This window comes from Hippocampus zosterae, chromosome 1, assembly GCF_025434085.1.
Source record: "Hippocampus zosterae strain Florida chromosome 1, ASM2543408v3, whole genome shotgun sequence".
NCBI classification, from domain to species: Eukaryota; Metazoa; Chordata; class Actinopteri; order Syngnathiformes; family Syngnathidae; genus Hippocampus; species Hippocampus zosterae.
Window position 1 is genome coordinate 25569411 of NC_067451.1, and position 72089 is coordinate 25641499.

The 72089-nt window shown below is 43.1% G+C and overlaps 1 protein-coding gene and 1 long non-coding RNA gene across 3 annotated transcripts in view; both read right to left on the minus strand.

Annotated features, from left to right (window-relative positions):
* Window positions 1–18466: 18466 nt before the first annotated feature.
* On the minus strand, window positions 18467–43896 carry LOC127608382 (uncharacterized). The gene is made up of 2 exons (XR_007964257.1): window positions 43828–43896; window positions 18467–18552 (listed from the first exon to the last, which is right to left on the minus strand). It is a non-coding gene; the product is annotated as an uncharacterized LOC127608382 (long non-coding RNA).
* Window positions 43897–71067: 27171 nt separating this feature from the next.
* The window catches only part of LOC127607389 (DNA dC->dU-editing enzyme APOBEC-3G-like), a 3589-nt gene continuing 2567 nt past the window's right edge, over window positions 71068–72089 (minus strand). For both annotated transcript variants that reach the window (XM_052075641.1, XM_052075651.1), the window contains one exon: window positions 71068–72089. This exon is cut by the window's right edge and continues 1407 nt beyond it. The gene's annotated coding sequence lies outside the window, so the exon portion shown is untranslated.

Sequence of the window (72089 nt, forward strand, 5' to 3'; positions counted from 1 at the left end):
ATACACGCTCATACCGTATTAGATTTTGGTCTGAGTTACAATGTCAAAGCTCTATTCGTGATCAAAAGATAAGGAAACACGGCAGGGGTCTTTCGGAACACGATGTAAAAAGTCAAGATGAAAATCACCAATTCGAGGGCACTGACTTGAATAACGTTTCTGAATGTCAGATCTGCTGTTTGTCATCCACTGAGAAATCCCTTTCCCCTACTGTGTACGCCTGTGTAAGTGTTTAATTGGCGGCTTGGACAAAGGCATGTTGGAGCCAGCCAGGAGTTGGACCTCATTCCAACATTCCTGTCCTTATGTCCCATTGACTCCACCAAATCACCAAAAACCAGCTGGTCGACATTCATTGAGTTTGTTGCAGCCAACCACTTAGAAGATTTGTAAATTTGAAGTCTTGACTACTAATTCTGCCCTGCCTGTGTTCAATATGTACCTATAGTTTATGCTTTGTTGCTGCTTTTCGGTAAAAACTTTCTTGAAAAATACATTTTTAATCTCAATGGTATATTTCCTGGTAAAATAAATGTTTCATTTACAGTCCACCACCAAACCTGCCAGTGTCCTTTCTCCTTCCACACCTGCTTGAGATCTCCTTTCCAGTCTTCCTGGAACCTGCATCTGGATCTCTTTGACCGTCCCCAAACGGGAGTCTCTCTCGCCAGCTACAGCCTTCCCCACCACAAAACAATAAATATTTATGTATTATGACATGTGGTTATCTGCACCAAGGTCTTCCTCATAATTGGAGTTGTAACAATGAAAAACTCAATTCAACTTTCACATGACCTGATGAGTCTTGTGTAATCTGCCCTTTCAAGATAGTGTCCCATTTTTACAATTTCTTTGAGGAGAATTTTTATTTATTTTTTTGTGTCTTGTGCGCTCACAAGGATGCTATGTTGCAGAGGGCACCCCATGAAACAGGAACACTACCAAATTGAATAATTGCAGATTTCAGGGTTGTGTTTTATTAATTTTTATTTTATTTTTTTATGAGAAGGGAATCATACAAGTGTTTGCAACTGCATGTAGACAAAGACTACATCTGACTTTATCTGTCATTGTAAAACCAAAACTGCCATTGGCTGGCAACCAGTTCACGGTGTCCCCCACTTTTTGCCCGGAGACAGCTGGGACAGGATCCAGCACACCCGCGACCCTTGTGAGGATAAGCGGGTTGGAAAATGGATGGGTGGATGGATGGATATAAAACCTAGAAAAATTTGTCAGCTATGTTGACATCACAGATTAGCAAACCAGGAGCTGGGCAAGTGTTCACAAAACTAGATGACAGTTATGCGTTCAATTGAGAAGCTAGTAAACTAATAAGTAATACCAAAACTGTCTTGAGACTAACGCATATTCAAATTGCATGTGGATTTCTATGTTGTGATTGAGCAAGACTGTATGATTTCAATCATGACTTGCAAAATTCAGTAATGACTTCATTTGTCCAAATGTAACGGGGCCTTGAGTTGCTTGATTTTTCTCCACAGTCCCTTGAGAATTGTTTGGAAGTTCAAGGTTACGCCTTACTTATGACTCGTACATATTTGATTTAGCCCCCTCCCTGGGTAGGGCTGACAGAAAATCACTAAATTGCATCCAGTCCCGCTCTGTGATGTTCCACTTACGAACGCTAATTGTCAAGTATAATTTGGCGGCTTGGTGATGAAGTGCTGCCCCCTAGGGTGAAAATACAATCCGTGCTTCCATGTTGTCAGTGCTCCAACAAATTGGAAGAAAACATTCCAGTGGGGATACTCATGCTAAATAAACAAGCTTAACAACAAAGAAGCGACATTCTTCTCCACTGCTCTTTCCCCCTCATCTTTGTGAACTTTTCCAATGTGCTGATGTGGAGAATAATTTGTTTTCTCCATTTCATCAAGTTCAAAGATTCCTCATGCCCTACATCCACTTCTTCACGTCATAATGATATAGATGTTGTTGAAGTATGCAACACTTCTTTCACAGCCAAACTAACCCCGACCTACATTACGTTGTCAAAAGTTGAGCAGACAAAGCGGAGAAACTTGCATAAATTACATCAGACACATGCAGTAAAGCTGAGAATAAAATGCACAACCAGTTGGGCATCCGGGATTGAACGCTCTTCAAAAATATGCAGGTAGACTGGCCTCACAAAGTCATTTATCAGAATCTATGTGATCCTGTTTGATGTGTCAGATTTTTGCTTTACATTTCATCATGCCCGTTTCCACCTATGTATTCACTTTTAAAGCCATGTTGGCTTCGTTAACTTAAAGGGAGTTACCTGATGTCATTACTGCTGATTGAAGGGCATGTTGTAAGCAGCAGGTCAAAGTCCTCACAGCCACTATGTCTTACTTGAATGTGTTTGGACTTTCCAAAAGGTCCATCATTTCACATGTGGCACAATGTTTTTCTGGGAAGTAATAGCAATTGGCTCTGTCATTCAGAAAGTGAGAAAGTCAAACGTCATTAAGACAATTAGAATCACGACAATTGTTTTTAGCAGTGGCGTCTGGAACTTTAAAGCCTTCTCTGCAGACCCAAATACCATCGGAGACACAGACCTCCAGTTACAACTTAAATTAAGTGGAAATAAATAGTCCCTGATGACAGCTCCAGCACGCCCGTGAGCCTCGAGGGGATAAGTGGTTCTGATAATGGATGGATGGATGAATGGTTAAAGTGGAAATCGTCTTTTGTCTTAATTCCATCGCATGTCTTGGCAGCTCGGCTTGTAGTTGTTTGTGTGTGTGTGTGTGTGTGTGTTTAAAAATATATATATTCATTAGATAGATTTTTTTTCATTCAATGGACAAATAATTGCTTATCTGAATTTTATTCAGGTTTATTTTCCCCAGGGAGGATCGTTTGGGCCTGAATGTACAGATAAACGTGAATGTGTGTGTGTGTTTGTGTGTGTGTGTGTGTGCGCGTGTGTGTGTGTGTGTGTGTGTGCGTTTGTATTCATGACATCTCAGGACAATTTTATGATAACACACCTTCACAATGAGGACCTGTGGAAAAATGAGGACATTTTTCGCGTCCTCATATTTCCACGCAGTCTACACTACTCTAGAGCTCACGAGGATACTCCCACACCAAAAATAAGTGATGTCCTGAAAGAGCACAATTTTCAGAAATTGTGTGTTTAAGTGTGTTTAACTTTCGACTCACTTTTCATTTGGAAAACTAGTGGCCAACTTCGGTACTTAACACACTTTTAACACACTTTCAGTGACGTCATTGTGCAGGACCTCAAATGTCATCTTTTTCGGACTGACTCACACATTTTCCCCGCCCTCGTCCTGATAAGTCACATCAATTAGCAGTCACACAAAATCCAACATGTGAAGCAGCCAGACAATCCTACTCTCAAACACGACCACGCGTGGATGACCATCGGGTAAGCAATTCCTTTTCATTTATCTTACCGTAACATAGAAGTTGTTCGATATAAACGTGTTTAACAGTGCCCACCAAAGGTAATATCATTCAATAAGACAGCTAGCTAGCTAGCTAGCTCGATCGTTAGCATGCTAATAAGCTTCCAGTAAAAGTAATGTGGACATGTCCTGCAGGCAAGGTTCTGGAAAACTTTTCTAAATCTTTAACAACACAGTCTGTGGAACTTGGTTTTGGTACCATATGTTTATTTCAGTGCAGTATTTGTTTTATTCGATTGCAGTTAATTTAAATTAGTTAGTACAGGTAGCCTAATGAAAGTGGGCCAGGCACTTCTAGCATTTACGCTAAGCCCGGTGTATTTACACTGTTTATTCTTGTGCTGATTCAATTGTACACCGTTTCAATGAAAAAAACAAACAAACGTTTGCAATGAAATTATAGCAGAATTCAGCTTTGTTGGTACATTTGGTCAAGACAATATTGTGTTACTCTATTTTAATTTTACATTGTTATCTGCCTGACAAATGGTTTGCCCGAATCTATTAGTCTGACCAGCAAATGTTTGATGAAATGAATTTTTGTATTTTTGAGGAAGAAAATAATATTCCTTTGGCTCAGTACTTTTTGAGCCAAAATAAGTGCTGCCATAATATTGTGCTTGCTTGTCTGGCTGACTTCTTCTCACTTTCCATTGTAGATGTTTACTGGTGGTGATAATGTCACAAAGAAGAACCAGACTGAGCCCTGAATCTGAGGCTGCTCCTTTTATCTGGATTCAACAAGCCTTGTTTGAAAGCCCAGTGGATCAATGATTATAAAGGTATGCTATCAATCTACCTGCTATCTAATTCTTATGGATACCGCAAGCATATGACAAGAGCTGCAACCAAAGCCTGTCACAGTGACAGATTTTATTCGTACATTGTATTTACCCCAAAACTGTCACAATAAACAGCATATTTTTTATGCCATTGATCATATTGGAGCAAAAATAATTGAAGTACTTTTGAAGAAAATGTTTAGCAGCCATTATCATTCAATTATTGAGAATATTGTATTGCCATGTAGAACTAGGAATATCTTGGAATGAAAAAATAGAAATAGAAATTATTCGGCTTCTGTTAAAATATTGTGCTTCACCAAATATCACAATTCATAAAAACGCATACATCCGTAATAGTCGAGGAAAATTAGATGCCTTTAAACTTCCTTCATAATGCTTATTTCACCTGATTGAAGAAGGCTGTGGTAGCTGTTTGACAAATCCACATTTTTATCAGCAATTTGTACTGCCCATCAAAAGTCTCTACTTAGTTGAAAACAACGAATGGTCACCGGAATTATTTTTCAGTCATTACATTGTTTTAGTCTGAAAGAGTATGTTTCGGGTGTTGTCTTTATTATTTGAACTCAGTCATGTCTGTTGTCCTGAAATTGTTAGCTATAAGAGCTGTACAGTGGTAACTACCATAAAGAGCCGGCTTGTGCTGTGTATGAAGTTTAATTTATTCAAAAGTCATGTAACTACGACATATTTCTGACACTCTATGGTTGCTATAATGTTGATTTTCATGATTTCAGTCATGCCCTCATACTTCCCAGTTACTGTAGAATACTTTTTAGAATATTTCTGATACTGTAATGTTGCTGAAAAACCTGAGTGTGATCAGGTGAAATGACTTTTGTCTGGACCTAACACTGGAGAGCCTGTGTTCGAATGTCCCGTAATGGCACCGTAATGGTGTTATGTTGCAGACACCAAGTGACGGGATCTTGACTGAACCTTCTGGAGACCAAGAAGGGAGTGAGAGATCCACTTCATCCTTACAACAGGTTACCACTTCTTATCATGATATACTAGGTTTGAGTTTTCAGCTTTCTTTGACAAACACAGGAGAAGTTATAAATCAGAAACATGGACTCTCCATGATTTCAGTCGTCATTTCCTCATATTTCTTTAGACCTGAAAAACCCGAGTGTGTTTCAGGTGACATGACTTTTGCCTTAACCTAACATCTGGTGAGCCTGCGTTCAAATGTCCCCATATTGCTGTACCACAGAACTGAACAGTGTTAACTTTCTATAGTGTGGTATATTCATCCCAAACTCTCCCGTGAGCAATGTTCAATGATAATTAATGTTTATTCATTTCTTAAATGGTCAGAATGAAGAATGCTGAATATTTTGACACCGTAATGTTATGTTGCAGACACCAAGTGACCTGACTGAACCCTCTGGAGACCATGAATGGAGTGAGATATCCACTTCATTCTTACAACAGGTTACTACTTCTTATCATGATATACTAGGTTTGAGTTTTCAGCTTTCTTTGACAAACACAGGAGAAGTTACAAGTCAGAAACAAAGACTCTCCATGATTTCAGTCGTCATGTCCTCATATTTCTTGAGACCTGAAAAACCTGAGTGTGTTTCAGGTGACATGACTTTTGTCTTAACCTAACTCTGGAGAGCCTGTGTTCGAATGTCCCCATATTGCTGTTCCACAGAACTGAACAGTGTTAACTTTCTATAGTGTGGTATATTCATCCCAAACTCTCCCGTGAGCAATGTTCAATGATAATTAATGTTTATTCATTTCTTAACTGGTCAGAATGAAGAATGCTGAATATTTTGACACCGTAATGTTATGTTGCAGACACCAAGTGACCTGACTGAACCCTCTGGAGACCATGAATGGAATGAGAGATCCACTTCATTCTTACAACAGGTTACTACTTCTTATCATGATATACTAGGTTTGAGTTTTCAGCTTTCTTTGACAAACACAGGAGAAGTTATAAGTCAGAAACATAGACTCTCCATAATTTCAGTCGTCATGTCCTCATATTTCTTCAGACCTGAAAAACCTGAGTGTGTTTCAGGTGACATGACTTTTGTCTTAACCTAACTCTGGAGAGCCTGTGTTCGAATGTCCCCATATTGCTGTTCCACAGAACTGAACAGTGTTAACTTTCTATAGTGTGGTATATTCATCCCGAACTCTCCCGTGAGCAATGTTCAATGATAATTAATATTTATTCATTTCTTAACTAGTCAAAATGAAGAATGCTGAATATTTTGACACCGTAATGTTATGTTGCAGACACCGAGTGACCTGACTGAACCCTCTGGAGACCATGAATGGAATGATAGATACACTTCATCCTTACAACAGGTTACTACTTCTTGTCATGATATACTAGGTTTGAGTTTTCAGCTTTCTTTGACAAACACAGGAGAAGTTCTAAATCAGAAACATGGACTCTCCATGATTTCAGTCGTCATGTCCTCATATTTCTTTAGACCTGAAAAACCTGAGTGTGTTTCAGGTGTCATGACTTTTGTCTTAACCTAACTCTGGAGAGGCTGTGTCTAAATGTCCCCATATTGCTGTTCCACAGAGAAGAACAGTGTTAACTTTCTATAGTGTGGTATATTCATCCCGAACTCTCCCGTGAGCAATGTTCAATGATAATTAATATTTATTCATTTCTTAACTGGTCAAAATGAAGAATGCTGAATATTTTGACACCGTAATGTTATGTTGCAGACACCGAGTGACCTGACTGAACCCTCTGGAGACCATGAATGGAGTGAGAGATCCACTTCATCCTTTCAACAGGTTACTACTTCTTATCATGATATACTAGGTTTGAGTTTTCAGCTTTCTTTGACAAACACAGGAGAAGTTCTAAATCAGAAACATAGACTCTCCATGATTTCAGTCGTCATGTCCTCATATTTCTTCAGACCTGAAAAACCTGAGTGTGTTTCAGGTGACATGACTTTTGTCTTAACCTAACTCTGGAGAGCCTGTGTTCGAATGTCCCCATATTGCTGTTACACAGAGCTGAACAGTGTTAACTTTCTATAGTGTCTTATATTAATCCCAAACCCTCCTGTGAGCGATGTTCAATGAATAACAATGTTTATTCATTTATTAACTAATCAGGATGAATAAATTTGAATATTTCTGACACTGCACTGTTGCTATGTTGCAGACACCAAGTGTTCCGATCCTGATGAAACCTTTTGAAGATCAAGAAAGGAGTGGAAGATCCACTTCTTCCTTACAACAGGTTACTACGTCTTATCATTATATACTAGGTTTGAGTTTTCAGCTTTCTTTGACAAACACAGGAGAAGTTATAAATCAGAAACATGGACTCTCCATGATTTCAGTCGTCATGTCCTCATATTTCTTCAGACCTGAAAAACCTGAGTGTGTTTCAGGTGACATGACTTTTGTCTTAACCTAACTCTGGAGAGCCTGTGTTCGAATGTCCCCATATTGCTGTTCCACAGAACTGAACAGTGTTAACTTTCTATAGTGTGGTATATTCATCCCAAACTCTCCCGTGAGCAATGTTCAATGATAATTAATGTTTATTCATTTCTTAACTGGTCAGAATGAAGAATGCTGAATATTTTGACACCGTAATGTTATGTTCCAGACACCAAGTGACCTGACTGAACCCTCTGGAGACCATGAATGGAATGAGAGATAAATTCTCAAAATTCTCAAATTTTCAAAATTCTCATTATTTCCTGGAATCTCTTATTTTGATTATTTTATTTTTCCATTTTTAATAAATAATGCCTTCTTTTACAGGTGGGAATAAGAGACGCACGTGGACAGATTATGAAGTGAAGGCTGTTGAGCGACATATGTTTGATTTCATAACAAGCCATAAAGTTTCAGGTAAAACGAGCTGTGAGTCCTGTCTCCACGCAGAGCCAGCAGCTCTGAACGACAGAGGCTGGGTGTCCATCAAAAACTACATCCACAACAGGATATAACTGCATTAAAAAGGGAAATGAATGGCTAGTCCATTGAAATCCGAGCACGTCTGGGTACATTTCAGTTCAAGTTAACTAAAGCAATAGCAATGGTGCATTTAGGGTGGGATGGTCAATTATGGATTTCATATTTGTTGTTGGATACTGTGTTTCACGTTTGTTGTTTCATGATCTTCAAGAGCAATTTGGAAAATCCTTGAAGATGTATGAACATGTAAATTATACTGTATATCAGGCATGTTCCGATCTGGGCCTGGAGAGCCACTGTCGTGCCTGTTTTCCAGCTCTCCCGGCTGCATCACACCTGTTTCAGATGATCAGTTCATCAGTCAGCTCTGATGCAGCATTAGAACATCCTGGGAGAGCTGGAAAACAAAAAGACAGCGGCCCTTGAGGACCGACCTTGGACACTCCTGCTGTATATAAACGTACGTACGATATACAAACTTCTCACAAAAGATAGGCTTATTAGGTTTGAGGTGATATTTTGGAAAAACCCTAAAACATTTGAATTCATCCCATTTCAAGAATTTCAATACTTTTTGAAAAGTTGCTTTTGTCTAACGGTAGCTAAAGAAGTTGCTACACACATGGCACAATATATGGCCAGATTCATTAAAAATTCTTCATCGCAGTATTCACATTTTGACATAATCTTCTTCAGTTCAAACAACCCTCATCTATTGCAGTGCTTTGTGTCATGGAGAGGAGGTGGCATGTTTTCTGTGTTCGTAATTTCATATTGTCAGCAATTAAAAAATAAGAAAGTGGACTGACCACATATTTAACCGTCTCTTCTTCTTCACAGCTTATTTTACTATCTTGTATTATTAATGTGAATATTTGAGGGATGACGGGTATAACGACTGTTTGGCACATTCGCCTCACAGTTCAGCAATTGATATTTGAATGTTTGAATCTGGGCATCCTACCTTTGTAGAGTTCTCCCCATGCCTGAGCATGACAATTGGACACATGTGCCTAACATATACTGTTGGTATGTAACATGAGTCAATTTAAAAATACACACTTTACTCTTAGCTGGTCTTCATAAGTCATATATACTTGAAAATGATGTGTATCCAGGGGGCTCAAAATTCACAAAAACATGAAATGGTAGTGTGTTTGAGGTGACTGTCTCCATAATACACAAAAACCTGTCAATGTCCTCATATGTAGTAGTTTTGTCATAAATCAAAAAAAAATTACGTCCTAGCCAAAATCTGAGTAGATGGCTGTCTTCCTGATTTTTTTTCATGGTTACCATATTTTTTTGGAGCCTGTAGGACCACGGGAAAGGCATGTACCCATATGTCGGGTGAACAAACGGACGTCCTGAAAATGCACCAAAACACGTATGTGTGTGTGTGTGTGTGTGTATATATATATTTTTTCATTCATTCATTTCATCTTCCGAACCACTTGATCCTCACTAGGGTCGCGGAGGGTGCTGGAGCCTATCCCAGCTGTCTCCGGGCAGTAGGTGGGGGACACCCTGCCAGCCAATCACAGGGCACACTGAGACGAACAACCATCCACGCTCACGCTCACACCTAGGGACAATTTAGAGTGTTCAATCAGCCTGCCACGCATGTTTTTGGAATGTGGGAGGAAACCGGAGCACCCGGGGTAAACCCACGTAGGCCCGGGGCCGGAGCTGGAATCGAACCCGGTACCTCTGCATAGTCAAGCCGACGTGCTGACCACTGGACTACCGGGCCGCCTATATATATATATATATATATATATATATATATATATATATATATATACACACACACACACACACACACACACACACACACACACACACACACACACACACACAGAGAGAGCGAGAGAGAGAGAGAGAGAGAGAGAGAGAGAGAGAGATCTGATGCGCTTGTCCTCACAAGGGTCACGGGCATGCTGGAGATTATCTCAGCTGTCGACGGGCAGGTGGCGGAGGACACCCTGAACTCGTTGCCAGGCAATTGCAGAAGTTTCATCTATAAAATGAAAATGATAAGCTCTCTAAGTTCCACTATCATGACCAACTTTACACTATGAAACTAAATATCAATGTATTGAACATAAAAGTGAAATACAACCTAACTGTACCTGGGCAGTGATTGTTTTGCATACCACTTGAGGTAGGACATGTGCCATACTTTGAGAATCACCAACTTAGGAATGGGAAAAGCTGTGTTCCAAGGGTCAACAGTAGTCAGATCCAGCTTTCGAACAAACCTGCAGAAATATTTGCGACTCTGAGCGCACACCAACTGACTGAGATTGTATTGTATTTACATAATTTTAGGCAGTGCACTAGCCCTGTGGCACTTACAAAATGCTTGCATTTTGTTGTGGAAGTTACCGGCCATTGATCGGAGTCTGATTCCCTCTCTTTTGGACGTTTGTGCTCCCTTCGCTTCACAGTACTGCGGGCAATTGCTCTGCATCCACTAGCATTCTCTTTGTTTCATTGTAGCCAGCAGCCACCGAGGTTGAATGAATTGCTATCCCAAAAATAAATAAATAAAGATGCAACTTGGCCTCAAATAAGCCTTCATTGTTTCTCAGAATAAGTGTTTTATTGGTCTTCTTCTTCAATTATGGGTCTATTAATCAGGTGTTGTTCTTTTTTTTTTCCAGTGGATGCCTTTGACTGTGTGTCGAAGCGAATTTGCTAGTGGGAAGTTGATTCCGTGAGCTCGAAAAATTGATTTTGGATCTGTGCCATTACGGTTCTCCTGGACTTGCCTGATTGGCCTTTGGCTCGGCTAAACGCTTCCTCGGGTGGTGGGGGGAGGAGGCCATGCTTGGTGCTGAGGGGAAATTGAGCCATTTTAAACCCCGGTCACTCTCAGCTGAGGGGGAGAGAGAGCAGAGCCATCGACTCTTTGATTCACAATGACTAAACATTTAATGGCAAAGCATGTTCTAAAAGCACAGATAGAGGGGTGAACGTCTGGGTATGATTAAGCCCGGACATTTGTAGTATGCTGCCTAAAAGGTTTTATAAAGTTGCCGCAAAGTAAAAAAAAGTACAGTCAAACCTTGGTTTTCGAACGTCTCTGTTCTTGACCAGATCGGTTTTAGACCAAAAATTTAGAGTTTTTTATGCCTCGGGTGATGACCGAAATTTGGTTCTTGAACAAACTGAGCGCACTTGAATGTGTCACTCCGCTCCCCTCTTTACACAAGGAAGTGACACTTCCTCGGGTAAACGAGTAAGTGACGCTTGCTTGTGGAGCGTTCCATTGTGAACAGATGTGTTCAAAAAAGATTTTTTTTTTTAAAAGGAGCGTGGTTTTGGTTTTCAAACAGCCTTCTGGAACGTATTATGGTCAAAAACCAAGTTATGACTGTACCATATTTCACCTCTGTTGGAAGTAATCTATTGTAAAGCATGCAATACGGGAATGTCGACCTCATTGGGTTCCCCAAGAAGGCAGTTAATGACAATGATACCCTCAAAATGCATGGTGGTGCATTGAGATACAAATTTATTTAATTTTGTGACCATACTTCTGTGACAATACTTGTAACTCACAACACCTGCATCTCAAAGCATCACACACATACAAACACACACACATAATACGGTGCACCTAATGGTTCGTAAAATACGGTCATCTGTATTAAGATTGGTTTAACAACAATAAATCATGTTAAATTGTAGTTAAAATTAAACATGAAATATGATTATTTAAAGACAAATAATCACGCACAAAACCTGTGACGCCTCATAAGGTGATGAAGAAGTGAAAAAGAAGACATTTTTATTACGTAAGAACAAAGCATCTTCTCTTTGCATGGAAGTGAAGCTTAACATTTGTCAAAAAAAAAAGTGTGCCCTTCATTATGAAGGCACATGGCTGGCTACACAATGAAATGCAACGATTGCAAAAGATGTCTGGTAGTGACGCCACTGCTTTTTTACCTTTACGGGCAAAGTGTGTGAATGTGTTCATGTGTTTGTGTGTCTGCACATGTGTCAGCGAAATGAGGCAAGTGAACCACTACATCAGCACCACGCAGTCAAACGTTGATGATGGCGTCACAGCACAATCAATCACAGCTGCTGACTTTGTCGACTGCTTGCGCTCCCGCCAGTCAAGAGCCCACTTTTCAAAATCCTCTAATGAGTGCGCAAAGTGCAAAAGCGGGTCACTGACTGTTGGGGGCGGCCTGTCCATTAAGTGTGTATCCCTGTAGCACACATTTGTTAATATTTCATATCACAATTCATTTGATGGCTGTTGTTGACAGTGAAGCCACAGGGGATGAAATAATTAGATCTGTATATTTTATCTTCTTGTACAGTATATCACATGTACGCAGCCCCGAAAGTAATACGGAAGAAAAAAGACAGCATATATGCTTCATATCACAAAGAGAGAGCACACCGTGTTTGCTTGTGTGACAATCGCTGATAGGTGTGATGGTACATTCAACAGCCTTGAGGTATGATTCCAAAATTGAGTAGATTTTTTTTCTACAACCATTTATTTCCTATTTTGCTTGTGCTCATTCACGTGGCTGGAGTTGACTTTGGGGAAAAGTTTGCTGGTTTCCAGCCAATCACAGGGTCACACATACACATTCAATCATTCACACTTATATTGACAACTATAAACACTTTATGGTCTTCAATGAACCTAAAATGAAAGTTTTGTGGAGACAAGGACAATCGTTATCGGAAATTGATGGATGTGGATCAGAATATCCCACTAACTCATAACCAATAAGATGAGGGATTAGTGCTAGGGTTGAAACAGTTTGTCGACTCTGATTGGATGGCGACTAGTTGAAAGTGTACCCCGCCTCTCGTTCAGAGTCAGCTAGAGATAGCATTCGTACGTTGACATCGCTGGTGTTGGATAAAATAAATAAATAAATAAATAAATAAAACAGCCTTAATTGCTGAGATGGTGATTGAGCTGAAATCTGAAAATTGTATATCTGGTTGACTCGAAATGGGCAAATTATGACCTAGGGGTAACATCTGGAATGCTTTGCACTTTGAATAAGCCCACCTCGCATTTATACTCATCAACAGCACTGTAATAGATTTGCATTAATTCATGTATTTGTTTCCATGAAACTTGAAGAAAATTGACCTACTTTTCAGAAGAAAAAAAAAATTACATTGTATAAAATAGTCCTCCGTTTATTTCATTTTAAAAAATTCCGTATTGATATATCCAATTTTTTATTTGTCAGAATCAGAATCAGAATCAGAATCATCTTTATTGGCCAAGTATGTAGAACACACAAGGAATTTGTCTCCGGTATAACACGCTGCACAAGTATCATCGTAAACAACAAAATCATTGAACCATTTTAGAGTATACCAGTAGTTTTGTAATACCATTTTGTGGTGCAAGAAGAGTGACTATGTCAGTGACTGTTTAAGGAGTTAATGGCTAGAGGGAAGAAGCTGTTTAAGTGTCTACTGGATTTGGTGCGCATGGATCTGTAGCGTCTGCCTGAGGGGAGTGGCTGAAAAAGGTGGTGGGCAGGGTGCGGGGGATCCAGGAGGATTTTCCGTGCCCTTGTCTTGATTCTTGCAGTGTGCAAGTCCTCAAGAGTGGGTAGGGCGGCGCCAACGATTTTTTCTGCCGTCCTAACTGTCCGTTGAAGTCGGATTTTGTCCTTTTTTGTGGCGGCCCCAATCCAAACCGTGATGGAAGAACACAGGATTGATTCGATGACTGCCGTGTAGAACTGTCGTAGCACCTCCTGTGGCAGGCCATGCTTCCTCATCAGCCTCAGGAAGTACATCCGCTGCCGGGCCCTTTTCAGGATGGAGATGGTGTTGACTTCCCACTTCATGTCCTGGGAGACTGTGATTCCCAGGAACTTGAAGGTCTCGACGGTTGACACAGGGCAGTTGGATAGTGTGAGGGGCAACTGAGGAGAAGAATGTTTCCTGAAGTCCACGATCATCTCTACAGTCTTGAGCGTGTTCAGCCTGAGGTTGTGTCGGCCGCACCAGAGCTCCAGCTGCTCCACTTGTTGCCGGTACGCAGACTCGTCGCCGTCTTTGATGAGACCGATGACCGTAGTGTCGTCTGCGAACTTTATGAGTTTGACAGCTGGATCTGTTGAGGTGCAATCGTTTGTGTAAAGAGAGAAGAGCAGTGGCGAGAGGACACATCCCTGTGGGGCTCCTGTGCTGGTGGTGCGTATTGATGATGTTGTTGCTTCCAGCCTCACCTGTTGTGTCCGTCCCGTCAGGAAGCTGAGGATCCACTGGCAGATCGCAGGGGACACACCGAGGTGGAGTAGTTTGGGGGTGAGGAGTTCCGGGATGATGGTGTTGAACGCAGAGCTGAAATCCACAAACAGAATCCTTGCGTAGGTCCCTGTGCTGTCGAGGTGCTTGAGGATGTAGTGCAGACCTATGTTGACTGCGTCTTCCACAGACCTGTTTGCCCTGTAGGCAAACTGGAGAGGGTCCAGCAGGGGTCCAGTGACGTTCTTTAGGTTGTTCAGCACAAGGCGTTCAAAGGACTTCATGACCACAGACGTCAGGGCGACAGGCCTATAGTCGTTCAGTTCCGATGTTGCCGATTTCTTGGGAACTGGGATGATGGTAGACTGTTTGAAGCAGGATGGGACCTCACACAGCTCCAGGGATCTGTTGAAGATTTGTGTGAAGACCGGAGCCAGCTGGTCAGCGCAGACTTTCAGGCAGGAGGGGGACACTTTGTCGGGCCCCGGAGCTTTCTTGATCTTTTGCTGCTTGAAGAGCCGTCTCACGTCCTGTTCGTGGATCTGTTGTGGAGAAAAAGAGGGTGGGGGGTAGGTAGAGTGGTTTCTGGCAGAGGTGGGTGTGAGTGGGAAATGGGGGTGTCCTTTTCAAATCGGCAGAAAAACATGTTTAGTTCATTAGCAAGACCCTTATTGTTCACTGTTTGGGGGGATGGCATTCTATAGTTAGTGATTGCTTTCAGGCCATTCCATAGGGATGCAGAGTCGTTAGCAGAGAACTGGTTTTTCAGCCTCTCTGCATAGCTTCTCTTTGCGATGTTAATTTCCTTTGTCAATTAGTTTCGGGCATGTTTGTACAGTGCCCGATCTCCACTTTTAAATGCGGCCTCTTTCTCTTTCACGAGTTGCCTGAGTTTGGGAGTAAACCATGGCTTGTTATTGTTGAAGGAACGGAAGGACTTCGTTGGTACACACATGTCCTCACAGAAACTGATGTATGATGTTACAGTGTCTGTGTATTCATCCAGTGTGCCCGTTGAAGTTTCAAAGACGCCCCAATCAGTGCAGTCTAAGCATTCTTGTAGAGCTAGCTTTGCTTCATCTGTCCATTTTTTCACAGTCTTAACAACCGGTTTAACACATTTGAGTTTCTGTCTGTATGTAGGTATTAAGTGGATTAAATTGTGGTCAGAAAGACCCAATGCTGCACAGGCGACCGATCGGTATGCATTTTTGATTGTTGTATAGCAGTGATCTAGAATGTTGCCTTCTCTGGTGAAACAGTCGATGTGCTGCTTATATCTGGGAAGTTCACGGTTAAGATGTGCTATATTAAAATCGCCCAAAATGATCAGGGGTGACTCTGGGTATTTTAGTTCGAGTTTGTTTACTTGTTCGGCTAGCGTTTGTATCGCCGTGTTAGCGTTAGCTTGTGGCGCAATGTGAACACCGACTAGTAAAAAGGAGGTGAACTCACGTGGCGAGTAGAATGGCTTGCAGTTTAGTTCTTAATAATTGAATCATACACATTTTTATTGTATGTGCAAGTATAATTTTTTGATTAATTCTTCCGTTGGTTCTGAATCTGCTCTCATTTTATCTCAAACATATCACATTTTCATAATATAAATCTTAAAATAATCATAATAACAATAATAATGTAGCATGTAATGTTGTGCTATAATTAGTAATATGTAGGAATTAAGTGCTGGGTTCAGCAAGAGGTGGTATTTTTGTTTTCCTGAAACGTGATAGCTATAAAAATGCAACACATGATAAAATCCGTTCTGTACTGTGCAAGCTTTTATAGGTCACACTTCACTATTTTTCCTGTATTGCTGTCGACTGAAAACAACGTAGGCGGCCCGGTAGTCCAGTGGTTAGCACATCGGCTTCACAGTGCTGAGGTACCGGGTTCGATTCCAGCTCTGGCCTCCCTGTGTGGAGTTTGCATGTTCTCCCCGGGCCTGCGTGAGTTTTCTCCGGGTGCTCCGGTTTCCTCCCACATTCCAAAAACATGCATGGCAGGCTGATTGAACACTCTTAATATTGTCCCTAGGTGTGAGTGTGAGCGTGGATGGTTGTTCGTCTCTGTGTGCCCTGTGATTGGCTGGCAACCAATTCAGGTTGTCCCGCGCCTACTGCCCGATGACAGCTGGGATAGCCTCCAGCACCCCCCGCGACCCTAGTGAGGATCAAGCGGCTCAGAAGATGAATGAATGAATGAAAACAACATCACATGTACTCAGAGCTCAGGTAACGAGCAATCATGGCTCACATGGCATGATTTGTGAGACTGGAGCAGGGTCAAGGGGAGAAGAAAAGAGGGGAAGGCGGCAGTAAAGCAAACAGTTTTTCGACGTTTTTCACAGTTAAGAATGTGGCTAACCAACTGCAACTGCCAGACACACATAAAAAGCACTGCTGTCTGCTGGTGTCATCCAAAGAGGATGCAGAAGAGATGAAGTGGACAGTGACACGGCTGACACGTATCATCATGAAGATGTTAGTCATCAAGTGGTGGAAAAGGCAAATATATTGAATGTTTTTTTATCAAATACAGGGAAAGTGTATTTAAGGTGATTCATAAGTTTCATCATTCTCCAAAAGGCTTTCAAGGACTTCATCTACCTCAGGAAATGTTCTCAAAATCCTCCTTTTTAGTTGATGATAGGCATTCATATATCAATTTTTTATTCTCTGGACAGTGGGTAGAGGAACATAAAAAATGGTTCTGCGACTAGACACTTCAGATGCCAGATAATTGTACCGAGATTTAAAAGACCTTGGGCTCTACTTTCATGACCGGGCCACATTTTTTTCCCTCAAGCACATCTGGTGTTCATAATAACAATAATAATAATAGGTACAGAATTAGATCTTTCAAATGCAGACAAGGATAAGATCGTTAACACAAATGTTAAATAAAGACCAAAAAAAAAAAAAACAAGACTAACAAAGTACAACGTAAAACGCTGGTAACAAAGAACTAGTTTAGAACAAGACAAACAAAAGCAATACACAACACAAAATCACTAGTCACGAAAGAACGAGGAAAAGCTAACGAAAAAAAACACAGAGAATAACGCGACGAACAAAAAATGGCACTAACAAGAGCAAATTGCAAAAATATAATACGGACCAATGAACGATTAAGGAAGAACATGGTCATCTAGAAAAAAAACAAGCATTTGGTATGAGTCGTGAGCAAGGCTGAATTATCTGACAACTCGCTGTGGGGTTGGTAGTCGTTTTGATGATGATGAACAGGTTCGGCCCTGGAGGAGATGCCCTCCGAACCCTTCTACTCAGACAAAGCAAACAGAACCATGACAATGTGTAATATACTGTATATTTAGTCATCTTTGTGAATTAAGGGTTAGGTTCAGCAACAGATAGCATCTGTTTCTGAAACGTCATAGCTATAAATTACAGTGAAACTCCTCTACAACGAAACCTATATATATGGGCGAAAATACCCCCTAGTGTGAAAAAGTCTTCATACATTAACACCATTCCCACTTTCCTGCCCCCCATACAATGAATAAACCCTCTGTTGTGTTATACAAAATCTTTTTCTCTGCTCTTGCCTCGCGACGAGATTCACTACAACGAAGTCTAATCCAACAGCGACCTCTACCTCTACTGCTTCGTTCAGAAATGGCAACAGCAACCACCACACTGGAGTACCCATGCACAGTAGTCCAGGAAGTATTTGTTATTCTTAGTTTCAGACGCAGCAAGAACGTTGTATTGCTAATATTGCTACAAAACGGACCTTTGGATGTCAAGTAGCTAAGACAAGAAAAGCTCTGATGCTGGTAGAGAGGGTAAAAGTGATCAAAATGAAAGACAGAGGAAACAACATAAAAGACATTATCCAAGAAATTGATGTCAGTGAAAGTGAATGCTGGTCGTAAATTTTCAATTTCTTTCCCTTTTTTGCTTTCTACACTGACTATTTGAAGTGTCAAATAAGTTTATGCTCATACTTATGCACTATCAGTATAAAAATAAAGAGTACACATATGTTTGTGTGTGTGTGTACACATACGTTTGTGTGTGTGTGTGTGTGTGTGTGTTTACATCTGAGATCAAATTTGTTACAGTGAAAAACCCCCTGTTGTGAAAAATGTCTTGCTGCAAACATGATTTTGTTGTAGAGGAGCTTCACTGTACAACACATGGTAAAATCTGTATTGTGGAATCTCTTTCAGGTCAAATTTAAAACAACAAGGGAATCAACTCCAAATCCTAATGTGCTAGAAAAAGTCAAGACATTTTTAACATCAGAGTCAAAAATACACAAAAGGCCATCTCTGATTGAATTGTTGATTGAAAAAAACAGGTGTCAAGCTCAAGGCCTGGGGCCCACATTATTTTAGGTGGCCCAAAACTCCTAAATACTAAAATTGTAAATTGCCTTCACTTTTAAAAAACGTTTAAATATTGCAGGTATTTTTTGTGACCAAGTCTCCTTTTAAAATAAAAGTAATTATATTTGAACAAATAGTTTTCATTCACCTATGATTTCAAAAATAGTTGGTCAATTTGCAGAACAGGGTAAGCGATGTTGGATATATATTAAGAGGTAATCACAGCCTTCTGAAGGAAACCCTATCTACAATGTGACATGACCGAAAAGAGTTTGACACCCCTAACTACTGCATTTTAATAATCTGTCGCTCTCTTATTGCCTCATCAAGCCAGGTAGTAGCTGAAGAGGGAGAGTGCATATCAACAAACAACTCTCTACAAGAAATACAGTTGGGTTTGTGCTTATATATCTTCCGGGAACACATACACAAACTACTCATCTGTTATACTTTGCTAATTTGAAGGGCTGATGTATTTTTTTTTGTCCAAGTCCGATCTTGAACATGACTTACCTTGGAGGAGTCACGAGTTATCTGTCTGTGAAATACTTAGTGTGGAATGGCAGAGATGACTAAGTTGTTGCAGGGCTCTTTCCGCCTAAATCCAAACAAATACGTATAGACTGCAGCGGTTTTATTTGCAAAAAATGGATGTGACTTGTTTATCTTCACCCAATAGCGCGCGCTCGCACACACACACACACACACACACACACACACACACACACACACACACACACACACACACACACACACACACACACACACACACACACACAAACACACACACACATCCACATGCACATACACGTTACACACGCGCCAGAAGCAGCGCCAGAAGCAATATGTTCACCGGGGGATCAAGTGATTGTGATGTGCTCATTCTCGGCTGGGCGTTTTGATGAGCAAGTGCTGCAGCATTCTCGTAAGTTTCCTCTAATAATGCATCTTGCAGCGAGAGAAGAGGAAGCAAAAGGAAAAAAGTGGAGTCTGGAGACGCCGCCTACGTCCACCTCGCATTATGAATACTAAACAGCTTACAAACAGAGGAGCTGAGAAGTGAACTCGTGAGCAGACAGTGAAGAACCTGTAAACATCTGTGTAGTGGGACTGTCGGTCGGCTTGTTGTTTTCGTGTATTTTTCCATAGTTTGGCAAGGACAACTTTCGCACATTCGATGCTTAAAGGCCAAGTGTGAAGTAATTTCATGAAATGCCAAATAGGGTCACAATGAAAGTACTTAAACATTGTCCACCAAATAAAGCATGAAAAAATCATTTATATGTTGTATATTGGACAAAATTATCAAATTTCCGAAGTTCCAGCCTGAAAGGGGCGGAACCCAGAAGTGATACGTCACACGGAGGACGATGATGGCAAATCTCCATAAGGCCACATGCAAAGCATTTAAAACAATGATTCAAACAGCGATACAAGCGATCGATCGAGCGCAAGTGAGGATATCCAAGTTTTTGAAGAATGGATGAAGAAGAGGAGTTTGGAATTTTACATGTTGGACATGTACGAGCCAGGCGCTAATCAGGATGCAAACAATGTGCCCAGACGACCTGACATGGAATGGAGACAAGCCATCAAGATTGGTAAGATATAGGCTGGTATTATTTTTATGATTTGAAGATGCAGGCATGAGCACATAATTACCGTATATGTTTTTGTCTATCTGATGACATTGTTTAAAATAATAATCAGACTTGATGTTCAAGCAGTTACCCTACTCGATACTTGAGCAAATAATTTTTTCACTTGTACCTGAGAGATTTTTGGAATGACTTTTTTAAATTTGTACAGTATTCCATCCATATACTTGTATATTTTGAAAAAAATGTTTTCATAAACAACAGAATTATTGATTGATGGGTATAGAATCAGAATCGTCTTTGTTGGCCACGTATGTAGAAGACACAAGGAACTTGTCTCTGGTATATCACGCTGCATTAGTATCATTATAAACAAGTACATGACAAATAATTATGGCAGGACATTCCGTAATGTAAGTGAACCGTAGTGCGGTGCTACCACACAGTGACAAATGTGAGCATTACACATGTTCAATAAAATTTATGCTCATGGTGTCATCGCTCAGTATTTTACTTTTGTACTTTTTTTTTTAAATTTCATGTGTACTTGTGGTAAATGCCAGCAATTGCCTACAGCCATCGAATGTGTTTGCAGCCATGAAATTCGAGAAGGAGTGACTGTACGTTGACAAGGACAGGAACACTTCAATCAGGTGCTGGACTGCATCACCGACCATCCTGGACTCAATGCTGTGTGCCTAGACCCATATGGATTACAGGTGGCATGGATGACCTACAAGCAGCAGTACAAAGGGAAGGCATTTGATGGGCCACAGGATGTGCTGATGCTGGAAGTTTCTTGGTCAGGACAACCGTGTTGTGCTCCCAGCATGCGCCGTGTCTTGTATCAGGGCACATTTTCCACCACCAGGACAAAAGTCAGCTGTATTTAAAGGGTTTCGTGTTTCACAGGGAAATGTTCCAGAACTGTGATTTGGACTGGTTTTAGAGTGGTTAATGTGGACATGTTGTCTATCACAACAAAATACTGGAATAAAAATAAACAAATGAGGACAACTGAATACAGGGAATGTAATTTTTTTTATTTCCTGAGGAATCTAGTCTGGTGCTCTTGAATAACGGTTGACTTGTCCGGTCTAGTCTGTTCAGTGTTGCTGTCAGAAATTGCGGGTTGACACACACATCACCAGTTCTGTACTTATTTTGTCACTTTCTGTGGTCTGCCATCATTTTTATTATAATGTATAGCAGAAAGAATTATTCTGGAATAGAACAAAAAATGCCTTATCTTATTTTTAAAAAATTGTCAAATTTTGATGAAATAACTTTATATCTCAAAGTTCTACATTTCACTATAGTCTACATTTCATTGGGGTATAGGGGGGCTCTGGGTAGAGGTAGTACCTTTGATGTCTGGCTGTTGCACCCAGAAAAGGTGGACAGGCATCACTGGGCCTCACCTATCTCCTAAATCTCTCACATGTGGCTCCAAGCGCCATACCCCGGGCAACGGCTTCAACAGGCCGGCTGAACCATGTGAGGGGAGTGATGTTGACACTGCATCACTGGGCGGAGGAACTTTTTTGGAAGTCAACGGCCAGAGCGGAAGGGTTCCATGTAGAACCCAACGGTCATGTGTCATGGGTCCAGGCGAGCCACCAAGTACCGGGGGATATCGGCTGTGGCCAACGGCTTGGAGAGGAGATGGGCACTGCCAGGTCTAACTGCCCAAGAATCGCCATGATGAAGACTACAACCAAAGATTCCATACCGGGTCGGTCGACGCCCGGGTTAACAAGGACCGCGTCTACCGTTACATATCAGGGCGGAGACGATAAGTATGCGACTGGTAATGACAACAACAGAAGCAAGCTACGATCCAGAGAAAACATAACAATTGGCACATGGAATGTAAGAACATTACACCAAGATGGGAAACTGGAAGAACTAGTCCATGAGATGGACAGGTATCACTGGAACCTTCTAGGCCTGTGCGAAGTGAGATGGAAAAACATCGGGGAAATGTCAACGCAGGAAGGACACAAGCTGTATTATATCGGAAGACAAGACACTCATGAAGAAGGAGTCGGCTTCTTGGTACACAAAAACATTGTGGGCACAGTCTTAGGCTGTCGCCCAATCTCCAGCAGGCTAATTACAATCCGCCTAAAGGCAGCACCCTTCAACATCACTGTGGTACAAGCCTACGCTTCAACATCAACATATAGTGAGGAGGACGTAGAAGAATTCTACATCCAACTCCAGGGAATTATAGACGAAGTGCACAAGAAAGACAAAATAATAATACAGGGCGAATGGAATGCCAAAGTTGGTAGAGATGCTTATAAAAATTGGAGGGGAACATATGGACCATCTTGCAACCTTGTAACAAACGAGAGAGGACTGCGGCTTCTGGAATTTGCTGCTACCAACAGTTTAGCACTAGCCAAAACCTTCGGTGCTCATAAAGCCTCTAGGAGAGAAACCTGGCACAGCCCTGATGGTCACACTCATAAACAGATTGATTACATCATGGTTCCTAAGCGCTTCCGCTCAGGAATAAACATTGCCCGCACCCGCAGTTTCCCCGGGGCAGACATAGGAAGTGACCACGATCTAGTAATGATGACATTCAAAACAAGACTGAAAAGAATCAACAAGCCCAGATTCACAAGACTGAGATTCAACCTCGACAAACTAAAAGACCCCAAAGTTCCAAGAGTTCCAAGCAATGATTGGAGGGAGTTTTGCAGCCCTGACAGTCCTGGATGAGAATACGGACATTGAAGAAGCCATCAACACCTTTAACTCTGCAATTGCAGGGACGGCTGACAAGATATTGGGCAAACACCAACATCCTAAAAAACCATAGGTCACCAACGAAATTTTACAGTTGTGTGATAAAAGACGCGACCTAAAGAAAGAAAAAAGGGATTTAGAGGGAGCAAAGAAGTATCGGGAGGCCAACAACAGAGTCCGGAAGGAAATGAAGAAAGCAAAAGAAGCCTGGATAGAACAACAGTGCAGCGAGATACAGGAAAGCCTAGATAAGAACAACACAAGGAAAGCATTCCAAGTGGTGAAAGACTTGACCACCGAGAAAAAAGGAAGACCTAGCAGCATACAAAGCAAGACCGGAATATGCCTCACAGAAGAAAAGGATGTCCTGGACAGATGGACAGAATACTGCAAAGACCTCTACAATTACAAACTAAATGGGGACCCATCAGTACTCAAATGTCCACTAACACCAACAGAAGAAGACTCAAGCCCCATACTGCGCGAAGAAGTGGAACTAGCCGTCAAGGAACTTAAAAAAAGGAAAGTCTGCCGGAGCAGACAATATCCCTGCGGAACTAGTCCAAGCAGGAGGAGAGGCAATGATAACAGCCCTCACAAAAATTTGCAACCATATATGGAGTACCGGAGTCTGGCCAACACCCTGGACTCAATCATTAATAATCACCTTGCCGAAAAAAGGAAATCTACAGCAGTGTGAAAATTATCACACGATCAGCTTGATCAGTCACCCAAGCAAAGTCCTGCTGAAGATCATTCTGCACAGACTGAAGCCCATAGCTGAGAACATCATAGCTGAGGAACAGGCTGGATTCAGAGCAGGACGCAGCACCACAGAACAGATTTTTAACTTAAGAATAATCTGCGAAAAACACCTACAGCACCAAAAAGACCTATACCACGTATTTATAGATTTCAAGAAGGCCTTTGACAGGGTATGGCACGCAGCCCTATGGACCACCATGCGCAAGTATAACATCGATGCCAACCTCGTCCGAATCATCGAAAACCTGTATGGAAAGGCCTCAAGTGCTGTCCTCCTGAATGGAAGTATCTGCAATTGGTTTAAAACTACAGTCGGTGTGCGTCAGGGTTGCCTACTCTCACCCACCCTCTTCAATTTGTATCTAGAGAGGATCATGGGAGATGCCCTTGAACATCATGAAGGCACAATCTCCATCGGAGGGAGAAACATAACCAACCTCAGATTTGCTGATGACATGGATGGACTGGCAGGAACAGAAGATGAGTTACAGCGACTAGTAGAACACCTGGACGAAGCAGCTGCCTCATATGGCATGGAAATATCTGCCGAAAAAACAAAGCTGATGACCAACAACAATCAAGGCATCAATCTTGATATCCAAGTCGGTGGGAAAAAACTAGAAACTGTGCAGTCATTCAAATACTTAGACTCTATTATCTCAGACGAGGGCTCGAGGCCAGAGATGTTGGCAAGAATTGCTCAAACATCAACAGCAATAGCAAAACTCCAAACCATCTGGAAAGATAAGAACATAGCTCTGCGCTCAAAGATCCACCTTCTACGCTCCCTTGTCATGTCAATCTTCCTATATGCATGTGAAACCTTGACACTAACAGCAGATCTCCAAAGAAAGATCCTTGCAATGGAGATGAGATGCTACAGGAAGATATTAAACATCCCTTACACCGATCATGTAACAAACGAGGAAGTTCAAAATAGGATACAACAAGCTATCGGGCACCACGACAACCTACTCACCATCGTAAAAAGACGGAAGTTACGGTGGTACGGCCATGTTAAGAGATCATCAGGCCTTGCAAAGACTGTGCTACAAGGAACTGTACAAGGATCTCGCAAACGAGGAAGGCAGAAAAAGAGGTGGGAGGACAACATCAGAGAGTTAACCAACCTGGATTTCGCAAAGTCCCAGAGAGAGGCAGAAAACAGAGACGGTTGGAAAGAAACGGTGGAAGGGTCTTCACGGGCGCCCCAACGACCACAACCGAGGTCAAGGGATAGGTAACAGGTAACTACATTTCATGCATATCAGTTTTCTTTAACACCTGCTTTTCATTCCTTTGTACGAGAAGTGGTACATCTTTGGGGAAAAGTGATTCACCACACTATGAATAGCTTCCACGCCACTGGTCTGTCCGAGGTGAGACATCTTCATGACATCGTTGACAAACATTGTCTTTGTCAGGAGTTCCACCACTGCGACATTGACTTCAGTACCTTTAAATGAATTTACAAGGTATGACAATATTTCTATTTTTTAGGGTTAACTAGCAGGCAACATCTAACAAAATGATGAACACAATGATCACCATACCAGTTATTGAATCATATTTTTTTGGCGTTTTCCGCACTGTCAATTTGAATGAGGAGTGGAAATTAAAGCCTTTTAAATCCCATTCATTAATTAATCAACATATGTGTCACTTATTAAAATTACACTGGTCCAGATAGTTAAAAAAAAAAAGATAAATCAGAGAAGCAAGTATATTTTTCAACATTATTTTTTTTGTGCTGATTCCGAATCTGCCCTAGTTTTTTTCTCTAGCACAGGGAACTTTCATAATAACAATAATATATACCGGTACTATCATAATATATTTTGTCATATTTATGTATTAAGGGTATGCTTCATTGACATGAGGATTTTTTATAACGCGTCATAACTATAAATTAAAATGGATGATAAAATGTTGAAAATATCTCAAAAACCTGATGTGATAGAAAAAAATATGAAGACTTTTTTTTTAATGGGTCAAAAATAAGCTTGTGGAAACATAAAGCCATGTCTGATTAAAAGTTGCAGCTGACCAATGTAATCTTTAGTTGCAGCCCGAGAATACATTAATAGTCTACACCCCAAACTATGACTGCAACATACTTTCAATGTAATTTCAAACTCATTTTACAATGTTAACCCGAACAAGGAAAATATTTTTGTTTAAATACCAATTTCTTCTTGCAATTTTGGACTCAGTTTTTTTGTAAGCCAAAACGTATGAAGACTGAATATTACAGGCATGCCACATACACTGAACCACCACTACATGCGTGCAATAAATTTCTGCAGCTTGTCGGCCTCTGAGTAGCCTCCCTGTATGCTTTTTTTCTCGACTTTTCATCAGTATGTTCCATGGGATATGAAATGCCTTGAAAATTCTTTTGACCCCATCTTCTGACCATGGCTTGTGCTGTAAGATGTGACTAAAAAATAAATCGACTCATTGTTCTACTTGTCTAGGAGGCTGCACAGACAACAGTTAATTCTGTTAAGATAGAGCCATAGGTGTCAAACTCCGGTCCCGGAGGGCCGCTGTCCTGCATGCTTTCCAAGTCTCCCTGTTGCAACACACCTGATTCAAATGAACAGGTTCAATATCAGGCTTCTACAGAGCTTGCTGATGATCTGATCATTTGAATCAGGTGCAACAGGGAAAAAACATGCCCTCCATGACCGGAGTTCGACCGACACCTGTGAATAGACGTCGTCTTGTACCTCCTCCTCATCTATTTTCCGGACTCGACAAATGAATGAAGAGGCTCCGCGTTGAGAGCTGCAGGTGCGCTGTCAGAGAGCTTTATGTGATACTTCTCTTTGTTGTGCTCTCTTGAAGAGTCATTGTCGTCTTTCAAAGTGGTGAGTTTTCAGGTCGGCCAATTATGGCTCCAGCCGTCGTTAAATAAACAACATGCCGTTGTCCTGAGAGGAATGAATGAAAGTGCGTGTGGCGCACACTAAGCAGTAGTGATGGGTCCATGAGGCCTCATGAGGCTTGTCGACACACTGACACACTGTGTTGATACTGTGCTGATACTGTGTCACTGACCACTGCCACCTGCTGGACCTTCAAGATCCCTGCAGCCAACCCACTTAACAGACTGAACTGACTGATACATTTATTTGTATATTGAACATATAAACATACAATTCGGTAATAAATTGGCAAAAAGTGAAGGTAAGATATAAAAAAAGGAAAAGAAAATAGTCATCATCACAAATATGTGTTCAAAAGAGTAGAAAGAAGTAAAAAACCTACCCCGAGTCCTACCCCTTCTTATATATGAATTGATCATTTTTCAAAATAGGAAAGAAAGTCTAGATATTAACAAATGCTTTTACCCTTATGTATGCTGTACTTATACATTTTTACAACTTTAGGTTTGTATATACAGTACATACTCATTGGAGCACATGTATATGTCGATTTTCTCATATTCATAATGGATGCTACATTTCATTAATTTATTAAATCTCATCAATGTATTTCTGATGTATTGCATCGAATTTATCAGCTTAATTCTGACAGATTTACACCTATTACAGATACACTCCTTTGCGTGATGTTTGTTCGTGTTTTGGATTTTTTTGTATAGGTTAGTACCCCTTAAATTATGACAATTTTCTCGAATTTTAAAAAGCTTCTGGATGTTTTGGCAAAGGAGGTTGTTGTGTGCTTTGTACATTAATTGAAGTCAACCAGGTCATGAGATTTCATTGTTTAATTTGATAAACAGTGGATTTGTGGGTTCCGTCTATTTGGAACCAGTGATTGTTTTAAAACTATAATACAAAGCAATCAGAACAGAGTGCGTTTTACTGGCATTTCCCCATATTTCCACACAATAGGTCAAATATGGAAGCAATAAAAGTATGTGTACAAGGATCTCTTATTCAGTACATCCTTAGTTTTTGGGAGGATCCCTATGGTTTGGGATATTTTTCTTTTATTATCTATTATGTAGCTGCCAGCATGGTTTTGCATCTACAACTGTTCCAAGACATTTTCATAAGGTCATTCATCGATTTGATGATGAAGTCTATACAATATCATTCACATCCATGCATTCATTTTGCAACATTCAATGTGTTCAAATAATGTGAAGATCATTTGAATGAGGATGCTTGTGGGCTTTGACTTCACAATTTTTTATTGAGAAAAATAAGATGCTCCAATGTTTTAAACTTCAGCCTGGTACGTCTTTTGCAAGCAATTTCTCCTGCTGTGGAGAACACACGCTCACAAGGGACGGATGAGGCTGGCTACAAAGGAACTCCTTTGCGAGGTGGGAGAGGTTTGGGAAAGAAGTGTGTTGGTCCTTCCAGTACAGCTGCTTCCTGGAACCTTGATTGTCAAACATGGAGTGGAGAGTCAACCAATAATAATTACTGATTGTCAATTAATCATCAACATAGCAACCGTGAAAAGATGAGTGAACGTTTGTATACCTGGCATAATACTGGGTGTATCGCGAACTTCATTCTCATGCTTGGCCCGATAATGCCTCAGCATGGTGGAGGTGCTTCTATTGGTGTATGACAATTCGACCTGGCAAATTCGACATTTCACCTGTAATGAAATGTGAATAAGAAGTAACTAAGAGTTACCTTGAAATGTATTTTGATTAAAATGGTACAATACGTGTCAATAATCTGAGAGGCACTCGGCGAGTGCCAGAAGGCGATTTAAATAAATAAATAAATAATACCTTATTCTCCAGGACATCAAAATGGTCCCACACGGCAGATGATTTGCGTCTCTGCTCCATAATCGGCAAGGAAGGCAAGGCACGAACACGAAGTCTGCGCTGACACGAACTTCGACAAGCGAGCGTGAGTGAGGTCTGGCTTGTTTCGGCAGGTGGCATTGTGTCGCCAGACGCACTTCCTTATAAACACTGTGCGGCGGGCTTTTGCTGCGTCAACGCCCTCTGCACTGAGTCGACGCCCCCTGGACTAAGTGGCGCAGCCTGGACTGTGCCAAGCAGCCGATGCAGTCGAAACTGCACCGGTGCAGTTCACGTGTCAATTAGCAGCCTGGACTGTGTCAACGCAGCCGACATGTCAATTAGCAGCCTGGACCGTGTCAACGCAGCCCGTGTGTCAATTAGAAGCCTGGACTGTGTCAATGCAATTCACGTGTCAATCACGTGACCTAATGAAGCAGCACATGCATCGACACGTGGTTTGCTCTGTGAGCCCGGCGTATATATGTGTCAATGCATCGGTGTCACTTGACCCATCACTACTAAGCAGGGATGATGCATCCTCATGGCTTTCCTCAAGTGCACTGAATGACGAGTGCTAAAACTCATTGATTATTGATGTAAAACCTTCAGTCATAAACTCAAGGCTGATGATAGCTTCCTATTCCAAATTTGCACTAAAATTGTAAATAGTACTGCGATTTATCCATTGTGTTCATATTGTATTTAATTGAAAGATGTTTGTTGTTTTTTTTCTCTCTCTCTCCTTTCTTCTTACTGCGATTTATCCATTGTGTTCATATTGTATTTAATTGAAAGATGTTTGTTGTTTTTTTTTCTCTCTCTCCTTTCTTCTTTCTACATACATTCTTGCTGCTGGAGGCTGTAAATTTCTCCAGTGTGGGACGAATAAAGGATATCTTATCTTATACTTCGTTTTTCTCAAGTTTGCTTTCAACACAGTAGTCTGTTTCTGTATGTGTGCTGAAGAATAACGAGACACCGGACACCAGTGTTCATCATGTGCCGCTGTATTCGAAACTGCCGGCCGTACAAACAAGCACACGCACTTCCCCGTGCTGCAGGGGCAAACCATTCTGGAAGGGGGGTGCGGGGGGGGGGGGGGGGGGGTTCACTCCCCCTAACACAGTCAGGCTATGTTGATTGTGTTGGTCCTTCTTGCGCGGAAGTCTCTCTACGGTTTTGTGTAGACCTCATTTCGAATGACTACACTTGGTTCGATGACAACACCTAGGTCGCTACCACCGTAGTGCACTGTCGCTGTCAGACGAACACAGCGAAGCTCCACCCGCTCTATTAATATGGACACAGACCACTGTAACCTTCCACACAAAATAGTTCCAAACAAGTAACAATGGCGTCAGTGGCATACATCGTATACCTGTATGATACAGAGAGAGAGAGAGAAGAACAGATAACTTTGGTCTTGTCAGTGGAGCAATATGGCAACTATTTAAAAGTAAACTTTCCATTCATAAACTCTAAGTATCCCTTTTCGGTGTCACGCGCTGCCGTGGCTGGCAAAACAGACATGGGCGTGGACTTCTGCAGCGCGCTTGTTGTTTTGTTCTGGTGTATTTATAAGCAACGTAACATCCGCTTGTGACGTGTGCCGCGTTAATCTCGCGAGAAAAAATTTAATCCCGTTAAAATTCATTTAAATTCATGCCAATAAAAACACACCAAACTGACAGCTAATATATATATATATATATATATATATATATATATATATATATATATATATATATATATATATATAATTTGTACTGCTAGGCGCTCATGGACACATGGATCAATACATGAGCGAAGCACAGAAGGGCATTGGTAGAGATACTAGAGGAGCCAAACATCAACTCCTGGTTGACAGAACAGTCGCACACGACTGCAGGTCCCGACGTACCAACCTGTGCACAGCTTGGATTGATTACAAGAAAGCCTATGACTCGATGCCACATACATGGATCACTGAATGCTTGGAGTTGTATAAGGTGAAAAAGACCCTAAGAGCCTTCGTTGCGAACTCGATGAGGATGTGGAAAACCACACTTGAAGCCAATGGCAAGCCACTTACCCAAGTGTCCATCAAATGTGGCATATACCAAGGTGATGCACTCTCCCCACTGCTGTTCTGCATAGGACTGAACCCCCTAAGCCAAGTAATCACCAAGACAGGCTATGGATACCGCCTCAGAAATGGAGCTACAATCAGTCACCTCCTCTACATGGATGACATAAAGCTGTATGCTAAGAGCGAAAGGGACATAGATTCCCTGATCCACACAACCAGGATCTACAGCAGCGACATCGGGATGTCATTCGGGCTTGAGAAATGTAGTCGGATGGTGACTCAGAGAGGAAAGGTAGTCCGCACTGAAGGGGTCTCACTCCCAGAAGGAACAATAGCAGACATTGAGGACAGCTACAAGTACCTTGGTATACCACAAGCCAATGGCAACCTCGAACTGGCAACAAGGAAAGCGGCTACGGCCAAATACCTCCAGCGAGTGAGGCAAGTCCTAAGAAGCCAGCTCAATGGCAAGAATAAGACCCGGGCAGTAAACAGCTATGCCTGCCAGTGATCAGATACCCTGCAGGAATAATAAGGTGGCCAAAGGAAGAGATTCAGACCACGGACGTTAAGACCCGAAAGCTCCTAACCATGCATGGAGGGTTCCATCCCAAATCCAGCACCTTGAGACTGTACGCAAGCCGAAAGGAAGGAGGCCGGGGACTAGTGAGTGTGAGAGCCACTGTCCAGGATGAAACATCCAAGCTCCATGAATACATCAAGGAGAAGGCTCCAACGGATGACGTACTCAGAGAATGTCTCAGACAATGGGGAACAGAAGATGAGGCGCTGGAAGAGGGACCATCATGGGAGGACAAGCCCCTACACGGGATGTACCACCGGACCATAACTGAAGTGGCTGATCTCAAGAAGTCCTATCAGTGGCTAGAGAGGGCTGGCCTGAAGGACAGCACAGAGGCACTCATCCTGGCTGCTCAGGAACAGGCATTGAGCACCAGAGCCATCGAGGCCCAGATATACCACACCAGACAAGACCCAAGGTGTAGGTTGTGCAAAGAGGCACCTGAGACGATCCAACACATAACTGCAGGGTGTAAGATGCTGGCAGGGAAAGCCTACATGGAACGCCATAACCAGGTTGCTGGCATAGTCTACCGAAACATCTGTGCGGAGTATGGACTGGAAACCCCAAGGTCAAAATGGGAAACACCTCCGAAGGTGGTGGAGAATGACAGAGCGAAGATCCTGTGGGACTTCCAGATCCAGACTGACAAGATGGTAATGGCGAACCAACCAGATATCGTGATCATAGATAAAGGGCAGAGGAAAGCCGTTGTAGTGGATGTAGCGGTCCCAAGTGATGGAAACATCAGGAAGAAGGAACATGAGAAACTCGAGAAATACCAAGGGCTCAGAGAGGAGCTGGAGAGAGCCTGGAAGGTAAAGGTGACAGTCGTGCCTGTGGTGGTCGGAGCACTCGGGGCAGTGACCCCCAAACTAGATGAGTGGTTGCAACAGATCCCTGGAACAACATCGGACATCTCAGTCCAGAAATGTGCAGTGCTGGGAACAGCAAGGATACTGCGCAGAACCCTCAAGCTTCCTGGCCTCTGGTAGAGGACCCGAGCTGAATGAGGGACGGACACCACCCGAGGGGTGAGATGAGGATTTTTTTTTTATATAATGTATAAAAATTGAAGGAATGAGGATTTTTTTTTTTTTATATAATGTATAAAAGGTGACAGTCCGGGCGACATCTGAGCCGGCACGTCATTTGTTTTATTGTCTCTCATCATTGTATGAGGTAGGCATTAACTTGAAGGATCTTGCCCAAGGACCCACACTGGATGGTGTTATGTGCTCATTTTTGCCCCAAGCGGGATTTGAACCACCGTCTCCCGTATGCCAAACCGATGCCTTACCAACTGAGGTATCCAGCCGCTATATATATATATATATATATATATATATAAGTGTCTACTGGATTTGGTGCGCATGGATCTGTAGCGTTTGCCTGAGGGGAGTGGCTGAAAAAGGTGGTGGGCAGGGTGCGGGGGATTCAGGAGGATTTTCCGTGCCCTTGTCTTGATTCTTGCAGTGTGCAAGTCCTCAAGAGTGGGTAGGGCGGTGCCAACAATTTTTTCTGCCGTCCTAACTGTCCGTTGAAGTCGGATTTTGTCCTTTTTTGTGGCGGTCCCAAACCAAACCGTGATGGAAGAACACGGGATTGATTCGATGACTGCCGTGTAGAACTGTCGTAGCACCTCCTGTGGCAGGCCATGCTTCCTCAGCAGCCTCAGGAAGTACATCCGCTGCCGGGTCCTTTTCAGGATGGAGATGGTGTTGACTTCCCACTTCATGTCCTGGGAGACTGTGATTCCCAGGAACTTGAAGGTCTCGACGGTTGACACAGGGCAGTTGGATAGTGTGAGGGGCAACTGTGGAGAAGAATCTTTCCTGAAGTCCACGATCATCTCTACAGTCTTGAGCTGTTCAGCCCGAGGTTGTGTCGGCTGCACCAGAGCTCCAGCTGCTCCACTTGTTGGCAGTACGCAGACTCGTCGCCGTCTTTAATGAGACCGATGACCGTGGTGTCGTCTGCGAACTTTATGAGTTTGACAGCTGGATCTGTTGAGGTGCAATCGTTTGTGTAGAGAGAGAAGAGCAGTGGCGAGAGGACACATCCCTGTGGAGGTCCAGTGCTGGTGGTGCATATTGATGATGTTGTTGCTCCCAGTCTCACCTGTTGTGTCCGTCCCGTCAGGGAGCTGAGGATCCACTGGCAGATCGTAGGGGACACACCGAGGTGGAGTAGTTTGGGGGTGAGGAGTTCCGGGATGATGATGTTGAATGCAGAGCTGAAATCCACAAACAGAATCCTTGCATAGGTCCCTGTGCTGTCGAGGTGCTTGAGGATGTAGTGCAGACCTATGTTGACTGCGTCTTCCACAGACCTGGCAAACTGGAGAGGGTCCAGCAGGGGTCCAGTGACGTTCCTTAGGTGGTTCAGCACAAGGCGTTCAAAGGACTTCATGACCACAGACGTCAGGGCGACAGGCCTATAGTCGTTCAGTTCCGATGTTGCCGATTTCTTGGGAACTGGGATGATGGTAGACTGTTTGAAGCAGGATGGGACCTCACACAGCTCCAGGGATCTGTTGAAGATTTGTGTGAAGACCGGAGCCAGCTGGTCAGCGCAGACTTTCAGGCAGGAGGGGGACACTTTGTCGGGCCCCGGAGCTTTCTTGATCTTTTGATGCTTGAAGAGCCGTCTCACGTCCTGTTCGTGGATCTGTAGTGGAGAAAAAGAGGGTGGGGGGGGGGGGGGTGGGTAGAGTGGTTTCTGGTAGAGGTGGGTGTGTGTGGGAAATGGCGGTGTCCTTTTCAAATCGGCAGAAAAACATGTTTAGTTCATTAGCAAGACCCTTATTGTTCACTGTTTGGGGGGATGGCATTCTATAGTTAGTGATTGCTTTCAGGCCATTCCATACAGATGGAGAGTCGTTAGCAGAGAACTGTTTTTTCAGCCTCTCTGCATAGCTTCTCTTAGCGATGTTAAGTTCCTTTGTCAATTGGTTTCGGGCATGTTTGTACAGTGCCCGATCTCCACTTCTAAATCTCTTTCCTGAGTTGCCTGAGTTTGGGAGTAAACCATGGCTTGTTATTGTCAAAGGAGCGGAAGGACTTCATTGGTACACACATGTCCTCACAGAAACTGATGTATGATGTTACAGTGTCTGTGTATTCATCCAGTGTGCCCGTTGAAGTTTCAAAGACGCCCCAATCAGTGCAGTCAAAGCATTCTTGTAGAGCTAGCTTTGCTTCATCTGTCCATTTTTTCACAGTCTTAACAACCGGTTTAACACATTTGAGTTTCTGTCTGTATGTAGGTATTAAGTGGATTAAATTGTGGTCAGAACGACCCAATGCTGCACGGGCGACCGATCGGTATGCACTTTTGATTGTTGTATAGCAGTGGTCTAGAATGTTGCCTTCTCTGGGGAAACAGTCGATGTGCTGCTTATATCTGGGAAGTTCACGGTTAAGATGTGCTATATTAAAATCGCCCAAAATGATCAGGGGTGACTCTGGGTATTTTACTTCGAGTTTGTTTACTTGTTCGGCTAGCGTTTGTATCGCCGAGTTAGCGTTAGCTTGTGGCGCAATGTAAACACCGACTAGTAAAAAGGAGGTGAACTCACGTGGCGAGTAGAATGGCTTGCAGTTTAAAGACAGCGACTCCAGGTCCGGGCTGCAGTGTGCGTCGAGCTTCGTGACATCAGTGCACCGTTCTTCGTTTATATAGAAGCAAATCCCACCACCTTTCGATTTCCCTGATAGCTCCGTGTCGCGGTCGGCTCGGAGAAGGCGGAAGCCGGGTAGATGTAGCGCGGAATCTGGGTGGCGGTCACTGAGCCAGGTTTCAGTGAAGCAGAGCGCAGCAGAACGTGCAAAGGTTTTGTTGGTCTTTGTGAGGAGAAGAAGTTCATCCATCTTGTTTGGCAGAGATCGTAGATTAGCAAGATGGATCAATCGTAGCGGGGTTCGAAATCCGCGCTGCCGGAGCTTGACGAGCACGCCAGCTCGCTTCCCCCTCCTCCGGCGGCGTTTCCATGCTCCGTACAGCGCAGCCGCTCCGCTTGCGATTAGCTCCGAAAAACCTTGTGGATTTTCGTGTGCTGGTGAAAAAAGACCGAGCGTAGACTCCCCAATGCGCAGCAACTTTTCACTCGTGTAAGTAAGCCGCTCAGGGTCGCCAAAAACAACGAAAATGACAAAAACAGGGATAATACTAGGGAGCGTGTGACCGAGGCTGCCATACCTGTCGGCGCCTGATGACTGGATATAATTCCTCTCAAGTCTCAATATACATTTTAACAACTATGTACGTGTAAATTCATTCATTCATTTTCTGAACCGCTTCATCCTCACTCGGGTCGCGGGGTGTGCTAGAGCCTATCCCAGCCGTCTTCGGGCAGTAGGCGTGGGACACCCTGAATCGGTTGCCAGCCAATCGCAGGGCACAGAGACTAACAACCAACCACGCCCACACTCACACCTAGGGACAATTCAGAGTGCTTAACTAGCCTGCCATGTCTTTGGAATGTGGGAGGAAACCGGAGTACCCCGAGAAAACCCACGCAAGCCCGGGGAGAACAGGCAAACTCCACACAGGGAGGCCGGAGCTGCAATACCTCTGCACTGTGAATTCGACCTGCTAACCACTGGACTACCGGGCCACCCCCTATGTATATTCATTAGTACTTAAATTACCAAAATGTGGCAGTAAGGTTCCGTTTTTCATTATTTGGATTGTATTAGAATTTCTTTTAAAATCCCTCCACAATGCATTTTGTTTTGTTCTTGAACTTTTTTTGATGCACAATTCACCTCACAGGATGAAAAAGTCAATCTGTCTCGATTTACTTGTTTTAGTTTGGAGGTTCGACTGTATGACTTTTATGCGGTTTGAGGACGAAGAGGTAGGTTATTCTGAGAAATGCCTCGATCCCGTTAAACAATAACATATGATTCAAACATCTCTATGTAAAGCTGAAGGTTGCTGAGGTTAATAGAAACCCTTCTAGTGAGTTTGGTGGTAATGCAAAGGCTTTGGACTTCAATAGCAGGATAAAAAAATAAGCTTTGGAGTGTTCTTAAACTCACTTACGTGACCACTATGTTCTTCCGTGTCTTGCACAATGATTTAGAGCAATTCTTTTAAGTGAGGTTTCCCACCGCGCAGCCACAGGATTCTATAGGTCAGAAAATGTAAGAGGCCAGGCTGCTGGTGCTGATACATCAAAAGCACTCATATCGATTTTCAAGATATATCTCACAGGGGTGTCAGGAGTCATCCGTAAGGGCTCAGACTGTGGGCTAAAACACTAATTGTCTAGGTACCCAGAAAGGGGAAGTCAACCCCAACATTTTCTTTACAATAATAAGTTCCAGGCTCCAGCATGCCGCGCGAACCTTGTGAGGATAAGTGGATCAGAAAATCGATGGAGGGATGGATCGCTAATAAATTCCATGCAGCCCAACTAGTCTAAACAGAGTATTCTGATATCGTTTTTTTTAGGAATATGAGTTAAGCAGTAATATCCACTCGTATTTTTTCATCTCAGGGAACGGCCATTTTGCCACATGCTGTTACTGAAAATTACATCCCAGTTGCTCACTCAGGGCTCAGGTAACAACCAATCGTGACTCAGCTTCACAAAACAAGTGAGGTATGATTGGTCAGATAAAAATAGCTGGATTTTGTTGCTTAACTCAGGTTCCACAAACGCAATATTACTGCATTTTCCACACTGGATTATGAGGCGCACCTTCAGTGAATGGCCTATTTTTTCAAACATTGGGCGCAACGCGTTATAACACGTGGTCTACAATGTATCTACTAGATGGAGCTATGCTTCAGGAACACAAACAGAACGATCAGATGTCAGTAAAACTAATTTAATAAAGCAGCAACCCAGTTCACCGAACCAACAGCAAGTTATAACATTGACTCGTTAACATTTAAGTCTCTTGCCGCTGCTCTATGTCTGTGTTCAACTGCGTAACCATTCGCCTTAAGTTTGAACTCTACATTGTCAGCATGTCTCGAGCAAGGAGCCATTTTGGGGTGGAAAGATTACCGTAATGACCATACACAAGGCACCTTGGATTTTAAGGCGCACTGCGAGCTTTTAAGAAAATGTAAGGCTTGTAGGTGTGCCTTTTAGTGCGGAAAATATGGTAATTATAAAGCTGTGTTGATAGTGGAGGCACATAGATCACATTATTGTAAAGCATATTTTTTGGTTCACTTCCCCTTTAAGCAAAGCAACAATAATATTGGGAGATTAATGTGATAAAAGTATTAGAAGAAAGTGTCAGCCATGGGAATAACGTTATAAGATGATAATGCAGTGACAACAAAGTTGTACGTTTTAGGGAATACATTAGTTTGAATAGTTTTATTACAGCAAAAAAGCAGTAATACAACAAAAAAGTAAAGTCACAATATTACAAAGTCGCGAAGAATAAATGTTTTATTTATATTCTGAGGTCTTTTGGGGTTCAGGGGTCACTCCTTAAGACGTTCTATAACTCGGTGGCGACTTTGGCCATCCATTATGGCATTGTCTTCTGGTCAGACAGCATCTCTGCCCGGGACAAAAAGAGACTGGAGCGACTGGTCAGGAGGGCCAGTTCTGTCCTGGGCTGCTCTCTCGACACTCTGGAGGAGGTGGGCAACAGGAGGATGCTAGCTAAGCTAAAAGCTATGATGGACAGTCCCTCCCAACATTCCAGCTTTCCCTGACAGCACTAGGTAGCTCCTTCAGCCAGAGACTGTTACACCTGCGCTGCAAGAAGGAGAGATACCGCCGCTCGTTCCTACGGACTGCTGACAGGCTGCTGAATAAAAAATAAAATGCGTTATCTATATCTATATTTATATTGCACTTATTTGAATGGTGTACATTGTAACTAACATTTATTTTGTGAATGCAAACTATTTGTTTTTCTTATTTCTTCTTTCTACCCACAATCTTGCTGCTGTAGAATGTAAATTTTCCCAGTGTGGGACAAATAAAGGATATCTTATCTTATATCTTATAATGATTTGGATCAAAGGCATAAATTACAAAATCTGACAAAAGAGTAAAGTTGTAATAATGCAAGATGAAAAAATAGGCCTGCTCTTGTTATAATGCGCCTTTTGCTCTTATGCCAGGATTATATATTCATGTAATGAGCATCAATTGCGCAAAACTAACGTGAGGATGATTAGATGGTTTAGTGTGTTTTAATGTAGATAGGCACTTTTTAAAACATTAAAACATGAAAACAATTCATTGCAAATTTTCATTACCCCATTTTGAGAACCTTTGTCTCTCAATGAAGGCGCATTCACGATATGTTTGCTGAAGCATTATAGCTATTTCTTTTCCCAAACTTTGTTTGTGCTGCGGTAAGGTTTTTTGTTGTTGTTTGTTTTAATGTTAGGAAATGTGCTCAGAGTTACAATACAGCTGCTTACATTCACATTGATTGTTTGTGGGAGGACAGATGAGTAACAATGATTCCTCCCCCTCGACTGACCTCATTTCACCTTCGCTAAGTCGATGAGCGGATATCAGAGATGTTCTCATCGCCGCTCTCAGTGCTGCCATGTTGTGTTGTTTTGTGCGTTTCAGGCCTACTCTCCTGTGTGTCAACGCCTTCAGGCAGCAACTATTAAGCGCAAGTTCATTTGGCTCTTTTAATGAGAAGAGAACTGGAAAATATGTCCACAAAAATGTTAATGTTGACTGACATCTGGTCCTAAGCATTGCTATTTTAAATTGATTTAAATAAGCACTGAGCTCAGTGGAGTGGCCACCTTAGAGTAAACACTGTTATTGTTCGATACATGCACATCACTTTGAAGCAGCGTGAAAGTTGAGAAGGGAGGGTGGGGGGTTGGGGGGAAGGTGTATTCTCTCATCCCTGCATCACAATATAATAAGCAACACTTCTGACGAGTATTGTTTTCACAAAAAAAAAACATTAACTGCTAAGCCAAAGATACGGAAGAGGTACAAATATGATGCAAAACACCATAATCATTAAGTGCTCGGTTTTTACAGAACACTTTTGAGGGAAAATTGGTTGTAACTGTGTCACAGCTGAGAGTAGCCAACTATGAACAGCGAACCAGGTGAACAAGGGGCAATAAGAAATCCTAACTGCTAAACTATCTAGTAAAGATGACAAGAAACACCAAAACATGTGTATGTGTTGTTCAGCAGCCTACACTGTTCTTTTGGTCTATTTAATAGGTACAACTACAAAAACAGAGACAAATTGTATCACAGTAGTATGATGTTGTGCTTGTACAAAAAAAGCTCATTTGCAGCCCTTTTGACAGAACAGTAATTGTAAGCATGTCACAGCAATAGAGTGACCAACTATGAATAACAAATTACTGTAGCAGGAGGCCTTCTCGTAAAGATATTATGTAACATCCAAATAAGTGCTTGTGTTGTTGTTGTACAGTCCATTTTTGACAGAATTGTTTTTGTATGAGGATCGCAGCAGAGAGTAACAACTACGGACAGCAAATTAGTAGGTTGTATATAACTGAAAACCAAATATCATATCATACCATCTATGGAACAAAGAGCACAACCTGTTTGTGATTTGAGTTTTCCAATAGCAAAGGGGAAATTTGATTTTTTTTTTTTAAGGGCGGGGATAAAAGATTTCATTCTGAGGCCCTAATTGAGCATAACAAAATTGATTGTATTCCACTTAAGAAGTTCTACTGGTAGTCCCTGCAGGTCAGAACAAGACTGATTGTTTCTGAATGATATCTGTCGCTTCCAAAATGTCATGTTATCAAAGTTGCATTGTCCGTCGTATTCCCACTGACCTTTGTTGTTTACGCTAAGGATATGGGATGACACTAATGTGTTTCACACTGAAATGACTCAGCAGCAGCAAGAGTGGAACGAAGAGTCTTTCTGTTGTGGGTTGCAAAAGCGAGAAAATAAACAAGGATGTGTCAGCACATCTTTTCAGTTAAAATAGGATGTAAATTATGGTGAATAAACTGTGGCAGCTTCCTGCGAATGAATGCCGCAAAGTACACTATTCGTAAAGTACACCATTGCATCTAATTATGCCACATCTAATGAGGGCAAAGATTATGAGCTCCTCTCCAAATGACTTTCTAGTGTGTGCGTGCGCAAATGTGAATGCAAGCTCCGCAAGGCCTCATGAGAACAATAAACAGAACTTTTGAGAGGTGTGACATTGACAAGTCGTGACAAGAGCTTCTTCAAACAAACCCAGCTCCTCATCAGCTCTACTGTAAGACAATTGAATGAATATTTCATAGGCCAGATATCATATCCCTCTTAACTGGCATTCAGATTTTACATTTGCCTTGAAAATGACAAGATGACAAAGCAGCTATGCGCTGCTAAGTATTCTCAATTGGAAGTATTCAGCCTTAACCACCTTCGTTTTACAGCTTTGCTATCACTCATAGTCCTTGATTAATTTTATCAGTAGATTATTAAGTTTTCTCTTTCTGTAGCGGCCCCAGTTAGTTTTAGTCAACAATCTCAACGTAAAACATGTCCACATTTTACATTCCCTGTAGTCATTATACAAGAAAGAAAAAAAGGCTTCCTGTGTCTGTCTATATTTCCGATTAAGCAGTTTTACCTTTTGGTGTTCTGATGCCATCTTGTGGCGATTGTCGGCCGGAACAAATTATCGGAAGAAAGGTTCCACCCGACCCTAGTTGCCGTGCACATTTACTGGCGTGCATTAAAGAATAGGTTTGTGAGCTCTGTATAGACATTTTGTTAGACGAAGAGAGTGTCGAGAACCAAACAGAGGCAAGAAGACGATAAACAGGATTTCGGCAAAGGTGTAGCGCTTAAATAAGTGCTACTTCCGCGTCCACTGGCGCATCGCACAATTTGATGACAGACCCTGAATGAAAATAGGGCCAGAAAATTAAAGGTTTTCTTTTGTGTCAGCCTTGGCTGCTCTGAGTCACACACTGCTCCCCTGTCATGTGGTGTTCCACAGGGCTCAATTCTGGGGCCTCTGCTGTTCTCGCTGTATCTGCTCCCATTGGGTTCCATCTTAAGGAAACATGGTATTCCCTTCCACTGCTATGCAGATGACTGCCAGATCTACTGTTTATTGTATATGTTAAATTGCTCCATGTACAGCATTTTGTATGCAGCGATGGCTGTTTGAAAGTGCTCTATAAATACAGTTGACTTGACTTGACATTTTAGGAGAATGGTGTTAAATTGTAAGCTCCTTCTCCTCCTGGACAATCCATGGACTTGCCCCCCCCCCCCTCCCGGGTCCCACACCTGGTACAACTCACGCTGGTGACGAGGTTCACACCCAGTGCAGGCCCTGGAAGGGCCCACGCCTGATTATTGTAAGGTTGTGGGGCGGCTACTCGCACTCTCCGTCGTTCCGGCGGGGCGAGTGCTGGGTGCCTCACCTTACAGTGAGACCCCACCTCCTTCCCCGCCGGCTGGTGGGCATTTAGCCCCGGCGTTCCCCCCTTGCGCCACTCGGAGACATCCCACCACGCGAGTTGTAAGATGATGAAAAAAACAAAATCATCATCATCAAAAATCCCGTATGGTCATAAGACTAAAGCCCAATTCCAAAAATACCTAAAATGAAATACTGCTTTTGGTGTCATCAGTAATTTACACTGAGAAAAGAACTTTTAAATTAACTAAATGTCATCCAGGAACATCAAAGCAAAAAAAAAAGAACAACAAGACAACAGCCTTCTGAGGACATTTCTGTAAATTGCTGTCTTAACCAATATCATCATCCTGCGGGGTGGAGGCCGGTGGGCGGGGGTAGAAGAGAAGCATCGAGAGGACGGTCAGATGGCAGCCGTTTCTCCACTCGCCGATCATCTGGCAAAGCAGCTGGTGCTTTTCCAATTTAGTGCCATGTTTCCCCAACTCTCCCTTCCCGAGTCTCGTCGCCCCGTCAGCCCAAATTAGCCGACATCTTTATTAATGTTTCATTAGAGCTGAGACAGCCATTCTCGCCCTGAGCGACATTTAACACACACACACGCACACACACACACAAATGTGTTTCCATGTTTGCATCCATCTATCAATATCCTTGCTAACTATATCCATTTTCTGTCTATTCCATGCCTCATTGGCTGCAATTCTGTGCATTTATCTGGGAAAATGAGCCACAGTAAACTGAAGTAATAAATTATCTCTTTATTATACAGTTGTCCATCAACTTACGAGTGACCCGATGTAAAGTTTTTAAAGACATGGCAGGGTGCTAATGCGTCCTGGAACACCTGAAAAATGAATGCTCAATATTCCAATTACCATATTTTCACGACTATAAGGCGCCATTAAAAGTCTTAAATTTTCTCCAAAATGGACAGGACGCCTTATGAAGTGGAGCGTGTTTTGTATGCGCTGAATCTGACTGACAGCCTACACGTTGTTTATATAGAGAAAAAGCGGAAGTGACTGTGGCCAGGCATGTGGGAAAGAAGTCGGCCAATCAGGGAAGGGTTGGCGTGTATATATACATATATGGAGAGGGAGAGAGAGAGAGAGAAGGCAGACGTGCTGGGGAGCAGTCCGCCAAATGGGTGAAGGGTGGGCGTGTAAGTGGACGCTAAAGGGACGCCGCAAGCAGGTACTAACACCTGTAGTGTGGCAATGTGCATTGTTGCAAAACAACTCCGGTTTTGTTTCTAAGAACCCCCGAAAATGAATTCGACAAAGAGACACGCCTACGAAGCTCAGTTCAAACTTCAAGCCCTCGGTTATGCTTTTGGCATGCGTGCCCATCTCACAGCAGCGGTGAAAAACCAAGTCAAGCAAATGAACTCTGAGTTTGCCGTTATTCCCGGAGGCTTGACTAAAGAACTCCAACCGCTGGACGTCGGCATCAACCGGGCTTTCAAAGTAAAGTTGCGAACGGCATGGGAACAATGGATGATCGATGGCAAACACAACTTTACAAAGAGTGGGAGGCAGCGCCGGGTTAGTTACGCCACTATTTGCGAATGGATTGTGGCTGCAATCCTCTGCATCTGATATAGAGGATGAGGACATTGATGGATTTCTGGGTGATGATTGATCGAAAAACGTGAGAACATTGTACGATGGCTAAATAAAATACACCCGACCTCAGTTCTGCGTTCGTTGCCTTTTTAAAAACGTGTTTTTAGCTTGTATCTGTATGTCTTGGCATGTTACCGTATGCTTCAAGCTAACGTGTTAGCGTGCGCGCATGCATGCGGTATGTTTAAGCTGGCGTACCACTTTAAAACTGCGCCCATTGGTACAGTGCGGTCTGTCTATGTGTAAAATACAGAAATGTCACCCATTAATTAGACTGCGCCCAACCGTACGGTGCGTCGAATAGTCGTGAAAATACGGTATGTAAAACTCATGAAATGAGAAGTAAAATGTCAAGGAAAAACTGTTTTTCTTCCCTCTGATTCTCTCTGTCTTGTGGGTGAATGCAAACAGGTTAAACAGTCATGTACTAAATATATGTCTGTTTTCAGCTGCCTCAAATGGGCAGCTCTAGTGCTTTTCTTTATCATCACCGACCTTTCAACTCAACTCAACTCAGCTGTATTTATAGAGCACTTTCAAACAGCCATCGCTGCATACAAAGTGCTGTACATGGAGCGATTTAGCATGCACAATAAACAGCAAGACAAAGCACCAAACAGTAAAATCAAGAACAAATCTAAGTCATGCTGAGTCGAACGCCAAAGAATACAAGGAGGGCTTTGAAGATGGGCAGCGAGGAGGCTTGCCGAATGTTCAGTGGGAGGTCATTCCAGAGAGAGGGACCAGCAACAGAAAAGGCTCGATCCCCTCTGAGCCTCAGTTTAGTTCTTGGTACTTCTAATAACGTCTGGTCCACAGACCTGAGGCGCCGGGCAGGTGTGTAGGGGCGAATGAGCTCAGAGAGGTAAGGTGGCGCGAGATTATTCAGAGATTTGAAAACTTGAAAATAACTCTAAAATGAATGGGGAGCCAGTGAAGGGATGCCAGAGTAGGAGTTATGTGCTCCCTCTTATGAGTACCAGTCAAGAGGCGGGCAGTGGCATTCTGGACCAGCTGAAGGCGCTTAATGGAGGACTCCATAGTAAATGGCATTGCAGTAATCAAGCCGGGACGTGACAAAGGCATGAATTACTGTCTCAACGTGTTCATGTGAGAGGAGAGGTTTTATTTTGGCCAGCTGTCTAAGGTGAAAGAAGCTGGATTTAACAACGGCACCAATTTGCCGATCAAGTTTAAAATCACTGTCCAGTTTAAGACCCAAGTTTAAGACTATTGACTTAAGATAAGTGGACAGGGGGCCCAAGTCTACAGGATGGGATGTACAAGGGCCACTGGGACCAAACAGTATCATCTCGGTCTTCTTTTCATTGAAATTCAAGAAATGTTTGTGCCATCCAGGTTTTGATTTTCAGACCGAAATAAGGATTTACTTTCTCCAAAGAAGCGGCAAAACTGACAACTTGCAGTTCAAGAGTGTTTCTGCAGCGCGGTATGTCGAGTGTGAGGTTTTTCTCCCTTTCTTTGTCTCTGACCGGCAGAGAGCTGTAGTGGGGGCGCAGTCGCCTTTGGCTGTGCACTTTGAGTTGAAATACATTTCTGGTTTCAGAAGAGCTGCAGTAGGGATAGGTAACAGTCGACAAACGAGTTGTTCTTTTGAATGGCTCTTTTGGGGTGATCGATGAGAATCGATTCGCATGTGTGAGGCTGGTTTTTCCTGTTTTTTTCAGCCAATTTGGTATGGCATTTGGTCACATTGAAGCACTCTGTTTAAATTAACAAAAATGTACAGTTGTAAAAAAAAAAAGAAATCACACTTCTACAAATGTTATGCGTGATTTTTTTGTATGTTGGATAACCTGACTTGTCCTGTAACGGATGAAATAGTCTTGGAAAAGTCAGTGAAAAGTCCTGGAAAACCATTTCAAGAAAAGAGTGGGAGCCCTTGTACGAGCCGCCTGACGGTCGGCCAATCTTGAACTTCACAATTTACCAAGTAGCAGTTTGGTAGATTGTGAGAATATAAAAAAAAAAAAGAGAGAGAGGCTAATCACTTACTTCAATACTTCAAGTTGCTTATTGCCACTGTTGTTTCAAATTTAAAACTAATTGAGAATTGCATGTTGTGTATTTTATTACACTAAAAGCTTAATGCTAATACACCAAGCACAATGCCAGAGACAACTAATAAAAATAGTATCCGAGTAGCAATAACAATAATTCTTAGAAATCTGGCGGCTGGATGGATCAGTGGACATGGAGATCAAATGCAGGTGAATGGTAAAAACAAAAACAAAAAAACCCGGTGGAATAGAGGGACCACAACAAACCCAATGCAATCGGGTTTACTGTATATGGAACTGATGTCCATGGGTGTCATCCATCTTCAGATGGGCAGACAGACGCTTCAGTAACTGATTTTCTTTAAGGCACTCCTCTCCTGTTCATTTTATTGAATGCGCCCCCCTCCCTTCCCCCACCTTAAAGCATTTGCTCGGAGGTGAGTCCAAGATGACAGCCAAGTCACAACTCAGCGTTTGCACTCCAAAGCTGACCTCTTCTGAACTCCATCAGCAGTCTGTAAGTCTGGACCATATAGCAGCTATATGACGAATGACGCTCACACGCTCACCTTTCCCAACCTTCAAATCCACCCACTGGCAATAATGCTGGACACAGGCGAGGATCACCACGCCGGTGAACATGAATTTATACATGCACTTATAAAACATGCAGAGACACGCAACCAAATGTTATGTGAAGCTTTAACACCTGATCTCCATAAGATCCAGGAAATCCTTGGTGAATTCACCGTCCGCTCGCCATCACGAGTGGAAGAAATCTGAAAAGCCCCTCGGTTTTGTTTTAGGCTGGATTCCATGGCGAATGCTAATGAGATTTTAAAGGTAAACACACATGCAAAATCTTTGCTGAAAGGCCACGATGAAAAACTCTAAGGGTTAATAAGACTAGACCTCCACTGATCCCCAGTTTAGGCAATAATTGAGCAACCACCTTTTTTTTAAAATAACTTCACTGTGCCATTTTTCACTTCACACAAGCAGTAGCATATCTCTTGGAATGGAAATTTTGGCTCATAACACAAAGCAAAAAGATTCCACCAATCAACAGCTCGCAACTCGAAAAACTTGTAGACCAGGCCACTTGTCAGCCAAGGTACCGCTGCTCGCGATCTGTGGTTTTGTTGATTTGGTTTTGATTCAATTTAGTTTTGTCATGTTTTTCAGGTGCCGTTTTCATGTTTTTTTGGTACCATTAGGTTTTTGTGTCCACCTTCTCAGCAGTCGTATCTGTTGTGTTGAACAATAATTGCTCGTGTCTTGTCCTGGTGTTTCTCATTGTCTCATCAGTTTGCTTGTATTTATTTCCCTGGTTTCTCTCTGTCTTTGTTTCCATTGGGGTTACTGTTCTCTGAGAAAAAGTCGTTTATTCAACTATGCTATGTGTAAACTTTATTTTTTGACTCAACTGGAGGCAGTCTACTTTGATTAAGTCTCCCCTTTAAAGACTATATATTCAGAAACATACTGAAGGATGCTTGAGTGTGCTTGGCTTGTACTAAGAAGTACACAGACAGATATTTATAGTATACTTTTAAAACTTAATTTGTTCCAATTTAGTATATGCACACACACACACACACACACATACTACTATACTATATACTTTCTATACTATACACAGGCACTTCTAAAAAAAATCGCATATTGTGATAAAGTTCATTATTTTCTCTCATATACTGATAAACATTAGACTATTATATATTTTAGATTCATTTCACACAACTGAAGCAGTACAATCATTTTATTGTTTTGATATTGATGATTTTGGCCAAAAAAATAAAGGAAAAACCACAAATTCCCATCTCAAAATATTAGCATATTTCATCCGACCAATTTTTAAAAAACGTGTTAAAAAAAGTAACACCAAAATACATCTTGATGTACACTGTATTGTGAGCTGATGTGTTTATTACCAGTAATTTGGAAAACACTGGTACCCAGTTCATTCCAAATACTTCTGTTATCCGTTGCTTTTGCTTTCACTCTCAATGCATAATGTATAAATGTGTACAGGTTTGCAGTAATTTGGGTCCTTTTCTGCTTCTTCTTCTTCTTACTGTTGATCAAGTTGTATTTATCCCAGCGATCACAGACGTGCCTGTGTATTATCGGAAATAAAAAATAAAAATCACCGAAAAATTGCAACGTAGCGGGGAGCAAAAGGTGGACCGAAATATCAATGCTGTGCAATGTACTCCGAATTTGACATCATTCATGGCGTTTGTACTTCCAATTAGCACTGTATTTCAAAATTAACACGCATTTGTTCACCTGCCACCCCCAACCCTCAAAAAAACGTAGCCCCATATGTCATTGCGTGTGATTGAATACAGGACTGAAGTTGGTCGTGTGTGTCGGTGCAGTGTTGTTATTTGGAAACAGACTGTTGGATCACGGAGAGTTACAAGCCCTCTGTGCGATGATGGGATGTCTTGTTGCCCACCCTCCCTCTGTCAAATGTGATTACTTCCATCAATCACTTTTAGTGTCTTTGTGCGTCTACCTTTCGCGTGTGCCCTTGCAACCTTACAAGCATGCACTCATTATCTCGGACACACAGACGCTCTCATCTCTCGCCCGGTCGGGCTTTATTTGCCACGGTGGTTAGGCTGTGTCTGAGACTCTTTATCACAGGGATATCATTTTGATTTTTCATTCCAGTTAAACACTGTTCATGTGCTTTCTTATCTAAAGAAAGATAAATATATAAAAATTTTACTTTCTTCCTTCTTTTCTCCTCAGTCTAATCTGTGTCTGACTCTGCCGTCTGCTGATGCCTCTTGACATGCTAACACCATGATACAAGTAAACCACCCATGTCTGATTTAACACAAAAAGATGAATCCACTGAAGGGACTTTCAGATCACACAAGTTATGGTGATTAGAACCGTAAATCTGTCAAATATATGTTCTTCCGCCGGCTGTGAAATAGATTTTTTAAAATGTAATTTAGTGTAATGGGCGGCCCGGTAGTCCAGTGGTTAGCACGTCGGCTTCACAGTGCAGAGGTACCGGGTTCGATTCCAGCTTCGGCCTCCCTGTGTGGAGTTTGCATGTTCTCACCGGGCCTGTGTGGGTTTTCTCCGGGTGCTCCGGTTTCCTCCCATGGATGGATCTTTCACTTGTTCCCATGCATTTTATTTAAATCATAAATGTTATATTACACTAAATCCATCCATCCATCCATTTTCCGAACCGCTTGATCCTCACTAGGGTCGCGGGGGGTGCTGGAGCCTATCCCAGCCGTCTTCGGGCAGTAGGCGGGGGACACCCTGGATCAGTAGCCAGCCAATCGCAGGGCACACAGAGACGAACAACCATCCACGCTCACAATCACACCTAGGGACAATTTAGAGCGTCCAATCAGCCTGCCATGCATGTTTTTGGAATGTGGGAGGAAACCGGAGCACCCGGAGAAAACCCACGCAGGCCCGGGGAGAACATGCAAACTCCACACAGGGAGGCCGAAGCTGGAATCGAACCAGGTACCTCTGCACTGTGAAGCCGACGTGCTAACCACTGGACTACCGGGCCGCCTAAAAGACCTCTCCGTGAGCCGTCACCTTACCGTGGTGGAGGGGTTTGTGTGTCCCAATGATCCTAGGAGCTAAGTTGTCTGGGGCTTTATGCCCCTGGCAGGGTCACCCATGACAAACAGGTCCTAGGTGAGGGACCAGACAAAGCACGGCTCACAAAGCCCCTTATGAAAAATAAAATCGATGGTCCTCAGTTTCCCTTGCCCGGACGCGGGTCACCGGGGCCCACCTCTGGAGCCAGGCCTGGAGGTGGGGCTCGTTGGCGAGCGCCTGGTGGCCGGGCCTACATCCATGGGGCCCGGCCGGGCTCAGCTCGAAGAGGCAACGTGGGCCCCCCTTCTCATGGTCTCACCACCCGTGGGAGGGGTCAAAGGGGTCGGGTGCAATGCGAGCTGGGCGGCAGCCAAAGGCGGGGACCCTGGCGGTCCGATCCTCGGCTGCAGAAGCTAGCTCTTGGGACATGGAATGTCACCTCTCTGGCAGGGAAGGAGCCCGAACTGGTTTGTGAGGCAGAGAAGTTCCGGCTGTACATTGGGGTTCACACCGGCGGACGAGAGGGTTGCATCCCTCCGCCTGCGGGTGGGGGGACGGGTCCTGACTGTTGTTTGTGCATATGCACCAAACAGCAGCTCAGCATACCCACCCTTTTTGGAGTCCTTGGAGGGTGTGCTGGAGAGTACTCCTGCTGGGGACTCCCTTGTTCTGCTGAGGGACTTCAATGCTCACGTGGGCAATGACAGTGAGACCTGGAGGGGCGTGATTGGGAGGAACGCCACCCCCGATCTGAACCCGTGTGGTGTTTTGATATTGGACTTCTGTGCTCGTCACGGATTGTCCATAACGAACACCTTGTTCAAACATAAGGGTGTCCACATGTGCACTTGGCACCAGGACACCCTAGGCCATAGTTCGATGATCGACCTTGTGGTCGTGTCATCGGATTTGCGGCCGCATGTTCTGGACACTCGGGTGAAGAGAGCGGCGGAGCTGTCAACTGATCACCACCTGGTGGTGAGTAGGCTCCGATGGTGGGGGAAGATGCCGGTCCGTCCTGGCAGACCCAAACGTATTGTGAGGGTTTGTTGGGAGCGTCTGGCGGAATCCCCTGTCAGAAGGAGTTTCAACTCCCACCTCTGACAGAGCTTTTCCCATGTTCCGGGGGAGACGGGGGACATTGAGTCCGAGTGGACCATGTTCCGTGCCTCTATTGTTGAGGCGGCCAATCTGAGTTGTGGCTGTAAGGTGCTTGGTGCCTGTCGTGGCGGCAACCCCCGTACTCGCTGGTGGACACCAGCAGTAAGGGATGCCGTCAAGCTGAAGAAGGAGTCTTATCGAGCCTTTATGGCCTGTGGGACCCCAGAGGCAGCTGACGGGTACCGACTGGCCAAGCGGAACGCAGCTTTGGTGGTCGCCGAGGCAAAAACCCGAGCATGGGAAGAGTTCGGTGAGGCCATAGAAGCCGACTTCCGGACGGCTTCGAGGAAATTCTGGTCCACCATCCGACGTCTCAGGAGCGGGAAGCAGTGCACCACGAACACTGTGTACAGTGGGGATGGGGTGCTGCTGACTTCGACTCGGGACGTTGTGAACCGGTGGGCAGAGTACTTCGAAGACCTCCTCAACTCCACCAACATGCCTTCCTTGGAGGAAGAAGAGCCTGGGGACTCCGAGGTGGGCTCTCCTATCTCTGTGGTTGAAGTCACCGATGTGGTTAAAAAGCTCCTCGGTGGCAAGGCCCCAGGGGTGGATGAGATCCGCCCGGAGTTCCTCAAGGTTCTGGATGTTGTGGGGCTGTCCTGGTTGACACGTCTCTGCAACATCGCGTGGTCAACGGGGAGAGTGCCTCTGGATTGGCAGACCGGGGTGGTAGTCCCTCTTTTTAAAAAGGGGGACCGGAGGGTGTGTTCCAACTACAGAGGGATCACACTCCTCAGCCTCCCTGGTAAGGTCTATTCAGGGGTGCTGGAGAGGAGGGTCCGTCAGGAAGTCGAGCCTCAGATTGAGGAGGAGCAGTGTGGTTTTCGTCCCGGCCGTGGAACAGTGGACCAGCTCTACACCCTTAGCAGGGTTCTCGAAGGTATGTGGGAATTCGCCCAACCAGTCTACATGTGTTTTGTGGACTTGGAGAAGGCGTTTGACCGTGTCCCTCGGGGAGTTCTGTGGGGGGTGCTTCGTGGGTATGGAGTACCGAACCCCCTGATACGGGCTGTTCGGTCACTATACCACCGATGTCAGAGTTTGGTTCGCATTGCCGGCAGTAAGTCGGAATCGTTTCCAGTGAGGGTAGGACTCCGCCAAGGCTGCCCTTTGTCACCAATTCTGTTCATAACCTTCATGGACAGAATCTCTAGGCGCAGCCGAAGCGTTGAGGGGGTCAGTTTTGGTGGCCTCAGTATTGCATCCCTGCTTTTTGCAGATGATGTGGTGCTGTTGGTTCCTTCAAACAGGGCTCTCCAACTCTCACTGGAGCGTTTCCCAGCCGAGTGTGAAGCGGTTGGGATGAAAATCAGCACCTCCAAATCTGAAACCATGGTCCTCAGTCGGAAAAGGGTGGAGTGCCCCCTCCGGGTCGGGGGGGAGATCTTGCCCCAAGTGGAGGAGTTTAAGTATCTTGGGGTCTTGTTCACGAGTGAGGGCAGGAGGGAGAGAGAGATCGACAGGCGGATCGGTGCAGCGTCTGCTGTGATGCGGACGTTGTATCGGTCTGTCGTGGTGAAGAAGGAGCTGAGCCAAAGGGCGAAGCTCTCAATTTACCGGTCGATCTACGTTCCAACCCTCATCTATGGTCACGAGCTATGGGTCGTGACCGAAAGAACGAGATCCCGGATACAAGCGGCCGAAATGAGTTTTCTCCGCAGGGTGTCCGGGCTCTCCCTTAGAGATAAGGTGAGAAGCTCGGTCATCCGGGAGGGGCTCCGAGTCGAGCCGCTTCTCCTCCACATCGAGAGGAGCCAGATGAGGTGGCTTGGGCATCTGATTCGGATGCCTCCTGAACGCCTCCCTGGTGAGGTGTTCCGGGCATGTCCCACCGGGAGGAGACCCAGAGGAAGACCCAGGACACGCTGGAGAGACTATGTCACCCAGCTGGCCTGGGAACGCCTCGGGATCCCCCGGGGAGAGCTGGAAGAAGTAGCTAGGGAGAGGGAAGTCTGGGCTTCCCTGCTAAAGCTGTTGCCCCCGCGACCCGGCCCCGGATAAGCGGTAGAAGATGGATGGATGGATGGATGGATGGATGGATGGATGGATGGACAAGTGAAAGAATGAGTGCGTGTTTGAGCTGGAGGGGGAGGCGGTGGGGGCGCCTGTAAGTGAACGATCTGACTGGTACCACGTTTGCTTTAATTTGAGACAGGACTTTTCCTGTTGCAGTTTGCAGCTTTCATCACCTCCTGCAGCTGCTGAATGGGATTTTAATTATCACCTTTTTTCCTTTTAGAAAAAGGTGTCTCATTAATAGCGATGGATGCTTATCTAGGTGCTCCCGCAATCACCATTAAGTACAATGTCTGTCTTTCTGAGCATTCATTATATACTGATGTAGACTTATTACACCCTCTTGGACAACAAGGGCGGTTTTGATGGGCTATGCTCATGGAAATAGATGTCTTCATTCCGGGTGATAATGGCATTGTCTGGCTGCTTTGGATTGTTATTAGAGGCCTTATTGGATGGATGCCGCAAGGCAGCAGAGGATGAGCGGGAGTGGAATGTTTGTTTGGGAGGAATTTGCCATCACACACAAGGGCAGCAGCACCAATAAGGTTCCTTTGTTTTGTTCACGAGCAAATGCCAGCTAAATACTAAGATGTTTTGGAATGAACACAGAAGCATCGTAGGGGTTGCAGCTTGAAACAAAAGCCGAGGTTGCTCTTGGAAAATAAAATGGAAAGACAATGTTTTGATCAAGTGTCGCTTTATACCTTGGCCTACAAGTTCCCCCCAAAAAATTCCCCCCTGGCCTGTCTTGTACCTCGAGTTACTCTCATCAAATCAATTTTCCCAACTGAAATGTATTCGTCATTGAATACAACAATATAAAAGCCAAATGAACGTAAATAGAAATGACTGATGTCATGTACTTTTCAACACCCAACTCTTATTTATTGACACCGATGAAACTAAATGTAAATGATAAGGATGTGACTCCACGTGCAAAAGTGATGGCATGCACATGAATGGCGTGAAACATGCTCACAGAAATAGAGGAGACTGAGTATCACTTGCATGTAGATGGAAAGAAGACAACGGGGTTCTTCTAGATTCAAGGGACTTTGTGTTCTCTGGTCTTGGAGGACTGACTGTCACCACTCAAAAGCGAGTTTGTCACAATTGCTCTAAAATTAAACATGGCTTTCAGGCCATTGTTGCCATAGTGATGATGGTAGAGTCGGATGTTCCCTCTAATTTTTTTTGTGTCTGAGCAAACACACAAACACTCCGAGCGGTTCCATGGACTAATGTGAGCAACATGCGGCATGCAAATTGTGGTCACGCAGTGTCATATGAATCATTTGCATTCAAGCTGCATGTTTTAATTAGGACAATAAAATGATGGAATTAGTTTCTATCAAATTACTTCTTTATTAAGTGTGTTTGTCCACTATCAGTGAAAAACTCAAAAGTCATGTCACCAAAAGTGTAGCATATTAACATAGCTGTTTGAACAATGGTTTGTATAAATGATGGCAAATCATGAACTGCAATGTGACAGTGTCCTTGCTGAGGCGCCATCGGAGGTTAGCATAACCATTCTCTGTTTGTCCACTTGATGCTCCTGAGCAGTGCATATTGTCAGCTGGACTATTCCACCAAACACCATTTAATGATTGAAATTATTTTTCTCTCTGTCTTTAATGTACAAGACGAACATTTTGTGCACCATTGTGTCTGTGCTCTCATCTACTATAAGGGTCGTGCCAAGGTGTCTTTTAACACTTGTCTTTAACACTGCACATCGTCTCATTCTGTACTATTGCACTGATTGAATCCACAAATTCAAAAGCATTGTTTTGGTATACTCACATACTTTGCCATGTGGTCGTGAATTTGTGGTACCGACAGCATTGATGCATTCATTTTGATGGCTAGTACAACATTGTCGATGAGGATTTTGACTTGCTCCGTGTTGGATTTGTTTACGGGGGACAGCTTGTTCCTCTTCTCTCTGTCTTTGGCACTCTCTGCCAATAACGTACCGATCCCCATTCCCATCTTGCATCGATGATATTTTGTGATATTTTGTGCGCAGACACGCAGTGGGCAGTGCGTATCTGCTCACAAACCATGCTTAGAGGGAACAGTGGTAGAGACTCTTATTCTTATTTGTTATAGTGTTAACTTTAAATGTATACATGATGTACACACACACAAAAAAGAAAAAATGCCGGGTTTTTTTCCAAACCCACTCACAGGATAGATGTGGCTTTTGAGTAGATTGGTTTAAATATTGGAGGTGGACGAAATGAAGAACTTACTAACAATTACTGTGGTATCATTTTAAACAACAGCAATAATGATAGCCTGATAATCCATTTATTGGTAGCTTTAACTCTCAGTATGGATTCCCCCCCACCCCCCTTATTGGTTCAAAATTTGGACCCAACATGCTGGTTCAAATCTCTTTTACACAACCTGCGCTGTGTTAGCGATATCAACCACTTTGGTGTACTTTTTACCAAGCAGTTTTCAAGGTACCGGTATATCCTGCTTGAGTTTGGATTTTCTTTTTGCCTCCAAAATAATCTCGTTCACCCAAGACCCAGAACAGTACAAGTGGATACATGGAGGGATGGATATTTTTGATTTGAGGCGTCTCCATCAATTCACAGTAAAATTACACCCTGAAATGGTCACCGTTCAGTCCCCAGACAAACAAAGGAAATGGGGAAAATGGTGAGTCACTGATTGTGCATTAGGTCACACATCTGATTTACTCTGGATCAGTTCCCATTCACGTCCTGCGATATATTGGTGACCTGTTCAGGATGTAGTACACACTTCGCCAATAGACAGGTAATATGGGCTCTCCCCACTGCTGTGACCTAGCACTGAATTCAGATGGATGCTTGACATAGCCCTTTCTTGAACGGCAACACTGCTTTAAATTGAGGAAGATGAAGTGCAATAACAAGATAGAGAAGTGCACAAGATGAATAGATAAAGCCATGAAGAGAGTCTACCCGCTCGTCTGGCCTGACATAGTGACAAGATTGCTACAGTCACCCTTGAGATCACCCTATCCATTCAAACAGTCTCAGGCATTACAAAAGAACAAGACCCGTCTCTGTACACACCCAAACACACATCACAGACACGAGCACGCCACGTTTCTTTCCTGTCCTTGTTCCTCCTTGGCCGATGAAATCTGAATGTAAATTAGAGATTCTGAAGGGGATATTAAACGTGACTTTCGGGATTAGGGACGACTCTCTTCTTGCTGAGTAGCAGCTAAGATGTCAACATATTCGGTGTGGGACAAATAAAGGATATCTTATCTTATCTTATAAAACTACACATCTGACCTACTACTGTATATATTCTTCAGCGGCAAGCTGTGCATTTGGTTTCTCTGCATCAGTGGGGATTTACTCAACTCAATCCACTTATTTATGGAGTGGCATGGCTCAGGCGGTCAAGTGATCTTCTTAGCCGAAGGTTTCGCATCCAATCCATTGCCCTTGTGACCACGTCAAAGTGTCTTTGAGCGAGATACTGGACCTCCAGTTGCTCCTTGAGTCATCACGAGGTGAATGAGGAGATGGTGTTAGAGCTTTGTGGAGCTGGAAGGTCGAAGAACGCGGTACAAGTGAAAGACCGTATTTTTTTTTACCACCGTTATCATGTCTCAATTATAGACACACCATCAATACGATACAAAAATGCAATATCCACACATCAGTGCCACCGTTGTCATGAACAATTTACGGTAAATAAAGTTCATGACACTCACTAGAGATGCTGTACTCTGTATTTATGCATTCACAGACATAATTTGCTTTGTGTTTAACATTGTGTTTGTTAACCTGGCTTACTCTAACCAACCAATCAGGGGACAGAAAATTGTTGACATGATTTTGAGCCAGCTAGCAAACACTGTGGTCATTTTGAGATTATGATGACATTTACATGATGTGACTGGGCACAGTACATCGCAGGACGAACCAAACAAATCCAAAGTATATGGTCAATAATATGGTCAATGGAATAATGTAGATTAACCTTTTCCGTGCATCCCGAAATTATTCATAGCGCTTTGCTTTTTCCACATTGTGTTATGTTACAGTACATCCTGATCTCAAAATACATATTTTGTTAAATTCTCAAAATTCTCGATACAGTAAGTTCTTTTGTTTATTTGTTTTTTTGGGGATTTGTTGGGAAATGTGTTGACCAAACATGCCACCTGCTTTATCAAATTGATGAGAATGGGCTTCATATGGAGTTAATTGTAACGCTCACATTGTAATGAGCAGACAGGCCCAATTCCTGTTTCGCAACGCGGGCCATTTCTTGTTCGATGGTTACGACAACACACAAAAATAAGCAACCTGCACAATGCCGATGGAGCAAAACTTTGGTGATAAATTGAGTACCGGTAATCAGCCTTCATCTCCTTCAGTACAAGTCAATGACAGCCAACATTTTATATCACAGTCGAGCACGTCTCATTTTATAACTTCAAGTACTGTCGCTCATCCCTGAACTATAGCGCTACACTTCTGTCAACAATAGTGACAAACACTCAAGCGGTTTAAAAATAGCGGAAACCATCAACCGATGAATAAATCATGAAATGAAGAACAACTTCAACTGTTCGGAACGCTCGTTTGACTTTTTCTGCACCTTCTCTGTTCTCTCTCTTTTGCGTATCTCCACCCATCACTCTAATTATTATTATTAATTATTGTTGTTATTTTTATTCAGCAGCCTGACAGCAGTCGGTAGGAACGAGCGTCGGTATCTCTCCTTCTTGCAGCACGGGTGTAACAGTCTCTGGCTGAAGGAGCTACCAAGTGCTGTCAGGGAGGGCTGGAGGGGGTGGGAAGCACTGTCCATCATAGCTTTTAGCTTAGTTAGCATCCTTCTGTTGCCCACCTCCTCCAGAGTGTCAAGGGAGCAGCCACTGCACCGCTGAACTCTCAACGTGCCTCAACGCAACGTCACTGTCAGACGAACACAGAGAAGCTCCACCCGCTTTATTTATATGGACACGGAACACTGTAACCTTCCACACAAAATAGTTCCAAACAAGTAACAATCGCGTTAGTGGTATACATTGTATTCGACAGGCTACCTGCTCTTTATTCACCAGAGGCTCATCAACCTAGTCTCTTATTTCTCAACCAAAACAGCATCTTCTCCTGCTTGGTGTACCTTACCCATCTCCGATCTCTGTACACAGCTTGTAATGGTGGCTCTCGCTGGCAATCCGTAGTGGAGTCGTTAGAAGCAATGCGAATGATTTCAGCTTGAGTCGAGCTATGGACAATGTTGACAGGCTTGCATGCAGTAGCCATACATTTAGCAAATTTGTTCTTCGCCGCGTCATCCATTTTCTTCTCTTTGAAATGATCCATAGCCGTCTGTCTGAGACGAGGGGGCGGAGTACTTACGTCAGCTGTGTGCTTTGCCATTAGGTGGTATTTCAGACTCGACATCCTATGATGATAGCTCAGTTTACATTGTAATGCAGGTGCTGTCCAATTTCGTCGTGTTTCAAGTATTAAAATACACAATAACTCTTAAATTACTCCCGGGCCAGGGGGCACCCAAGCCCAAAAAGAAGCCACTGATATCAGAAACATCCTGGCTGAGACAAAACTAAAATGAAAGCACCACAAGTTTGACGAACATGGAGACAACCACAAGAAGATAATGCCATGAGACAGGCCAACGTTGATTAAGATGGAGCAAGTTATCAGTGACACAATGTTGCTCGACTAGACACCGCAGGGATGCATATCTGTGATATCGCGTCGCTTCATCTGGATTCTGATGAAGACATTTGTTTCCAGCCAGGTTGACAGTGGGAAGCTGAGGCAGGTGATAACGACTTGTTCTCGGTGAGGTGGACCGCAGGAAGATAGATGGTATTGGGGAAATGGAATGGGAGGTGTGAAGTGATGCAGTAATAGAAGATCTCATAGAGAATCTTGACTTACGGTGAAACCCGATATGTTTGTGTCTGCAATTTAAGTTTAACTTTCACTAAGCTGCCGTTACATATAATGTGGCTGTAAATCCCCACGCAGGCCCAACAAACAAGTACTTTTCTTCGTACGGGCTAAATAAAGCCATTGAATCTCCATCGCACCGTGAAAACTGTACAAAAATAATGCTGTAATACAATTTACATGAGTTGCATAAATAAGAACAACAAAAAACAAACAGCTACACAACTAGCTAACAATTTCACATGTGTGTAAACAATATCAAATATGGGAAAAAACGCTTTTTTTAATATAATAAACAAAGCAAAGAGACTGAAATGGCTGAAAAGCCAAGCCGTGTGTATCTTTGCTCCCAGTCTGGACTGCACAACTGGAAATGAACGCTAGCGAGCATTTCCGAAGCAACGCAAGGCCGCATGTAAGCAAGAAGAAATACAAATCTAATCATGTGTCACTTAATAGATCGCTATGAGAAACATTCATATCTTCAATTATTATTATTTAACACAAGTGTGAAGATGTAAATGACTCAACTGGATGTATCCAGGATGCACTTGATTAAGATGAATAATATTCATCAATTAAATCAATGAACTTTAAGTACAATCGTGGAGACAATGTTGTATTTAGTAAACACTGTGGAACACCAAGAGCAGTCCCTTGTCTCCTCTTTCCAGTTAGGACAAATCTCAAGGATACTTTTAGAATGCAATCCTGATCCACTCTGAGGACCACAATTTTTACACGTTTTCTTTGGAAATATTTTCTGGTTAAAAAATGACCTACAGAATCTTCTGAAGACATCCATAATGGAATGCATTGATCTTTTTCAATGTTCTCAAGGATTCGCCCGCATTCTGAGCCACACAAGAAAACTGTTTTAATTCACATCACTGTTACACAGTCAAATCTTGTTGCGAGCACTGCTGAGTCTTTCACTGACGTCCTTGCCGCATTAGCCTAAAATTGTACTGAGAAGACTTCCCAGATACGTATATTCAATTTAATCAAGAGGATTGCAATTCACAGTGCAATATCGCATGGGTCTTGGTAATGGTGATGTTTATAGACCCTTCTTTTTGACAAATCTGCCAATCTGATCTGCCTTCTCCTGCGGCTTAGTCTGAGTTGTGGCAAAGTAGCAAGTTTAACAGCATGGTCAAACTCTGACGAGGAGAACGTTACAGTTGACGGAGGATGACGTGGGCCGATATTATTCTGGGCCACTGAGCTTTATTGGAGTTCATTGCTGTATATCCATCCATCCATCCATTTACTGATCCTCTCATCCTCACAAGGGTTGCGGGGCGTGCTGGAGCCAATCCCAGCTGTCTCCGGGAAGTAGGCGGGGGACACCCTGAAACTTTTGCCAGCCAACCACAGGGCACATATAGACAAACAACCAATCACACCAAGTGATCATTTAGATCCTTCGATTAACCTGCCATGCATGCTTTTGGAATGTCGGAGAAAACTGGAGTACCCAGAGAAAACATACACAGGCACGGGGAGCCTACAAACTCCACACAGGAAGACCAAAGCCGGAATCGAACACCGCGCCGATGCGCTAACCAGTCGAGCGCCGGACCGCCATCGCTGAATAATGAAACAAAATGAAGCCAAAGTGCTGGATCGACAGTTGCTGACATCCTGCCTCATAACAGTTTGAACGGCAACTTTTGTTTGGCTTTTGAGGCATATTTGTCCACAATGTTTTGTTTGAAGTCAAAACATTACCACTTTTGTCTAGTTTGAGTTGAGACATTCCACACCTCTTTCTTTTATAGTCTTCACACTCCTGTCTGTGATGTTATTCCCCCCCCTCCCCTTTTCTATTTATTTTCCCATTCTCTCGACACCACCTCAGTGATAGAAAGTGGAAGTGTGAGGTGTGAGCATGTCAGCAAGTTTGTCTTGAGGATGAAGATCATTTGCGGTTGGCTGCAATGCCAAGAGAGCGAGAGGCTTTCAAGCTGCCCTTTTCAAACTAGCACGGAGGTATTTCACTGCAGCAAGAGGGAAAAAATGCCATCAAAATAATTGCATTTCAAAGCTGGAACTGAGTGCAGCAATTCATTTGAACAGATGGAAAGGCTTTCTCCCAGAACCGTTGAGATTTTCCTCTTCTTTTGGCACACTCATCGGTTTTCTCTGGTAACTGAAGCCTCTGGGCCTTAATGGAAACTGCAACAGCATAAAGCCCTGCCAAGGTGACATCGTTAGGGGCAACATCGCGGTAGGGTTTTTTTACAAAGAACCAACTTTAGATGTTTCACAATGGTAAACGTGAGCGAGTATAAACAAACATTTGCTGCGGGCACATGAATCCCTTTCATTTTCAATTCTATTCATATGATGATGATCGTACTTGTGAAATTGCTGCATATGATCCAGTTCAGATCCAGTACATTGCTGCAAACAATCTATACGACAAAAACATTCATCCAATTCTTGAATGAATACCTGTTTGAAAACACGGCGTACACAAATCTGAGGTGTTCAGCACTTAAGTTCAATCAACACTTCATCATCTTCAAACTCGGCATCTTGTCACACTAAGAATTGATGACAATTAGCCTACTTCAGTCGGGGAGGACAGGATCAACCTTGGACAGAACAGTACTGCACGGGTCTCAAATTCACAGCCTGGCGGCCATTTGCCGGTCCAAGTCCATTGAATTGAATTGAAGGCTATTGAAAAGACAGGCCTGAAAACCTGGACTCACCCCCACTCACCCATTTTTAATATGCTTATAGCGATATGTTATCATTTATATTTATGTATTGTATATACTTTTTTTTGTGTAATGGGCAGCCCGGTAAACCAGTGGTTAGCACGTCGGCTTCACAGTGCAGAGGTACCGGGTTCGATTGCAGCTCCGGCCTCCCTGTGTGGAGTTTGCATGTCCTCCCCGGGCCTGCGTGGGTTTTCTCCGGGTACTCCGGTTTCCTCCCACATTCCAAAAACATGCATGGCAGGCTGATTGGTCACTCTAAATTGTCCCTAGATGTGAGTGTGAGTGCGAATGGTTGTTCGCTTCTGTGTGCCCTGCGATTGGCTGGCAACCGATTCAGGGTGTCCCCCGCCTACTGCCCGAAGACAGCTGGGATAGGCTCCAGCACCCCCGCGACCCTAGTGAGGATCAAGCGGTTTGGAAGGTGAATGAATGTATGAATGTCACCAACTTGAAACATTCATTTAATGGTCAGATCCTGGCATTTTTGGATCAAAATAAGTTGACCACAATAAAAAATAAATGAAAAAAATTGGTTTTATGTTTGAAGAATACTTTTCCTAAACGTTTTGTTTGAAAATCCTCACCTGGAAATTTTGTTCTGAAATCTGTAATAATAATGAATATAAATTCACAATATGAGAGCATAAAAAGAAACATTTTTCACAAGCATAAGAATCATAAGTGAGAAAAAGAACAATTTGGACGAATGTCACCGTCCTACATCAACATCATTGTGACATTTATGTCGTACTATAGAAAAAAAAAGTCTTATTTACAAGCGTAAGCTATATAATCTGAATGTTAGAAATTGAGGGAAGAATTTGGGTGAAAATGTCACCAGCAGCAGTACAGTGGTACCGGGTTCAATTCCAGCTTTGGCCTCCCTGTGTGGAGTTTGCATGTCCTCCCCGGGCCTGCGTGGGTTTTCTCCGGGTGCTCCGGTTTCCTCCCACATTCCAAAAATATGCATGGCAGGCTGATTGAACACTCTAAATTGTCCCTAGGTGTGAGTGTGAGTGCGAATGGTTGTTCGCTTCTGTGTGCCCTGCGATTGGCTGGCAACCGATTCAGCCTACTGCCCGAAGACAGCTGGGATAGGCTCCAGCACCCCCGCGACCCTAGTGAGGATCAAGCGGCTGGGAAGATGAATGAATGAATGATGAATATACTTTTTGTTTTTCTACGTCTCCCGTTCATAAAAATTCTCCATTGTGAGACAAATAAGATAGGATAAGAAAACCTTTATCTTAGTCATGTTCTTTTCAAAACCTGCCATGAAAAGAAAGGTTGGTCAAGAGAACAACCGATTTCAAGAAAGCAAGATGGGAAATGTTTGCCGTTTTGTTTTGGGGAGAAATTTGCGGTGCTTGACAATTGAGATGTCATAACTCAACTCGAAATGCTTGAAGTGATTAGATTTGTTGTACTTTTTTAAACACTTAAGCTCCTTCTTTGTGGAAAACTTGATGCAACCCAGACACAGCCAGACCCTGTCTCCAGCAAACCTTGCATAAATTCAATTTCACGCCCCTGCCATACTGGCTCTCCCTGTGGAGGCAGCTTAATCTACGATCACATATACAGCAGCAAACTTTTCTGCTAAATTTCCATTACACTATCAATATCATCTTTAAAAAAATCAAGACTTTTCTGTCGCTGTAATAAAAGTACACTCTCCATGGCTCAATAAGGTACATCGCGGACGTTTCAATTAGCACAATTTAAAGTGCGTCTTAACAGAGTTGGACATCTAATTTAAAATCAGTTCCTAATTAAAGTCCTGCTCTGATATAAACACCTGCTACCGCCTGTACTTGAACAAATGAACACCTGCGGCTATAACACTTTACGATGGAGTACAATATTCGAAATGAACTTTTTTGTGCTATGCTTCAGAGAGCCGTCAATCCAGACCACTTTAATTTAGGCAATTATTTCTGGATTTCAATTAATGAAAATGGAAATCATTTCAGCATTTTTTTTTTTGGATCGCTCTGCTGCGATAACACTGGTCATCATACAATTTAAAATGGCTTTATGTGTCTCGAAACAGCTTTGATGCCGTTTGTAAAATGTCTTCACTTCTTGTCTAACAAATAAGGTATCTGATAGATGTTCTGCCACGTTTGCGAGGTGGTAGAGGACCCCAAAAAGCAGGGAGGCAGAGAGGAGCAGGGTGAAGTTAACAAAATGGATTTCACAACAATATAAACACAAAGCAGACACCAGCAGAGACAAACAATGACCAACACAATGACCCGGCACGGATTGGTCGGGCAGGGAGTCCTTTTAACAAAGCACTAACTAATGACACAATGACCATAGGAGGAGCCTGCCACCTGTTGGTCACAAACGGAACCACCCTAACATCTTTTCTTGTTCTTTTCTTTCTTGATTACTTTGTCCTGTAAAAGCTTGAACAAGAGTTCCGTTGCCTTAGCAGCTTTATCCTCATGAGGGTGTGCTATATGGAGCCTTTCCCAACTGTCTTTGGGCACCCTGAACTGGTTGCCAGCAAATTGCAGCGCAGCAGTTTTGACTATTCTTTGTAATTTGTAGCTATGTTGTTTCAGAAAATAAAAATAAAAATCACCTGTTGCTGAACTCAGCCCAATCCATCCATCCATCCGTTCATTTTCAACACGCCTAATCTTCAACAGGGTCGCGGGGAGTTGCTGGAGCCTATCCCAGCTGACTTCGGGCAATCTACACTCTGAACGGGTCGACAGTCAGTTGCAGGGCACATATGACACAAACGACCATTCACATCCACACCATCACTGAGTGGGAACCGATCCCTCACTGCTTGCATGCAAGTCAGGCGAATGTACAAGTCCACCATCAGCAACTTGGCCTAACCCTTCATCCATAAATATTACAAAATACATTACTATATAGCATTATGAAAATGTGTGATGTGTTAGAGAAAAAACTAGGGCAGATTCAGAATCAGCACAAAACAATCATCTCGAAAGGTTTACTTGCATCTCTGATTTAAGAAATGTAATTAAAAAAAACAACTTGTTGGCCAGTGTAATTACTGTCGCTTTGCGTGGTGGTGGGAGGACCCCAAAAAGCAGGCAGGAGGGAGGAGCAGGGTGAACTTGACGAGTTGTATTGATAAAAACACAGAGAAAACTAAATCCAAAACAAACAAAGTCCAAAGTATCAAACAAAAATCATGACTAAAGCTAAAACCTAACAGTGACTGAAACATGACTGAAACAATCATGACAGGAACCAACAAACAATCAATAACCCGACAATGAGTGGTCGGCCGGGAGTCCTTTTATACTACTCATTACATAACGACCAACAGGTGTGCAGCTGCGGGGGGGGGGGGGGGGGGGGGTTTACAATGCCACCTCTTGGTCACAAACACTAATGTTGTGCTTTTCTACACAGTTAATGTCTTCTCTTATCAGTAAAAGAACTTCATTTTCATGACCAGCGTAAGCGAACAGCGACAGCGAACGATGTCACATTCAACCTAGACCTGTAGCACTGGGTGCTGGTATTTTGCAAATGTGCGCAAATCAGTGCGTTTATTAAAAATGTGAGGTTTTGCAACTGTGGGCTGAACACAATTCTCCACCAGTCAAATTGGTTCAGATTTTCTCCTTTTAAATATGGCGCACTCATATCTCGCAAGGGGACATCTTTGTGCAAAAAAGGAAGCAAAAATGCCCGCGTGACCGGAGCCCTATTTTCACTAAAATTGAGTTGCGCCAAAGTGGTCCGAAGTTTGGACCAACTTCCAGCCAGCAATTTGTCACTTGCGCCAAAACGCCCAGCCTGCCGCAAATCTCACAAATATAGGTGCAGTGAAAAATCAGGATGCACCACCAATTCTGCTTGCATCGTGTTAGAAAAATAATGTTACTTATAATGCTGGCTGCATGTTAGTAAAGGTTTTATGGCGGTGGCAGTTTGAACTTAGAATAAACATATTCACTTTACAATATTTATTGTACATATATTTTGTACAGCTTGGACATTATTCCAATGGCATATTGCAAAGTTGCCATTGTTGGCAATTGGCCCGCTGATAATAAATTAAGATACAGCAGGGCTGGTTTATCTCCCTTTTGTTCACCATGAAATTAATTTTTTATAGCTTGATTTTATTTTTCTACTCTGCACTTGGTCCATAACTTGAATAACGCACTATACATCCTTTACGTGTGAGTGTAAATAATCACATGACAAAAGAGATTAGTGGAGACATAAGGACACAAGAATCCCATATGAAGCTGCTCAGTGAAGAACGATGCACACAGAAATTTACACTCACAGGTACACAGGGTTGTTTATCTTAAATCATTTTCAGTTCACAAAAAAACACCCAGAGTCATTCATCACAAACATTGCAGTAGCAGAACTTACGGTAAGAGCAGTGGAAAAGTACTGTAAATGTGGTGGCTCAATGACTCTTATGCTATTAATTTGATCTATATACAGTGTAACAACCCTATCCATCGTAAGAGTCATAAAAACATACATACATACATATATATATATAGGCTGATTGGACGCTCTAAATTGTCCCTAGGTGTGAGTGTGAGTGCGAATGGTTGTTCGTTTCTGTGTGCCCTGCGATTGGCTGGCAACCGATTCAGGGTGTCCCCCGCCTACTGCCCGAAGACAGCTGGGATAGGCTCCAGCACCCCCCGCGACCCTTGTGAGGATAAGCGTATATATATATATATATATATATATATATATATATATATATGGCCTCAAAACTTTCAAAACCAACCGTTGGAATTGCAATACTGTTCCAACTCGTTTAGGCCGCTCCTGCTTTTGGAATAAGTGTTCAAAACACCAAAGCAGAAGCCATTCACTGAGTGCTTCCTGCAATGCTTTACGATTCTGAATTGTACAATTGACTTCAGAGGATGATTCCCAACCACTGCCTTGTGAGAGATCATTAGGTATGCTGTAAATCAGGCATGTTCAACACTGGTCCTCGAGGGTGATTGTCCTGCGTGTTTTATAGAGCTCTAATCCAACACACCTGACCAAATGATCAGATCATCATCAATCTCTGAAGAAGCCTGATAACAATCCTGATCATTTGAATCAGATATGTTGGGGTAGAGAGACATATAAAACACACAGGAAAGTGACCTTTGAAGACCGGGTTTGGACACGCCTGCCATAAATAATCATCCAATTTTTCTTGACTGGTCTGCAAATTGTAGTGCAACAACCTGGACCCCAAAGCAGTATAGACAAAAGTAGAGCAGAAGAACAGGATGTATTGAATCAACGATGCTTGTAAATGTGAGAAACGAATACGAAATCTGAAACAAACAGCAACAATGACAAAAGACTTGGTGAGGAATTTATTCAGAGGATATTTATTAACTGAATCAGGTGGACAGAGCTGCAGCGGAAGAAAGGCAGCCCCTATACAGGTTGGGAAACCCTGCTGTATGTTGATTAGTGTGGCTGTGTCATCCCGAGAGCTTTCAAAGTCAGAATTAAAAAGCTCAAGTATGATGCACCACAGCAAAATGCAACCACAATAATAAATTCACACAGAAAGGAATCACCTCTCATAACTTAACAGCCGTCTTGGCCACTGCGAACCGCACCCACCCGAGCGGTTTATGCAACACGTGAGGTGTGTCGCGATGTCTTGTAATAAAGCGTTTTATCTCCTTCCGGCAGATTTGCTCTGCAGATACCTTAAATCTCTCCGAGAAAATCGCGGCTGTGTGTTCACACTTCACAAAGCTCATTTAAAACAGCAGGCACTGCAATAAAATCCCTTTGCATTATTTAGTTTGTGTGTGAGTGTGTGTGTGAGAGAGAGAGAGAGAGAGAGAGAGAGAGAGAGAGAGAGAGAGAGAGAGAGAGAGAGAGAGAGAGAGAGAGAGAGAGAGAGAGAGAAGAGAGAGAAAGAGAGAGAGAGAGAGAGAGAGAGAGAGAGAGAGAGAGAGACAGAGAGAGAGAGAGAGAGAGAGAGAGAGAGAGAGAGAGAGAGAGAGAGACACAGAGACAGAGACAGAGACAGAGACAGAGACAGAGACAGAGAGAGAGAGAGAAATTGAATCCGGTGCTTGTGTAGTGTAAGACTGGAATTGGAGATCTCAACATTGTGGCCTTTTCCTGTTTACACATTGACACCCATATACAGTAGATGAAGTGTCTGCACTGTATATATACTGCCACAGAAACAACAGCATGTCACTGAATGGCTATGGTTGGCTATTTTTTTTCTTTTTTTCCAAGATGGCGCCCGAGTAGGCAGCCTTCGGCAAGTGCTCTTCAAGAATCTTGCTTTTTTGTTCTTTTTTGCTGTTTTTGTCTTTTGTTTTGTCACATGTTGTTTGTTGTTTCATTGTGTGGACCTAATATGGACTGTTTTCAGCGCTTTTTGGCAACGACATTCGTCAAAGGAGCAGTATCTGTGCTTGGTGGTTGCGCCTTCTCGGCAGCACGCCTGTACCAGCACAGATTTTGATTGGGAGGAATGTCGGCGCCATTGACTGTCGGTGCTGGACAGACCTGGGGCGCTTGTGTTTTTTGCGCCAGTAATGGGCAGCATTTTTCACAACCCCGATTTGTTCAGTGGCTATGTCAGCGCTGTTGGACAGTTGGCGTTGGTGCGGCTGGATGGATGGCCGCTGAAGTTGAGGATGAGGAGAGAGGAGCGTTGGCGAAGAGCGCTGATGCGTATTTGGAACCGTGAGTCGCCGCTTGGAATTGAAATGGATTTCCATAGGACAGGAGAAGTGAACCAATCTCTTTTTTCGGCAATGGATGCTACAGCTTCTTGTTGACTTTGAAACTTAGCTTGTAGCCGACGTGTGCACATTTTGAGCATGACGTCTCTGATCCACTGGTTAAAGGACAGTTTGATTCTCTCCTCTTTCATCTCAAACTGCTTCAAACAACAAAGCGTGTGACGGAAAAGTGGTTAGGACTGCACGACTGTCCGTGTTTTATGTTATGTGTTGTGTTTATTGTTTTACTTTATGTTAACTGTTTTGTAAAGCGCTTTGTTACAGCTGCCGCTGTTGTGAAAGCGCTATATAAATCAGCATGTCTTGTATTGTATTGTATTGTATCCTGATGAGCAAATGTAAAGCTGGGCAATAGGGCCTTAAGTGAAATTCCGGGTCTATTTTTTTTTCACCAAATGGTCTCTTTCAACACTCAACAACTCATTTTGGATGAAAAAACGTTATTCAAAATGAGAGGTAGATAGTGTTGCCAAAAATGTACTCAAGAGCTCTGTTACTTAATAATATGACTCAGGTTAAATAATTGCTTGAGTCAGTACAAAGTAAGTGTTCAATTAAAAAACACAAGTACTGAGTAATCGGTCATCAACTTATGATTTGTCATTTCAATCATGGCATGAACAAAAGCATAGACAAAAATATCAAATTAGATGTGAGCAATTTCAGATCTTGGCAAGCAATATCACTTTAGCAAGAACAATAATAAAATCATTTTCATGCAAATCATTGCAATAAATTAAACGATGTGCTTTTCCATGAACTGTCTTTGTTTACAGTCACATAAAACAGCACAATAGGCTCAGCTGGTAGAGGTTTCCTGGAAAATGAAGTGGAGTTCTTGTCGACTTAAATCAGTCAAGTCAGCCTTTTTAGGCAGACGCAAATGACAGCAAATGGCAGAGTTGTTCTTTTTTGGTAAACATCGATTAAAGCCAGTGGTGCTGTGCCTTTTCTGACAGCGAATTGCAGGCAGTTGATTCCTCCTTTGCTTCTGCTATTTGTCACTTTGAAAAAGTTGCTTGTTTGTGGGGCTAGCCGTGACTTTGCGCGAGGTCATGTGACTGCTTGCCGCCTTTTAAAATGGAGTCCGAATCGCGAGTGGGTACACTGGATTGAAGAAACTGAGTCAGGTGAAAGCACCTCAGGCAGGAGTCTCTAGGATCAATCAAAAACAGGAAGAAAATAGATCACGAGGGAATTTGTAGATAGACACCCCCCCCCCTAAAAAGTAGAATGCCGTTTCTTCTGAACAGATCTGCTCATGTGAAAATAAAAAGTATGTGAATTATAATGGACAAATTATCCGAGTGACAATTTATCCAAAAAGGTTATGTCATGAACGTGAGTGATGCAATGCGCTCTTCTCTGTTCAAAACAGTCCCCACCACCAAAACAAAAAACTAAAAAAAGCCAAACAAAAACAAAACAGTCAAATCACAAGCCCCCTTTGAACAAAGAATTTCCTTCTTCTTGGAGTGGCAAATAAGGAGTTTTAGCTGTCAAGCTGGAGGAAGACAAGAAGTAAATCAATGGGCTAACGTTCTCGCTTTTCACGTGTCCAAGCACTCGCATTTACACTTGCTGTTGCAAAAAGGGCAATCTTGAAGAAAACAAAGGATGTGCTCAGCAGGTCACGCGATCTGAAGGAGGGCGATGAGCAGATCGCTTTAACCTTGACTGATGTAACAAGGCGTGTGTACACACCTCTTCAATCACTGTCCAGGCCTACATGTTTTCAGAGGATATGTTCAAACAATACATCTTTATTCTTTTTAACCTCAAATGTTTGCCTGGCGAACCACTGACTTTATTCAATATTATTGCCCGAACTGTTTTATGATCGGATTATTTGACTTCCACGGTCCTCGTCCATGTTGTGTTTCGGTCTTTATGCACTAGAGCAAGACTAAAGGGTTGTAGTGACTATGTGGAGTGCAGTATGAGAGAAAATATATTTCAACCTCTTTCCTCTCCCAGAGATTCAATTTAAAGTCTCTGTGGCATCTGGAGTTTTCTTTCATTTCCTCGCCTTTGGCTCATCTTTCCTTAAGAGCACTAATGGCTTCCCTGGGTATTTGTTTGGCCTCAAGCATGCAAAGAAAAAGAAAAAAAATAATAATAATAAAAAGCAAGCCAGCCTGTTCAGCCTGGCGACAACCTCTGATGACCTCTCTGAATGCTGATGCAAGGGTAGCACCAGACGCACTCCACCTCCCCACGTTTAGTTTGGCGAGCCGGCAGAAGTGATCTAACGCTGGGCCGACATTAAACATGCAGTGGTGTCGAGTATGCCACACGCAATGCGGCGTTGGTGGCTCTGCACAAGGCCAGTCATTGTGGCGACATGAGGAGAACGGTCTAATTTTAGAAATGGGCCGCTGTGAGATGACGCAACTTTTTGAAGTCCTGACTCAAACGGGGAGCACCGCAATGGCAGAGTTGTGCCGAGTTGTGAGGTCGCTTTCGGATCTCAGCTCAATTCTTTTAAATCGTCCATTGGTGTGAAAGTAAGTATGATTGTGTTCAGCACGTGAAACTTGAACATAAAACTTGATCATTGGACAGCAACGCTATGTGCATCCCAGTAAGAACTCTGTAATTTAATTGGAATATGAGTGTACGCAGACTACTGGTAGACTTCACTCCTGCTTGCTGACTGTCTATTAAAATTCCACTGCAAAGGATGTTATGGGAGGTCTGTGTGTGTGTGTGTGTGTTGGTTGGCTGGTTGGTTGGTCTGTGTATAAACAAACAACAGCACCTCAGGGGGGTCTGGACAGAAAACACCTTGATTCAATATCTGTTGCCATGATAGATCATCACTCATGCATATATAGAGCACCGAATGGAATCTTCATGCATGTGCCCGAGGTGTGTGTCTTATGTGGAATTGAAGTCATCCTTTGCAGCCCCTCTATATGTTTTTGCCTCCGCATTCCCTCCTGTCACCTTCGAGGACATTTGCAAGTTGCGGCATACCTTCCTCAAGCTCCGGACCTTCATGATTGTAACGATGAAGGCAAGTTCGGCAAAAAGATGAGAAATCAGGGCGAAGTACAGCTGTTTTGCAATTGTAAGCCAAACCAGCCTGGATCAGAGCGGTATGTTGACTGAAGTGAGTGAATCCTTCAAATATCTTTTATTCCCATTTGTACAAATGCAGCGAGAACACCGCAGTCCAATTATGAAGACAAATATATCAAATGTGTCATTGCTTTCGAGCAGCGTTCTCGTGGCACGTCACCGATCAAAAATGCCAAAAATAGTCTACATACTGAAAGAAAATATACAATTGAATCCCAGTTTACTTGAACACAAAGCTAATATTGTGTTGGATGAACGGCACATCTTAACTGCAACGTTTGCCATATTGCGTGAGCATTTTATTGTTCCGCTTGTCACTTTTGGCAAAGATAGATGACGAAAGAGACATGGTTGTTATTCTTTCACTGCACACTGATGTGCAGAGTGATGGAATCCCCGCTTTACAGAAAGCAATAAATATTCAGCTGTGAAAGAAATAAACATATGGACAAAAGTGTTGGCACCCATTCATTGAAGAAAGCGTTCCCCAGACATCATGTTTCATTTTCTTCCACTTGTACTCTCTCACATTTTGTTCAGGGTTTTTCAGAATCGGCAATGTTTTCTTAGCAATCTTTGAACGCAGCCTTCTCATAAATTTGGGTTCCAATTCTTGGAATAATTGAAAGGCCGGTGCCAGAGGACCTCAGGGCCCATGAAAGTTGATAGGATAAAAGAAAATCAGATAGATGTGATGCCCCAAAACTGTTCAAACCATTTACAAACTAGTAAAAGACCCTTAAAAGCGATCCTGAAAGGCACAATGCAGTGATCTTAAAACCAGTGTAATGTGCTCCTGTCCTCTGGTCATTCATCTGGACATGAGAAGCTGAGTTCTGAAATGATTGCAGGTCACCGATATCTCAATTCCGTAGCTTCAGAAGGTGATTCACCACTGATGTTTTGTCAGCGGTGGGGCAGACACCCATCAGATGAAAGTAATTCACAACATTCAACATTTCTCAAATAAGCCAAACATTATTTTTAACAGTGATGTGGGACTTGAATTGGTCTAAATTGGTGTTTGGTAAATGTTTGATGGTGGAAGAAGGGATTTGGGGATTGTTTTTGTTTTCTGCGAGGAATTTTGAAATTCAGGCAACTGTTTGTGTCATCATTCGGTTTAGGGACCAACAGGTGGCACTGTAGGCCTCCCCCGGCAGCTGCACACCTGTTGGTCATATGTAATTAGGGCTTTAAAAGGACTCCCAGCCCGAAGACTCGGTGTCGGGTCATTGTTTGCTCTTGCTACTGTCATGTTTGTTTGTTTGTTTGTTTGTTTGTTTGTTTGCTTGCTGTTCCTTTGCTGCTGTCATGTTTGTTCTAGTAGTGTTTTGGTTATTGATAGTTTTTGTCATGGCTTTTGTTTGTTACTTCTGACTTTGTTTTGGATTTAGTTTTCTTTGTTTTAAATACAATTCGTCAAGTACACCCTGCTCCT